Raw genomic sequence first — 62,343 nt, 5'->3', positions numbered from 1 at the left:
CCCCCCGGCCCGGCCCGCCCCAAGCCCCTCCTCCGTTCCTCCCTACTCCGGGTCTCCCGCTACCAACTCGGCCTCCGCCTCCCGCCGGACCCCTCCACAGCTCCTCGCCCTGCGCCTCTGGATGCTTTTCGCGGGACCGCCGGGCCTGGAGCTGTCCGCCGCGTGGTGCTGAATCCCCGGGCGCTCCCGCTCTGCGCTGGAGCAGGTGCCTTGAGGCCCCTTCCACCCCAGAGTCAGACTGCATCCCAGAGTGAAGCGGAAAAAGGGCACAAGGCATGGGGTTGGGAAGGTCACTGATTCCGAGAGGTGCTCACGGTGCAGTTTACCATTTTCGAGAGCAGAGGAGCTGGCCCTAGGGTCCCAGGGTGGTCCCGGGATAGGTAAAAGGGCACATGGGAGATAGGTGGAGTGCTTAACCTGCTGCCACAAGTCTGTCCCTGTCCTCACATCCATTTGCCGCACCCAGAGACTGCAGCTCAGTCCACATGCCAGGCCTGAGGTGGGGGCATGTGTCTTCAGCTTCAAGTAAGAGCTGGGGCCTGAGTCACTAGGAGGAAAAGATTAGAAGGAAAAGACTAGGTGGTGGTTGGGGGTGCTCGGAGGAGGATGAGGCGTCCCTTTCCTTCCTGCAGATGATCTTTAAAGCTACTACCTGCCCCCCGCCCTCCTCTAATCCCCACTCCCATGTACAAAGGGTATTTATGGCAGATACATCGACCTGTGGGGGTGGGGGTGGGGCTGCAAGGCCAGGGACTAGGGTCAACCCTAAGGGACATGCTGGGGCCGACAGGGGGATCAGGAAAGGGAGGGGGCTGGGGAAAGCCTCCTGGAATTGGCTGCTGCGTAGGAGGGAGTGAGAGCTGGAGCCTAAGGAGAGGGAGGACAGCTCTGAGAGGATGCTCTTGACTCCTCCCTCCCACAGCAGGATGGGGATGGACACCCCTGCATAGGGGGTGGTGGATAAGCTGTAGTGCCAGACTGTGCTGAGGGATTTGGGGAGAGGGCCTGCACCCAGATCTAGCCCCAGAGTCTATGCTATCTGCCACCAACATGTACATACACTTTTAAGTGCTAAGGGACACAGCATCCCTACACATTCCTCTGGCACTGCCCTTTCTTCCACAGGTGTCAGTGGAACTAAGGTCAGCTCAGACACATGCTAATGAACATGCCAAGCCCAGGCCCCTCAGGCACACAGATCCACATATGCATATGGCAGTTGGAGCAGGGGGGATCGCCAAGAACAGCCTTTTGCACTGTACACAGAAATCCCATGTCCCACTGCTCTGGAAAGAACACAGCTTTGAAACAAAACAGACACATCAAACCCAAACAAACCCAATTACTAATGGAAGAGAAGGTGGCAACGGGATGAGGGTTCAGAACTGTCAGACAAGGCTGGAGAGACAGACATGCTGTCCTTCCAGTTCCCGCTCTGCAACCGGCTGCTCTTGCCCTCTCTGGGTAGCTCAGAACAACTGCTCCCTGGGGTAGGTGGCAATGGGACAGGTCCCTGGAGCAGACGGGTTGATGTCAGGAGGTTACTCAGGTGAGAGGAGCCGCACAGCAACCCCAGCCACACTCCCAACCCACTCACCAAGGCAGCCTCATAAAAGACACAGGTATGGCTATGCACAGCACCAGGCAGAAGCCCATTACATGGCCCACAGCAAGTGAGCTGCACAGTCCCACTGCAGCACACAGACATGCAGTTACACACACAGCTATGCAGCCACCACTCCCAGCTGTGTGTGCAGACAAGCACATACACCCAGCCTTACACGCTTAGCTCTATATGTGGATGTGGCCACATGCATAGCAATATACATACACACATAATCACATACATCTATACAAGTAGATGCAGCCATAATACATAGCTGTACATGTGGCCACTCCCTGAAGCACATGTGGACATGCCCACACACACATCTGTACACATGGACACACAGCTGTACACATGGACATGGCCACACAACCATAAGAGAACATATGGACACATGGCCACATAAATAGCTGTACACATGGACATGTCCACACATACAGTTGTAATACACTGCTACACAGATCCATAGCTTTATATATGGACAGACATACAACAAAAGAGTTTTAACACATGAACACACAACCTTATACACAGCTGTTCATAGACACACACAAATAGCTGTATATGGACAAAGCCTCCATAGAGATGCTCCTAGCTAGCCAGCCACACACACCCCTATAATATAACCACATACAGTTAGACACACAAAGCACAGCAACACACACACATAGCCACATAGCCATCCACACAAATACAGTCATGCCCAGCCATGATCATATCCTGATATTCACTCGGGCACAGCCTCACCTAAGAACGCCACCAGCAGCCCCATCAGAGGTTACACAGAGCTGAACCCAAGTGCATGTATGCACATGCACACACACAGGTACATAGGCACTGGCAGGCAAGCAAAGATGCCCTCACCTGCTGGGGAGGTCCCAGCATGAGCACAGGCACACTCCAGCCACAGACACAAAGGCATTCCTTGGAAGCAGACAAAGGCAGGTTGTGAACTCTCTACCCCTGAGCTCCAGAGGGCACCCTGTGCTCAGCACTCACACCCCTTGCTTTGCTCCACCTCCTCTCCAGCAGTCTGGGGGATCCCCTAGGGATGCTGCAATGGAGGGGCAGCTGTCCATTGAAGTCACAGAGCAAGAAGCTGGGAGCTTCCAACACCCCCCTCCCCCCACCTCAGGGTACCTGGCCATGTTCCTTCCTCTCCTTGTGCTTGGGGGGGCTCCTGTCCACTCCCAACCTACCAGCACAGGATTTCCCAAGGTAGAACTAGCCAAAAAATGCACAGCCCAAATCCAGGTGAAACAAGAAAATCATTTGCTTTATTCAGGGTCCTGGAAGCTCCAATGTGAGCCTGAAAAAAAAACAAAACAGGGGCAGCAGCCCTGGGGGCTGGTGCAGAAAACAGTCCCTGGCTCCTTTGGCCCTGGGAGCCAAAAGGGCAGTGAGGAGAGGCTTAGCTAGAGGCCTGGGGTGGGGGATGTCAGGTCCCCCAGACACTCCCAGCCCTGGCCTGGGCCAGGAGGTGAAGGAAGAAAAGGGCTGGAGAGTGCTCAGTTCCTTAGCAACTGCACCACAGGAGGGTGCAGGCCATGGGTTACTCCTTGCCCTTCTCAGGGATACTGGGCTTCTGTGGCCACTTGGTGGCCCCCAGGGGCTCAGTCTCAGGGGCCAGCTGTGGCTCTCCCAAGGGCCCCTCGCCCTCCAGATCCAGCTCCTCAAAGGATGAGCCACTGGCACCCGACTCGCTGTAGCTGTGCTCGCTGCGGGTGTCACCATCATCCCAGCCATGGCTGCTGGCCCCAGGGGACAGTGTGGCAACTGAAGTCTCACGGCTTCCGGGGCTCACCTCCAGGCTTATAGAACTCGTTTCACTCATTGTGTCAGCTCCTGTGGCCAGGATAAGGGAGCATAGGTTAGCCAGGATTGCCCCTGTCACCTCCTCCTGGGAGAAGGCAGAGGCTCTACCACCGGCTCGGCAATGGCAACTCAACATACACGGTCCACTCATGAATAATATAGCCACTCCTGGCTCAGGAGGCTCATTCCAGCTGCCCTCTGCCCTCTGCCCTAACTAGGGCTGCACTGATGCAGAGGGAGAGAAAAGTGGGGGAGGGAAGGAGAGGGGAGAGCAGCCAGCTGTGCACTCTTCTCCCTACCCTGAATTAGCCTCAGCTCCCTGCACTCCCACAAAGCCTACTGTCCTCTCCCCCACATCCATTAAGGGCCACTCAGCCCCAGGGTGAGGAGCTGAGGGTAGAACAAAGAGACCCAAGTAGAATCCCCTCCATCCCCCACCCATTTCAGGCTTGGAGAGAGACCTGTCCAGGGCCAGCTACAAAACATTGTTGCATAAGGCATGAGAACTAAGAATGGACCAAGATGCCTACTCTCCAGCCCCCCTCCACCATGCAGGGCTCCCCAAGGAGCAGCCATATCCGGGAAGTCAGCTGGACCCTGCCTCTGGCCCATGTTGTGTCCCCTCTTGAGGAGGAGGCTAAACAAAAGTAGGATGGAGAAATCCTGAGATATACTCCACCAGTTGCAAGGAAGGTGCTGGGATGAAGCATTTTAAGGGCTTTCTCCCCTATGCCTGCATCAACCCAGAGGAACTCATATCCACCCCACCCCCAACCACTGTGCTTCCTAAGCCACAGGGCAGGAGAAGGGGACCATGAAAGCACTCTGCTGGTGTCTGGGGAGCCCCAAAACTGTTGGCTGAACCGAGGACCTAGACCTCTTCTAGCCTGCTCCTCCTACCTCCGATACATCCTCCAAGCAAGCAGCCCCTTCATTTGCCCTGTCCAGGAGCAATCCCTCAGTTCATCTCCCCAGATCAGAGGTACTAAATGCAGTTGGGAGGTGGCAAGGAGCAACAAAGAGCTCATGCTCACTGTGTGCAGGAATCCAAATTGAGAGAAGGCTGATAGGCCACCTTGCCTGTGTGAGGGGAAAAAGGGCAGCTGTCAAACACCACAGAAAGTGAGGGGTGGGCCGGCTTCCCTAGCTCCTGTCTCCACAGTGATGGAGCCCTGAGCCAGGAACAGCTGGGAACTGCGTGGCATTTGGACTTGGCCTGGAGCTTTCTTTGGCCTGGAGCCTAGGTTGGGGTGGGAGGGGATTTAGGGTGTGCTCCCACAGTCCACTTGACCCCCAGAAGATGCCCTCTGGGCCCTGACAGGTGAAGTGAGCCCTGAAAGTGCCAGGCTTCTGGCCCAGGGCCCTCCTATTGCTGGGGCCCCAGGCATAGTTTCCAAGGTGGAGGCATGCAAGTGGAACGGAGTGGGAGTCCAGGCTGAGCTTTAAGCTATGGGTGGTTCCCTCTGACACTGACGCAGGATTCCAGCCCCTCACTTGCTCCTTAAGTAATGATCAGTGCCCCAGGAGCTACAGGCCTGAAAGGAACAAAGGAGGGGGATAGTTTCTTCCTGGCCCATTAAACTGCCATGTTCTGTCTGCCCGCCCACCCACCCATTGGCTCTCTTGAGACCCTGTTTTGGGACCTGCCTACTTCCCAGCCAGCTACCTCCTCCCTCCCAGCTCCCGGGCCAGGAGTGACCAGGAAGGAGCCCAGGGTGCCTCCCAGGGAGCAGCATGCTGGGATGAAGACAGCCCCTGGGGACATATGGACACCTCTGGCAAAGAAGCCTGAGGCAAGGAAGTGGCATATCTACAGCCCCAGCAAAGTCTACACAGAAAGAATTCCCACAGTCCTGAGCCTGTATCCCTGGGGAGAGGACACCAGGCAAGAAAGGGCGGTATCTAAATCCCCAGGGCTACTGGGGTGGGGGATGTGAAGCCATCAACTTCACCCCAGTCCCTCCCTCTCCCTCTGCCCACAGCCAGTGCAAGATCAAATATTCATCACCTCTCTGGAGCTAAATAATACATCAATGTAATAACAGGCACAAGGCAGCTAATCACCCCCTTTCACCTCCCAGCCCAAGCCAGAGCCTCAGCAGGGAGGCAGGCAGGGACAGGCCAACCTTTGGGCAGCCAGGCACCTACCATGTACCCACCACACACTGCTGTGTAAGTGGCATGCACCTGGTGGGTGGACACCCAGAGTCTGCCCTGGGTGTCAGGACAGGCCCTGTCAGAGGTGGGCAGACCCCTCATCTCCCACACCAGGGATTGGGCGGGCAGGCTGGTGGGGAGGAGGACAGAGTGAGGAGCTGGGGGGTGTGGGAGCTGCGGCTGCAGCCAGCTGTAGCAGGTGCCAAGTAGTCCTTCAACACCCAGCCAGGCAGTGTTTGGGAGAGAAGGAAGTTGGGTGGATGGGCCAAGGAGGGGGAGGCAGACAGCAGAGGGAGGTTGCAAGAAGGTCAAGGTGCTCCTCCTTCCTGCCTTGAGGGCTGCCTGGGCCTGCTGACCTTGTGCCACGTCCTGTGCCCACAGTAGGGGCACTGAAGAGTGTCTGCCAGGCACTACCAAGCAGAAGGGAGCAGTACCCCATGGAGGTAATTAAGTGGCAGATGAAGTTAACTGTATTGGACACAGGCCCCTAGGGAGTAGAGACTGCCTCCCAGTACTCTCCCCACAAGCCCCTGCCAACACGTCTCTCTAGGGTGACCTTGGCTGTTAAAGACTGGATGGGCAGAGACAGTCTCCTAAAGAAGGATAGGAAGAGGGACAGTCCCTCTCCCCATAGCCCAGTACTACTCCTAGAAGTCATGGACTTCCAGAGCCACACAAGACTTCATCAGGATGGCCAAGTATTGGGCCCCACTGGGACCACTTGAGATATTACCAGCCGACCCCCATGCCCCTAGGGACAGGATCACAAGAGGTAATAGCAGGTGGGTGGGCTGAGAGCAGGTAGACAGCCTGCTGACCTGGACCTCGGGCATCAAGGCTGCCAGCAGGTGTAGGGCACGCTCAGGTAGAAGAGGCAGGGGATCTGGCTCACCCCTGCATGCTCCCTAGTTGCATTTTGACAGGGAGAAAAGCAGCTGGCTCTGGGTGGGGCCCCATACTGAGGGACAGGAGAACACCTTGTTCCCCTCCTTACCTTCCAGATCCAGTGCCAATCTTACTTCCTGAGGAGCCCCACCCAAGCGATTCCTTTCCTGAGCAGCCTCATCCCCCTCCCATGAGCATCCAGCTGTCTGTGATCTGTGTTTCCAAGGGTACTCCTGTGGCATCTGAAGGGAATCCAGGCAGGGTCTTTGTATCTGTGTTGCCAGGGTTAATGGGTGTGAATCCACAGCTACATAAATCCACGTGTCTGCAAACAGGCAACTCTGCATGTGGATCCTAGGGTAGGTGGATCTCCTTCCTCCCTCTGCCAAGCATAGCCTGACACCCACAGTGCCAACCTAGACAGGGAGGAGCCTCCTCAACCATGCCCCTGGACATCCAGAAGAGGGGGCTCCAGGCAGGGCCTCACTCTCATTCCCCCCCACCCCTTCCATACCTGTGCCATCCATTTGGGCGTCACTGGCCTCCAAAAGCCCCCGGCATTTCCGCTCTGTCTCCTTCACCTCAGGCACATAGAAGTCTCCCTGCCGTGCCAGTGGGCACATGAAATAGATCTGGTCTTGCTGGTAGATCTCCAGCCGAGGGTGGGCACACAGCTTCCGCTCCTAGCCAGAGTGGCAAAAGGTGGAATAAGCCCTACCAGGTCCCTGACCCACTTGCTCCTGGGTGGCCCCTGAGGAGGTTCAGCCTCCTCCTGAGGCCCAGGGCTGGGGTAGGCAGGTGGAGAAACAAACGCAGCTATCAGTGTGTTTAGAGATGGGAGGTGCTGGGAATGTGGATTCATGAGATGTCTATTGCCTGAGCCAGTCCCCCACCCCAATCTCTTCCAAGTTCCAAACCCCTTCTGAGGTAGGCACATGCAGAATACCCTGACAGCAGGCCCCACACCAGGATGCAGTGGTCTCAGAACACAGGAGTCCTTAGAACAACACCCTAGGGCAGGTGCTAAAAGAACGCAGGAGCCTGGCACTGCTAATCCTATGTGTCTGTCTGGGACCAAAAGACTGTTCCAGAAGGCACTGGTCTCACAGAACCATGAAACTTAGCACCCCTGGATCACCCCAGGACAGGGACCCCATGAACTATAGCCCCAGGCACCCAAGCCAAGGTCGGATCTGTCAGACTTTCCTTTCCAGGATGCCCTGACCTCCTCTCCACCCTAGACAATGCTGACTGACCCACAGATATCAAGAGAGTCCAGGGCCCCTGCCCCTACGGACATGTTACCACAGACCCTGAACAGGGTGCTCCAGGCAGCTAAACCCTGCTCCCACTCCCATTCCCCTGCTAGTTCAGGTCCAAGTCAACCTCTGAGACTATCAGATGTGGTCTCACACTTTCTCACACCTGGACCTAGGGTTTCAGCAGAGGAGGAAGAGGAGCAGACCCTGGGCTGGAGGGGCAGGCAGGACAAGTAGGTATAGCACAGGACATTACCCAGTGAGCTAAAGTAGCAGTTGTTAGGGCCCCAAGTCCTGACAGGTACTCCACTCCCCTCTGCCTGGACACATCCCCAACTACGCATGGAAGGGGGCACAGGCACATGCCAGAGCTGCCCTGAGGCAGGCAGGAACAATCAGAACAGGGGTCAAGTGCCTCTCGCTCAGAACCCCCAACCCTTTCCTGCAATAGAGCACAATTACCCACTAAGATGACTGCGAGGCCCCTGCCCTGTCACAGCTCGCCCGCCAACCTTCACAACACAGCTATTTATAGCACCCGCCCGGCTCTCTCCAAGAGCTCTGAAATGAGCTTTCCACTTAGCAGTAATGAGAGACTTATTGCCTGGTGGGGAGAAGCCACTCTAGGACTCCACTTGTCAGCCTGCCTGGCCAACCCTAGGGCCAACCCTCCTCCAAATAAAGCAAGTGAACAGCAGTAAAAACAAGCCCACAGAAGAAAAAGGAAAGGAGGAGTAAGCCTGAAAGGCTTATCAGCTAGGACCCTCAGTAGCCAGCTGGAGGGAGGGTGCATCTAGGAAGCCATGTGGGAGGTGATGGCCTGGCCCAGGTCTAGCTGCGGCTCAGCCTCTAAATCCACAGGTGACCCAGGCAGAGCTTTTCATCCCAAGTTTCCATGTGCTCAACTGCAGAGCGGAAAACCCTACCCCTGATGCTTCCAAGGTCAGTGAAACAAAGTCATTATTTTTAATAGTTTCAGTCCAATCTTGTTTGCCAACCTGGGTGCACTCCAAGCCTCCTCCATCTCATGAGTCCACATTTCCAACTCCTCCCATCTCTAATCATACCGATGGCTGCCTTTGCTTCTCTACCTGCCCACCCCAGCCCTGGTACTCAGGAGGAGGCTGAACAAGAACATGATGTAAGGAAGCTGGAGCTACCAGGCTCTGGGGGCCCTCAAATGCCAACACTTAGAGGCAGCATCTGCCGAACCTTAGCCTCACTCAGCAAACTAGACCAGGTCATCGAGGCCAGGGAGCCTCCCTGAAAAAGGTCCAGGTCCTTCCCTGGTAGCCAGAAGGAAGAAAAGTGTCCCCGAATCCAGTCAGGGCATGTCCTTCACCAGTATCCTCCTGCTCTGAGTATTTGAAGGGTCCAAAGGGAAGCCATGAGTGGCCATTGGCTATCTCAAGAGCTACAGACAGCTAGCTTTTGAGGATGTTCCCAGAGACTGAAGCCTGTGTCCACCCAGAGATGCCAGGGACAATGGGGACCCTACCCCAACCCCTGCCAACACTAAGCCCACCTCACTAGCTTCCCTTCTGGAGGAGCTTGGCAGTAGTAGCGATGATAAAAGGGAGTAGTGTTCTTTCTACCCTCTCTTCTAGGTTGGGCATCAGGGTGGGCAGCACCAGGCACCTACCCTGTGCCACCTGCTCTGCCAGCCCCCTCATTGGCAGGCGGGAGGCAGCTCTGTGGCTGCTCTGCGCATCTGCCTCCTCCAGAGAGCTGGGCTCTGAAGTTGCCTGGCTGTGGACAACCCCGTTGCCATGGAAACTGCATCCTCCATCCTCACAGTCGCCTTCATCTCAAAGCCATCAGGGAGAACAGAGGAACGGGGAGATGGAGGATGGAGGGAAAACTGTGGCCCAGCTACACAACCCTTCCTTCCTTGCCAGGCCCTCCCTCCTCACAGCATGCCACACAGGGAGCACTAACTGCCCAAGCCTGCCTTCAGGCCCCTGGCAGGGCAGCCTCTGACCCAAACCCAGCCTGGTCCTACCCCCTGCCACCTGGGAACCCCTGGCCCTCCCTACTGGAGGGAGGCAGGGAGCTAATTAAAATCCCATTGACTGCTCAGCCCCATATCATTATAGTACATACTGAGCCCTGTCAAAATTCAGACTCAGGAGCAGAGAAGGGACAGGAAGAAGGCAAAGGGATGAACTTTCAAGCCAGGCACATAGGCAGGGAAAGGGCTTATAGCCGCTCCCGCAACCCTTCCTGGGAGACCCCTCTCTCTTCCATGCTCTGCCCACTAAGCAAGAATGAGTCTAGTGGAGGCTGAGGTTGGAGGATGAGGGAGCAGGAATAGCCATATGCCCTGTCCCTGAGTGATCAGGCAAAGAGAACAAGCTCTTTTCCTGCCAGGTGCAACCTCTGAAGGAGGAGAGGGTGGCCATGGCTGGCTCTCAGGTCCTCACTGCAGAGCAAGAGCTATGGCCTGGGCAGCATGTCTATGAGCTGGTAAATATTGGAAAAATCACTGGAGGAAGGCAAGGCAAGCTGCCTCTCCCCAGCTAGCCCCAGGGAGCCCTTGGAGAGTAGACTGCCAATGGCCAAGAACATCAGCTCAATTCCATACCACCTCTATGCTGGGACTGCTGGAAAAAGGCGACTGGATGGGTCTGGAGTCCTCATATTCCTGGGCACAAATCCTTCCACAGCCCAGACAACCAGAGGTGCTGTAGGGACAAGGGTACCTGCGCTGGCCACTGAAGCCACTGGCCATCTGACAAGCCCACAACCCATAGCAGCTTACTCCCATACAGACTCAAGCAAACCATAAGGCCACTCTCCAAGGTTGGAGAGATGCAGACATCCATAGTGCTCTCCACTTAACAGGAAGAAGTCAGGGAATTGTGCCAAGGTGCTTCCAGGAACTGCTGGACACTGGATTCAGGAGTTCCAATTCTTCAGACACATGTCTAGGCCTTCCCTCCCACCTGGGTCTTCCACAAGCAGAAACAAGGAGGGGACAGAGGACACCACCCACGATGTAGGAATTTCTAGGAAACCTCAGTCACTGGCACTTACACCCTTCCCCACCCTCCCCTGCACCAATACCAGCTCACTCACCAGGGATGCTGGTGGACAAGGGAAAGAGCAGCTCACCCACCTTACACGAGGCTTTTACAGTGCCACTGCCTCAGCTATCGGCAGAACATAGCACACACACATTCCTCAGCTCAGGCTGAGCATATCTCGGGATGAGGGGGCGCGGAAGCATTCAGCCCACTCAGCTCAGGTCCCACAAAGGGGCCAGCCTGGTACGCTAGGCTGATGTTATCCCACAGGACTCATGGTGCCTCTCCTGGCAGGTCTTTCTGAATTAGAGGAGAGGGAGGACGGAGGTAAGACAGAGCACCTGAACTATCCTCATTTAGTGTTTTGCTCTCAGAACATCAGCCTGTGCCCTGGCTTCAGCTAGGGGTGAAGAGGGATAGAAGACAGAAGAGGTCAGGCCCAGACTGGAGGCTGAGGGTGGATTCTACCTCCAGCCTGCCCAGAATCTGGGCTTGCTCAGAGCTAGGTGGCCACAAATGCCCAGAAGGAGGAGGCATGGATACAGGCCAAGGACTGGGTGGGCCACACATCTCCTAGCTCTAGGCCCAAAAAGGGATGAGATCTGCCCAATGCATCCCCTCCCCATCGCAGCTCCTTACCTCCTGCCTCACTGGGGTGAGGGGCACTGGGCCTCCCTGTTAACCCTGAGCCGTCCAATCCTACTCCATCCCTCTGGGCCAGTCTGGATAGCCAGGAGGACACACATGCAGCAAGCAGCTGTTGCATCCTATCCGAGGTGGTGACTTCACTGGGAGAAGTGATGCATGCTCATTTTTAATTACACAGACACCACCATGCACCCGTCGGCACACAGCCCCCATGCAAGTATGGGCTCAGACCCTGGAGGCCCCTCAGGCAACCGATCTGCATCTTGCAAGCAAAGTGCCTGGGGGGAGGCACAGCAGGGAGGCTGAGGCTAGAATGTAGCACATTGTTATTATTCTGTCCTAACCTCCTTCAACTTCCCTCTCCTTGGCTTCCTCTCATCCCCACCAGGCCTCACAGCAGCCCCTAGCCCAGAACCTAAACCTGCCTGTGGGGTGCTCTGGGAGACCTGCTATGCTAGCAGGAAGAGCTTGCAGAAGGACTGGTGAGTACCCTCTTCCCTCCCCACTCATAGTAGGAGGGCCCAAAGCCCTAAAAATATCAGGCAAAGGAGACAGGGAGTGAAACAGGATTGCCATGAAGGGGAAAGAAGGTCCCAGGCTCAGAAGCCCAGAGCTTTGGCTTAGCTATTGACAAGTGGGTGGCTCTCCTCTAAGCCTCAATTTCCCCAACTATGAAATAGAAGGATTAGAACAGATGATCCCAAAAGAAGTGAGGAACTGGAAAGAATGGATAAAAACATCATTATTTAAAAATAAGGGAATTGTTTGCTTGGAAAACCTAAAAAGAATCAATAGAGGGACTACCACAAACATTAAGACACAAAGTTAACTAAAGTATGGCCCATTTTTCTGTGCACCAGTCAGCCAATTAGCAAATATAATGGAAGCAAGAGATGAAGGCCCTCTTGGGGTGAGGTCTAACCCTGGGCTGGTCTGGGAGTCTTCCGGAAAGGCAGGGGATGGCAGAGGAACCAGGCAGGCAGGGCCAGGCCTGGGTGGGAGCCTGGAGAAGACTGCAGAAGGGGGAAGGGATGAGGGAGAGTGGGGCGGGGCAGGGGGTGCTGTGCCTGGCACCCCAGCCTGCTGTGCCTGCTGCTGCCGCTGCCTGAAGACTTTTCATTTTCACCTCAGAGCCGGCAGCCTGCCACACAATTTACACCTCTGCTCATCTCCCTGGCACTTCCCAGGCCCTGGCTTCCTCGGCGATCCATGGAGGGCGGGGCCAGGCAGCAGTCAGGCACCAGAGTGGGCTGGGGGACTGAGGAGCAGGCGAAGGATGATTCCCTCTGAGTAGGTACATAGGACACAGTCTCTCAAACACCCTAGTGCCCTGATGGACTGGAAAGGCACTCATCCTACAGCCTTCCTCAGCTTTTCCTTTCTCCAGGGCCCAGATAGCCATTATACAACCTCAGCTCAGCCCTGCTCTGGCCTTCTTGGCCCCTCTTAGGTCAGGACCAGAAGGCCGGGGAGCATGGGAATGAGTAACCTATGGGAAGCTCAGCTAGAGCATTGGGTGGGTCAGCCCCAAGACCCCACCATTCTCCCTTACAAATCTGGGAGGGGAGCCATGGCCTCCCAGATGATACCTCTACCATCATAGGCTCCATAAACCACCCCCTCTCCAAGATCCAGTCACTCTTTGCAGAGTCTGTGCAGTCAAGGACCTTGAGCCCTGTCCTGCTTACAAGCTGACAAAAATGTTGCTGACTGATTATCCAGCAGCAGGAAGGCTGCTCAGTGCAGATGGAGCCATGAGGCCAAGCACCTGGGAGCCAGAGGAGTCAAGAAGTGCCAGAGGGGAAGGACAAGTGGGCAAGTGGGGATGGAGAGGAGACAGGGGACAGAAGGGAGAGAGGAGAAGGCCCTGAGTTTCTTATCTCCACTGGCACCTCTGACATCCTCTCCACTCCTCAGGAAAGGAGCCTTAGGTTTCCTGTCTGCATAACTAAACAGCTAGCCTCTCCTTATCTGAGGGCTCTGCTAAAGGGCAGACTTGTTCTGCTGGGGAGGGGGAAGGGGACAATTTCCCTCCTTGGAACCTCTACCTTCTCCTTAGTTATGAATCTCAAGTGTTCTGGAGAAGAGCAACAGAATTCTTCCCTGGTAAGTCAGTCCCATCTGCCTGGGGGTGATGGCCCAACCCCACAGCACCATCCAGACAAGCCTCAGCCCCCAGGGTCCTGCAGGGCTGCCAAGCTATGAGCTGGTATTTCGAGAGCGGTGGCTCCCACGCCACCCCAGCAAAGGCTGGCTTTGTGCTTTCAGTCCTGGGGGAGGGGAGGAAGGAAGGGTAAAGCCAGAGAGGCTGAGGAGCAGGTCCCAGTGCCTAGTCCAACAGAGTGAGAAGACTGGCCTCCTGTGGGTCCTCCCACAACTCAATACCCAGGGGGAAGCTCCCTAAGGGGAGCAAGGGAAGCCAAGCCCTGGCACACAGGAGGGTCTCCTCTCAGCCTGTGGGAATCCAGGAGTGAAGAGTCACTACTATTCTCAGCTAACTTCTGTTACCCTCATTCACAGTTTGGCTATGGATCCAGGTCTTCCTCCGCATCTTCCAGTGCTCAAGAATCTTGTTCTGAAGCCCAGCCTAGACACTGTCATTCATCTGCTCAGACACCATCAGTGGCTCCCTAGGCCTGCAGAACGCAGGCAAACTTCTTGGGCCCAAACTCTTGCTCCTACCCTGCACTCCAACCTCACTGGATACACAAGTCATGCCTGCCACCAAATCAGTGCCCCTGCCTGACCTGCCTTCCCACTTGGAGAACACTGCCCATTCTTCCAGGCTCAGCCCAAATGCCACCACCCCACAAAGCTTATTTTGTCTTTCCCAGAGAATCCATCCCAGCCCTCCCCTAGGCATTGTTAAGCTCTGTGGCTGGGGGAGATGGAGGAGGAAAGAGGTCCTGGCGCTGCTGAGTACCCTCCTCCCTGTGCCAGAGCAGGCCAATTAGCAGATGGCAGCACTGGTAGGTGAACTGGCCCTGGAGACCCAGTGAGGGAAGACTGGGAATGGAGCTGCCTCTACCTCACTGAGGGTGAGGATGTGAGGCCCAATAAGGCACATGTGACAGCTGCTTCCTGTGCCCAGAGCAGCTGCCAAGGCTTCCCTTAATGAGCGCCTGCTGGGCAAATGGGCAGACAGGCTCTTCCTGTCCTTTGCCTCTGGCTTCCCCAGCAGTCTTCCAGACTGGCAGCCTCAGCCCCCAACTCTGACCACCAGGGCTGGAGACAGAGGGTCAAATGGATGTTGGGCCACAGTACTGCCATCCCAGGCCCACCCTGGGGCACCATCCCAAGTGTATCCCAAATTCATGACAAGTCCTCAGCTTCTCAGTCCCAGCCCCACTCATGCACAGGACAGTGGCAAATGGCATGTAACCATCGTAATAATCCTCAGCATAGTGGATCAGCCACTGCTTCATCCCTTGACCTTGGGTAACCTCCTCTCCTTAGGCCTTAGTCTCCCCGTTTGTAAAACAATGGGAATGCTGGCTTTGATTAGGACCCTATGACTGCCTCCTAGCTCATTCCCCTGTGCCAAGAACAATACCACACAAAAGAGGGCTCAGTAAATGACTGCTAAGTGATGGAAATGAGGTACCAAATGGGCCTCCCTTATTAAAAATAAAGCTTGGAACCCTCTCATGTTAGCTCAGCAAAGGTGATAGGCAGAAAGAGGCAGATGAACACAGATTCCACATTCCTGTTGAGGCTCCCTCACCTGGATTCCCACTGCCACGGCCCTGTTGCTCCCCATGGGTATTCTGGACCCAGTGCGGACTCAGAGCCAACCACTGACTCCCTCAGAGTGGCCGAGGCAGGCTAAGAGGACAACAAGAGGGTTCTGAGCCTACTAGATAGAACCCAGGCTCTGACCAGGCTGCTGCAAGCTTCTGCCCATCCCAACAGGCTAACCCACTTCTGCGGACACCCTGCTGGGGCCCTAATAGTTAGATGCCAGCTGGCTGCCCCATGGCACTGCCATGCTATCACCCACCACTTGGGAGCTCAGTCACCACTGCCCCAGAGAGACCTCCAACTTGCAGCCCCCTAAGGCTCCCCTCCAGGTCTAGCTTCCAATCAGTCATGCTCGCCCAGAAATAATGGCCTCTTCTGGGGAGCTGCCACCCCCTACCTGCACAAAGGATGGGCCCTGCTGCCTTCCAGCTCTACTAACACTGCAGTTGCCACAGCATCCTCAGGATCTGAAACAGACATGCAGTTGGTCAGGGGTAGAGGGGGCATCTGCCCAGTGGTATACTTCATTCAGTACAGAGGTTTTTCAAGCCAGTTGAGCCTCAGAAGCCCTCTTCCAAACAAAAGCTTAGGATATCATCTGGTTTGTAAAACCAACAGGAAAAACAACTCCAGCTGATGCAGGTAAGGGTCCAAATGCAGCCCCCACCCCAGGCTGTTGGTCACAGGGCACCTCAGCAGAGCAGTCTGAGAACTATGGTCTGGGGTCCCTGCCCCCTTTAAACCCCTGGTAGGGCAACCCCAGTCAACTCAGCTGTCCTAGAACTCTGCCACCAAGGTTCCCCTCACAGGCTCACTATATCCCATCAATAACCCCTCCCCCTCCTTCTCTCCATTTCTATGCAGAAAAGGCCAATGTCTAACCTTCAAGGCCTGCCTACACTCCCCAGCCAAACAGCCACCACATGGACGATGCCCTGTGTCTCCCTAAATTTGGGAGAAAACACTCAAACCATTTTTACAAAGATCCTCCCAAGAAAACTCCCAGAAATCAGAGACCCTGGGGAAGGTGGTTAAGGGAGAAGATTCTGGACCATGCCAGGAGGGAAGTCAGGCACAGGGGGCTTGGCTGGGCCAGTCTAACACCCTCAATGATCTCCCCTGCCAACTGCAACAGACATGAGCCAAGTACTATGCTAGGGACCTTTCACACACAATCCCACACACGGGATGCCCAGGCCCAACATTCAGTCTTGGTCTGCTCTATGTGCCCGAAAGCCTTCCCTGGACACTCATTAAGACTGATTCTACCCTGCCGTGAATTTAGGGGCCTCTGCCCATTGCTCTGGTCTCACATCTAGGCCCCATCTCTTCTGCAGGCCTGCAATTTCAAGGAAGCTCAGTTCCTTCCTGCAGCTGCCAGAAGATGCCCCCTTCCTGGGACTCAAGGAGTAATCTTCCCCTGCCCTGGAGGCCACTTCCTTGGATTCCAGCGGAGCAGCCTGAAAAAGCTGGAGCATCTTCCATATAGAGTGATGGTCACCCAGGACCCAGGGATCCCTCACACTCATACCATCCCAGAATACTCAGCCTGGAGGACCCCAGTAGTTTATGTGGAAAAAGGCAGAGGTTCAGCCCCTTATAGCTCAGTCTCCCAAGCTGGGGAAGGCTGGTCAGAGAGCCAGAGGCTGTGACACACCACAAAACTCAAAGCAATCCCTAGAGAGGCCCCACAAAAGTTTCCCTTTGGGCTCCTTGCAGTGACCCCCAGGTCCCTTGCTGTTCCATGAGACCAATCCTGCCCCAGACTCAAGCACATCTGCAATTGCCAAGATAGCAGCTGCTCTCCACCTCCCCAACCCAAAGCTCTGAGACCCACTCATCCCTGACCCTCATTCCAGCCTCTGGGGAGGCAGGTGAGCCTGCCAAGCCCTTTCTGCCCTCCTCCTGGCAGCAGGGTTCCTAGCCTCCCTCACCTCTCCTGAAACAGCAAGCTGACGGCTGCTGTCATTTCATCTGAAGAACCTTCACAGCAGTCCCAGATCCAGAGAGAAAAGGAAGAGCAAGCACACACACGCACACACAAGCATACACAGTTAAAGGCAGCCAGCTGTTGGAGCTGGTAGAGTCAGAAGTGCCCAGAGTCTCATTAGTAGCCTCCTTCCTCTGATCCCAGGGCAGTGAGGAAGAAGACAGGCTGAGAGGGAGCCTTATACTCTCCTCTCGCTGTCTCCTGGGCTGAGAGGCACAGGGCCACTCCTTGTACACTGCAGGCTGTAACCAGCAAACAGAGCCAGTCTCTTCCTCATCTCTCCCCTGGCTTTGTTCTCCAGGATACAAAGTCAGGGAAAACACAAGGGCAGAGGCGACCCCCATCTCCTGCCACCACAACAAGCTGAGGACCTTAAGCTATGCCTCCTCTGTGGGCAGCCTGGCCTCTTTCTCCCAGTTGGCAGCCAAGCCTCACAGACACCTCTAGGAGAAGCCCCTTGCTCTCCCTTGTACCCCTGGCTTCCTCATCCCAGCCCCCACCCCAGGAGAACTGAGTCCAGAGCACAGCTGACAGGCTCCCACAGGAGGGGAAGAAAAAAGGAAGGGCTTTCATCAAAGAGGTGACGTCAAAACCAGGCAACTTGTGAAGCTGTCAGGGGCCGGGAAATTTGGACAAAGGTGTCTAAAAATAAACCCCTGAAGCCAGGAAAAGGCTTTGGTGGCTGAGTTGCTCGCCACCACACCACATGTCATGTGCCCTGTTCTGAGGTCTAGAACCCAGGAAGTCTCATCCCAGGGGGTGCTCCTCCAGACTGGCTCTTGAGGTTGAGGATGGTACAGACAGGACCAGAGATACCGCAAACCAGCCCTTCCTTGAGTGAAATGAAGGACCACACCCCCAACCCCAAGGTGGCATGCAGAGCTGGCCTAAGGCACTGATGTCTCCCTTGCTGCACTCCTCACCAGCCGGCTCTCCCACCTCCAGCCCAACCCCAACCCTCAAGCACATCCCCCTCAGCACCCTTTCTGGCCGCCACCCTTTGGCTCACAAAGGAAACTTGCCTCTGTCCTACCTGTGCCCCCACCCTCCCACCACAACAGCCTTCCTGTTTCTAGGTCTTCTCAGCCCTGTTTCTTCAGCCCTATCCTTGACCACCAAGGCCACAGCTGGGGATCCAGGGCTTTACTTATTCATTCCCCAGCACTAACACCAGACTCACACCACCTTACCCAGGACCTGTCTCAGGTCCCATTTCTATCACCAGTGCCCTGTCCCTTGCCCAAAGCTGCTCTAGAAAACGAAGTCGCAATGCTCCTCCAAAAGCACCAAGCTCTCACTCAAGCTGACTCTCTTACCCCGTTCCCTGACCTCAGCCACACTGGCCAGGCCCTCTGCATAGCCCTTGCTGCCACAGGCTGTTCACTGACTGCCTGGTTCCACAAAGGCCAGCAGGCCCAGGGCAGCCTCCCAGGTCAATGCTGTCAACAGGGTGATGTCCCCAAACATAACCACCAGCCCGGCCCTCTCTGAACTCCAGACTCTACACATCTCCACATTCCCACTCATATGTCTCTAAGGCAGCGCCACTGACACAGCCCACAGAGCTGGTCTTTCCCCAAAACCAGGTCTTCCCTCAGTTCCCCACATCTCAATGAAAAGCATCACTATGAACCCACCTGCCCAGTCCGGAAGGAAGCAGAGCCCTCTGGGACTCCTCCCACATCCTCCCCTCCCCCAAAAGCCAATATACCCAAAGACCATCAGTTCTACCCCAAAACACATTGTAAATCTCCACCCTTGTCTGCATCTCTACTGCCACTGGCCCAGCCCACAGTGCTGCCATTCACATTGGCATTCACGACAGCCTCCTAAAGCACCTTCACCTAGTCCAGTCTCACCCTGCCTGGGGATGGGACAGCCCATCTTGTATACATGTGGCTCTGATCGTCTTACTTTCCTGGTTGGAACACTGCAGTGACATCCCACTGCATTTATATCAAACTTGTACTACTCATCCTGCTCCACTTACAACGTTCTTGCCTCTTCTCCAAAGGCTCTTCTAGGACTCTGCCTTGAGGTTTCTTCATCCAAGAGGCTGTCCCTGACCACTCTGTCCAAGTTGGTTCCCCGACTTTTCTCACCATATTCTTTCCTAGCACGTGTCCCATTTTTGTCTGGCAATTATTACCTATCTTCATCACCTCACTGCAAAAGCTTATTTCACATAACAACATTTCACATCATGCCCAGCACAGCACCTGGCACACAGACACTCAATAAAGTTAAATTAATAAATAAATAATCACTTCCAAGCCCAAACTGGGGTCATTTCCCAGGTTTACAACATGTTTAGAAGAGGAGAGATGTACAACAGAGCAAATTTTTAAAATCTCTGTAGACAGAGGCCCCCGTCAGGCCTCCTGGTGGCTGGCTCTCCTCCGTCATCCAGGCAGGCTGGGCTGCCAGCATTGCCCAATGACCAAGTCAGAAAGTAAAGGAGACAGAGCCTGCCATTGCTGCTCCAGTCCTGTGCTCAGCGAGCAGATGCATAAGCCCATGCAGAGGCAGGGCCAGGGCAACACATGGATGCCTGGGGCCTACCCAGCCACTAGGAGCCTCAGGCCTCCAGAAGGATGGGGACAAGGTGGGCCTATCCATCCATCTGAGCCAGAGTGCAGGCTGAGCACTAAAGACGTGTCTGGTCAAAGCCACAGCCGAACTGATGAGGCCACATATCTCAACAAGCTCTCCATGTTCTTGGGAGACACTCTGGCCCCGATAAGTTCTAGGTCATTTGAAAGGGATGCCAACAGACTCTGCCCATCTTCCTAGCTCCACAGGCACCTGCTCCATAAAGGCCCCACAGTGCTGCTCTCCCAGAACCATCTCTTCCTCTCATCTTGGGCAGTTCTCCCCAGTTCCCACCTAAGGGACCTGGCTACCCCGACACACACACCAGTCCTGTGCCTCACCTTGATGTAGGTGTCCAATGCAGGATGGACACGGCGGGTAGCCAGCCAGATGGATAGGGCAGTGGTGTACGGGAAGGTGGCTGTCACCACGTGGCTGGGTGCCGGGAAGGAGAATACCTTGAAGCCAAATTTCTGGTAGAGGTGGATGAGCTCAGGGGAGGGTGACTCCTCACCTTCACTCAGAATACTGCCTACTGCACAGCGGCACTTCTCAGGGAGCACCTGGGGAGGCAGAGCAGGGATGTCAGAGTTGGGCAAAGGAAAGAGGTCCTCAGACCTTCTGCCTCAGCTCAGGCCATGCAGCCCCAGATACCAGGATGGAGCTGGCTATTTTCCTGCTGGAACCCATCTGTGGCCCCTGCCTATATGGTATCCTGTTATAGGACTTTCATCCACCCCTTCATTTACTCCTTCAACAAACATGCCACGCCCCATGCTGGAGACCCGTGAGTCATGGTGAGGAATCAGACTTGGTCTCTGCCCGCTAGAAGCCCAGGAGAGGAAAAGACAGTGAGGACCTCTGAACCATCGCCCTCCACACAGCCCACCTGAGGGGGGCCCCCACTCTCCCAGGGCCATTGGCAGGACTGCAGGCGAGCTGATGCTGGGGCCTGGATCCAGCACAGCCCTATTAGCTAACTACCCTCTTACCTCTGGAGGAGAGCAGGCTTCCCTGGCAGAGAAATTATGGCAAGCAAGGAAGCAAAACTGTGGAGTAGGTAAAAAGAAAAGAGCCCAGAGCCCTTAAGTGTCATGCCCCAGGAAAGCAAGAGTGCATGCACGTGTGTGCATGTGCGTGTGCATGCCTGAGCACAGGTTAAAGAGGACAGGGTAAGAACGTGGCACCTGGCTGTGGAGGGGCTATGGGAAGTGCTGGTCAGGACGTGGGATCATGTGCAACTCTGGGTTACTGATGTTAATTCTGCAGGGAATCCTCCTAGTCCCTCGGGTAGAGCCAGCCACCATCACCAAGGCCTCCAGACCTCTCCTCCAACCCATGCCCCATCCCGGACTTGCCCCACTTTTCCAGTCCCTTCCTGGCTAAGCCAGAGACTGCTCATTCCCCTCCAAGTCTCTCCTGGACCCCTACTGCCTGCACTCCTGACTCCCCTCCCCACCTAATCTCCCTCCCCTGGCTCCCAGAAACCCCAGCCAGGTGGGGCTCTTAGGTGAGCCTCCAACACTTTCTAGGACTGACCAAAGGCCTGCAAGTCCCAGCACTCACTGTCCTCCTGGCATCAGAGGGCCCTAGTTCGTCTTACCTTCTGCTACCTATTTCCCATGTCAGCTTTCTTGCCACCTAAGTCTGTACCAGCCCTGAGGGTGGGCCTCCAGGGGAATGTGTTCCTGAATCCAGAAGACTCACCACAGATCTTGTGTTCTCAATCCCAGGTTTCACTTGATCTGAAGCCTCCTTTCTCCTACTACTTCCACTTACTCCTCTCCCCAGCCCACCTTCCCAGCACTGTGAAGTCATTATTACCTGTGCTTGCCTCTGCACTCCCATTACAGCCCTTTCCAAGCCCTGACAGCAATCTTCTGAGGGTTTCTTGGCCCTGATAGGTCCCCTCTACTCTGGCCAACCTAGCCCTGCCTTAGAGTCACACTTTGCCTAGGACTTCGGCACCTATTTCAGGCTCTCACCTCTGAGCAAACCCCAGGCATCACGCCCAGCTCTCCGTGGCACTGGTTCCCTTGCTGTCCCCTTTGAATCCTATGGCATCAACCCTGGCTCAGAGTTTTAGTGGCAGGCAATATCGTGCAGTGGTCAAAACCACAGCTGGAGAGAGGCAGGCCAAGGTGTGAATCTTGGGTTGTGTGATCCTGGACCAGTTCCTTGGCTTTTTGGAGCCCAGTTCCTTGATATCTACTAACAGAACTGTCATAGTAAATGAGATACTTCATGAGGGTTTATCCCAAGTCCAGCACTCAACAAGTGCTCCATAATTGTTGTTAGTTATTAGTAGTTGTGATACAGTCCACCCAAATGCCCATCCACCCAAACCTCTGAATGCAGCTCCTTCCCGCCCATCCTTCAGGTTCAAATGCCCGCTTGGGGAGCCTTTCAAGGTGGCTCGGTGGCATCCCCCTCCTCCCCCAACACTCCCCAACCCCCAATATTTTGCTGTAAACTTTCTTGCCCACATCAAGTCTACCTGGCAACACAGTTACTTCTCTTGACTTGAAGCTCCTCCCACCCCACCCAGGCAGAGGCACAGATCACTGTAGTACCACCTTTCGTCTCTAGATGGTGGAACTGCCCCACTCATGCCCCAACACTTGATACTAGCCAGATAGGCAAGAAGTTCTGGCAGGTGGACAGATCAAGGGACAGTACCTGCCACAAATTCATGTCCCCAATCCCAGCAACCTATGCTGTACATCCAATATAGGTTAAGTGGAGAAATGGGTAGAAGGTTACTTATCTCTCCTCTCTGCCCCTTGGCCTGCCTGGGTTTGGGTCCCCGGGTCTTTCCTGAATCACTTCAGCAGCTTTCATGGGGCTCCCAGCTCAATTCCCTCTTCGGTCCCCCAAAGACACCGGAACACATGAACACCCTGCTTAGAATCTCTCAATGGTTCCCAATTCACATCTAGAATGAAACTAAATGCACATGCCCAGCATGCAAGGCTGTTGCTTAGAGTGGCCCATACAACACTGCCCAGATTTGTCCACACACTCACTTTGCACTCCCTTTCTGTAGCCCCAGGCCCCAGTAGGGGCCAGAGCCCAGACGGGCAGGCACCCACTGAGTATCTGCGTGGCAGAGGGAGGGACAGATCCAGGCTCTGGCCAAGCCTGCCTTGCCAGCCTCCTCACCCGCCACACCCCCGCACATGCCCACATGGAACTATTTGCAGCTCCCCAACAGGCCACGTCCTCTCATGCTTCCTGCCTTTGCGTAAGCTACTTCCTCTGCCTGAAATGTCCTTCTTCACCCTATTCCAGTGTCCCTTCTGCCTGGGAAACTCCTGCCCATCCTGTAAGATTCAACTCAACCCTCCTCCTCAAAGCCTTCTGTTGTTCCCCACCAAGCAGCCCCTCCTCTCTGATCCCAAATACTGAGTAAACCAAAGTTTCATGCTGCACTGTAACTGATGGCCTCCCCATCTGTGCCCCCACTTCAGGCTTCTAGGCAGAAGGGTCTAGGATCTTGCGCACACAGAGAATTCTTGGGGCATGATCAGTGATAGTACATGCATACACACACCTGCACACACAGGCCCTGAACCATGAGCAAACCTCTCCCTCCACCTGGAGAAAGGGAGGAGCTCCTGTCACAGTGGAGGGAGGTAGCTAACAAGACAGGGTTCCCAGGATCCTGGAGATGTGTGGAGCATAGGGGCTCTCTTCCTGCCTGAGCAACACCCCAATTCCACAGGTGAGGACAATTCCTGCCCCCTCTCCTGCCCTGGCCAGTGGCTAAGATGCAGCCTAAGAGATCTCTCAGCAAGCCCACCACCTGCTAAGCAGCCCTGTGTCAAGCTGGAGCCAGGAAGCAGCCGAACCAGGCACCAGAAAGGAGATGGGACAGACCCTAAGATAATCCAATGAGTGGCAAGTCTGGTCCAATAGAAGAGAAGGCTTCCTTAGCCTCCCAGGAAAGCCCAGACTCTCCTTCAGGGGAACAGCCTACTAAGGTTGTCAAGGGCTCAGAAGGTAGAGATCCCTAATGGCAAGAGACCCCATTCATCTTGGGTCAATGAAACATCCTTATTTGAGCTTAACCTTGAGATGTAGGCCAGGGCCTCCTAGTTCTACCTGCCCGCTCCCTTTGCTCCCAGTATCAGCCATTTCTCTGGGTACCTGTGCCCAGAAAAAAGAGCTGGACCGGAACTAGCACCAGCAAGGAACCATACCAGGGAGACAGAGCAGTGGCTAGACCCACCACCACTTTGGGTAAAGGCAACCTCACCCAGGATCTGCCCTTGAAGCAAGAGTACCAGGAAAGAGACAGGGGCATGCCAGGCCCCAGAGCATCTCCTTTGGACTGTGAAGCCTCCTGAGTCCTAGCATTGTAAGAAGAGGACAGTCTGCTTAGAACCTGAAGCTTCCATGTATGAGCTGGTCCAAAGGCTGGTCCCCGGCTCCTTCTAACCCTGTTGTGTGAGACCATAGTGAAGAGAGCCATCTCAGGGCCCCTGCCTGGCCAAGACTTCACTGAGTCTGGACACTGGACAAGACTGATATCTTCCAGTATCCAGTAAAAAGAAATGGTGTCAGCTGGCCCGGACCAAACTGGGCTATTGGGTTCAGTAGAACTGGCCAGCCCAGGCTCACAACCTGCAAAACCTGACAGGGACAGCTACACCATCTGCCAACCCCAGACCCAGAAGGCTGCCCTGATCCCTCCCATGCCAGCCCCCCCACCCAGAGCTGTCCAAAATAAGGAGAGGAGAGGCAGTGCCCTACACGGGTACTCCCAGAATAACAGAGCAGCTACACCTGCCCATTACTGGAGGTTGGATGCAGGGCCTGGTTTACCCTCCCAGGTGCTATAGGTCAACATACCAAGCCCTATGTGTCCAACTTCTCTGAGCAGCTGGTGCCCAAAGGCACACCGTGGCAGGTACCAGTCAGGAAATGGGATGATGAAGACAGCCAGGCCAGAGGACAGGACCCATCCTTCAGGCTTGAGGGGAAGGGAGGAGACAATAGGATGCCAACCTTCAAAGGGAGGTCCAGGGGCTTTCTGAAAATTCCCACTTAGAAGTCTTTAGGAACCTTCCTCTTTTCCTCCCCACAGAATAATCTTAACAACAACAGCTGGTATATGACAAGGCATTCACCCAGTAACTGCCTTCCACACATCAGCTTGTTAAATCCAGACAGCCCCCTGAGGTAGGTACCATTATCAACCCTGCTCCTAAAGCCCAGAGAACTAAGCCACTCAGCAAAGGTCACACAGCAAGTCAGTGTTGGAGTCAGGATTCACACCCAAGCAGACCAGCTCCACATCTGTACCACACAACCCACAACCACTTGGGAGAACGAGAAATAGGCCCTGGCTAGGAATAGGCTTCACAATGGCTTTTCCCTGCACTGCATCTCCTGGCATGTCTCAGGCGACCTGCAGGAGGCAGGGTTCCGAGGAGTACAAAGTCCCACTGGCACAAGGCCCTCAGAGGCAGGGTTGGACATCAAGAGTGCTATGTACGGGCCGGCCCCGTGGCGCGCTCGGGAGAGTGCAGCGCTGAGAGCTCAGCGATGCTCCCACCGTGGGTTCGGATCCTATATAGGAATGGCCCATGCTCTCACTGGCTGAGCGCGGTGCAGGTGACACCACACCAAGGGTTGCGATCCCCTTACCGGTCACGAAAAAAAAATTAAAAAAAGAGTGCTATGTACGGGCCGGCCCCGTGGCGCGCTCGGGAGAGTGCAGCGCTGAGAGCTCAGCGACGCTCCCACCGTGGGTTCGGATCCTATATAGGAATGGCCCATGCTCTCACTGGCTGAGCGCGGTGCAGGTGACACCACACCAAGGGTTGCGATCCCCTTACCGGTCACGAAAAAAAAATTAAAAAAAGAGTGCTATGTACCTATTTTGGGCCAGTTATTGAGCCTTATCCTTATCATTTAGTCCCCATTAAAAAACCCCTGAGATAGGGATTCTTTTATCCCCATCTGAAGATGAGAAAGCTGGCTGGTTAGCTCAGCTGGTTAGAGCATTGCCTCGTGACACCAAGGTCAAGGGTTCGGATCCCCATATCGGACAGTTGCCAAAACAAAACAAAACAAAACAAAAAAGATGAGGAGAGGCCAAGTGACTAACCCAGAGTCATGTGTTGGTAAGCTGCAGAGCCTCAACTCAAACCCAGAAAGATGAATCCAAAGCCCTCTCCTCTCACACTGTACCTCACCTTCCTTCCAAGGGCAGCTCTAGTGGACAGAAAGGGGCTCTCACCTTTCCAGACCTGTCCCACATAGTTAGCCTGCTGCAGAGCAAAAGCCTGGAATCCATCTGGCAGAAAATAATCATTGGGTAATTGGAGTAGCAGATGGCCTGGAGCCTCAGGAAACATCAGCCCAGCCCACATTCCCATTGCCCTGTTGAGGAGGTCAACCCTGGGAAATCCTACTCCCTCACCCCTTCCTGGGCTCCATCTGATCTAAGTGCCTTCAGGAAGCATGGAGTGGGGTACCACTCCACACACAAATAGCAGGGAGTAGTGTGGCATAGGCCTAAGTCGGAACTCTCACCAGCCTCAGCCCCTGCAGACTTGGTAGCCCCAGGCGTTGATTCTCAGTGGACTAAGAGAAAAAAGGGGTTTTGGTGGCAGTCTACTAAAGGCAGAACCCAAGTGCCACCAGTTCTTCCACCTACTCCATGCCTGGGCAAGCACTCCCTCCTAGGTGGGGGATGTAAGTAGCAGATCCAGGCCCATCTCAGCAGAAAAAAGGGGTTTTGGTGGCAGTCTACTAAAGGCAGAACCCAAGTGCCACCAGTTCTTCCACCTACTCCACGCCTGGGCAAGCACTCCCTCCTAGGTGGGGGATGTAAGTAGCAGATCCAGGCCCATCTCAGCCAGGAAAAACTGAACTGGCTGCCACGCCACTCTTGTCTCTATGCCAGGCTCCCCACAAGAGCAAGTAGGCAGGTTGCTTAAGACCCAAACGTAGCAGCAGAGGTGGTGGCAGCGAAGGGTGGGGCGGGAGGTGGAGGGCCAGGCTGGCAGACAAGACGTACACGTGAGCAGTGACAGCAGCCCAGCCACTGGGACCTGTCCACATGCCAGATCTAGCCAGGATCAAGTGAGATGCTTGGGATCCTCCCAGCTCCTTCCTTTCCCTCCAACACTGAAGGCTCCCAGAGAGACCAGGGCCAGAAGGGAAGGCTGAAGTCTCTTTCTAAACCCCCAGCACCCACTTCAGAAGCAGGGATGAGGGCAGAGCAGTTTTTCCAGCCAGGACCCTTCCCCAGCTATGTAAGGGCAGTGCAGTGGCGGGGTGGGCAGAGGAGGGGAGGCAGATCTGCGACTGATATGATATCCACCTACACCTGACCCTTGTCTCTGGAACTCATCCTTGGGTATCCTGGGTACCTTGAAGAGGAAATGGCCCACATTCCACGAATGCTGGGCACTGGAGGGGAAAGGGACACCTATGAACAGTTGCCAAGGTCTGTTCACTTACCGACACATGTTCCCACCTTCCTCTCCTCCACACCTCCAACCATGCCAAGGCCCTCAGAGATGGGGAACAGAATCCTCCCTTGAGCCTCACAGGAACCACTCACCCAGACCTTGTAGCCTCCTCCCATACAGGATTCCAGGACACAAGGCTGATTAACAGCTCAAGCAGCATCTGATATGAAAGAGTCCACAGCAACTGCCTCTATCCTGCCTTTGGTGGTACCCTTTCTTGTGCCACTTCCTGGGCCCACACAGACTAGGTAGGGCCTTGCCAGGCCTTTCTCAGGGACAAGGCTTCCTTGCCCAGATGAGGCCAGGAGCCAAGGAGTATGGATAGAAAGCTGTCAGTCTACACCTCACAGGGGTGGACAGCATCCAAAGCCAGGTGGCACCTTAAACGTGGTTACTCACTGCCCCCCTCAGAAGCCTGAAACAGCCTTGCTTCCTCCCCACACTCAGAGAAGCAGATCTGGCTCCTGTTGTGCTGGGCTGGGGAGGGAGAAGTGGGGGGAGGACCCTCAAAAGGTCAGCCTATAGCCTGTCTTTCTCTGACAGCCAGAAGATGAAGGGCCCCATGCTAACATGCTGGTGGAGGCAGCCCAGGGTGCAGAAAGCTTGGGTTCTCAGCCTTCCCCAGGACTGTGTGGGGCCTCTCCTGTCTGACACCCCACTGAGAGGCCCCAGTGCCCAGCAAAGAGCTTGGCACAGATCAGGTACTTAAATATTTGCTGAATAAAAACAAAAAGAGTGAGATCAGTACATCATTCCTCCTATCTGAACCTCAGTTTCCTCCACCATGATATCAGGAGCATGGACGAGGAGGCTGTAGGTCCTTATAAATCAGATAGTCTATGATAGACACGAGAAACTGAACCCTGGGGATCTGTGTTTCCTTGAACCTTTTACAATCTCCACCAAGAAGAGTATTCATTGCCCAGCTTCCAGAGCAGGTGGGGACCGAAGCGTCCCTGAGCCACCCCAGGTGCCAGGGTGTGACCCAGCTCTAAATGGGGACACAGGTGTCTTATGGAGTGACCTAGGATTGGAAGGGGCAGGATCAGAGGGGCCACCTTGACCTGTTCATTCACCCTCTGTGCCAGCCAGATGTCTACAGCCAGGCCAAGGAACTAGGCCTGGATCATGAGTGCTCGGTCCGACCCCTTGGCATATGCTAATATGAACGTTTTTACCACCCTTTTCTTTGTTGTGTTAAACATCAGTTGAAGACCAGGTGCTGGGATGAATGCCTCACCCATATCACTTAACCCTGGCCAGCCTACCTGTGAGGCAGGTATTTTTATTGCTACTCTGCAGATGATGAAATAGAGGCTCAAAAAGGTTATGTATATTCCTGAGATCAGCAGGACAGCAACAGGACAAAATCAGAATGGGGGACTCATAGCCTCGAGACTATGCTTTCAGGCCACTATCCCCAAGACCAGCACCAACCAAGACAAACTGTGTCCAGCCAACCCTGGACACCCAGGACTCATCCCTTGGGGTCCACATCTTTGGGAGAGTTGCATAGTGGGCTGTGTGGAGGCAGTGGCTAGGCCAGGTTCTTCTATGTCACTCTTCCCTGGACCCACCTCCAGCACTGACCCCAAGGTACCCTGCTGCCTTGGCCCTTTCCCATCCTGGAATTAGCACCTCTGACCCAAGAGGCAATGTGCTGCTTCCAAAACAGGCAGACATGCTGATGAGGAAAGAGGCAGCCGCCAGGACCCTCCTCTCTTCCACTGGGGCATTAAAGAGGGCTCCGGCTGGGCCAAGTGTGGGAGAGGCAGGAACTTTCAGACACCAGACCCTGGAAAGGGTGGGGATTGGGCATCTGGACTAGGTGCTTCCCACTCAGAACTCAGAAATGTAAAAGGCCAGCCTGCCCCATCCCGCTCAAGCCTCAGTGCTCCTGACTTCAGTTAGTGCCATCTCCCAGACATGCGACTGTAAAACCTCAATATCTACTCATCTCTCACAAGCCCATGTCACCGCTAGCCTGGGCCAAGCCATCTTTCTGATGGCCTCTCTGCCTCATCTCCTGCCCTCCTCCACCTGCCCTCCAGTTAGCTTCCTAAAACGAAGGTAGCAGATTGTGCTGCACCCTTCCTTCCAACGTGCTGTGCCTCCCCACCACCTGGTGCAGTGAACCATTCCACCTCTTTCTCCACCCACATGTCCACTGGCCACACTTCCCATCATCCCATGTCTTCAGGCCTTTTTTCTTGTAATTTTTTTAGCCAAGTGGATCTTCCCTGCACAGCAAAATTCTACTCATGTGAGAAGGCCCAGCGAAATCCACCTCTTCTCTGAGCCTCCTTGGCACACCTGCATCCTCCCTGAACCACAGCTCAAAGTTCTGCAGACATCAGGCACAGCGCCTCATTGGAGAATCATTTGTGTGGGACTGACTTGCCAGCCACATGGAGTCCCCTGAGGGCAGGGCCAGGTCTGACTCAACCCTATAGTGCAGATATAGAGCAGAACCTGGCACACAGAGGAAATCAACACATCCTTGTTTCAACTGAGTGCCCCAGTGAGGTCTGGTCAGCAGATGGTGGGTAGGCTGTAGGGTTTGTCCACTTGAGCTCTCCAGGCAAGGAAATCAGAGATGAGGATTCTAAATGCTTGGTCTGGCATGGCTTGGAACTGGAGGCTGAAGAACTCTTGGCAGAGCAGCCAGCCCATCCAGCTGTGGGCACCACCCCATAGCATGTTAGGAGGCTACATTGACAAGCCCTGACTCACTGAAAGGTCTAAGAACAGCCAGACACCCACAGGGTGCCAGTGATGTTGAGTTAGTTTCTGACTCCAGCCTCCTGGACACTCATCTGGCTCCACTTGCCCCCCTGGGCCCTCACCCAATGAGGCATCTTGAAGTCTAAGGAAATGCCATATCACTGGGTCGGGGCACCAAAATTGCTGGAGAGGTGAGAGTCCAAGCCCCATGCACAGGGGCTGCCCTCTCAGCCCCCTACAGCCACGGCAGGAGATCTGAGGGAAGGAGAGCATAGAAACAAAATGCAACCCCAGAGAGAAAGCAGAATCTGAATGGCCTGGCCTTAGAGCACTGGCCCCAAATGGAGATGGAAGAGGGAGGCACAGCAAGAAGAGGAGGCAGGGGACCAAAGTCCCGACAGAAGCTAGGGATTCACTGTGGTATGGTCCACTGCACTCAGAAATCCATGAGTAACCATGAGCAAGGGGAATCAGAACTTGGCAAGTAGAAAGCCAGCAAATAAATGCCTGAAGCAGAAGTTCAGGCTAAATCTGGAAGGGACTTCACACTCAAAGAGGAGGTGATCTATAGGACCAGCTCAAAGATTTCTCCACCCATTCCTCAGAAACCAAAATTCCCCTCCCCCAACAAGCCCCAGCCCAGGTCCATCCATGTGGCAGAACCCCAGGGAGTCTCCTTACCATGTGGGGATTGTCATAGTAGACAGCGATGGAACGGAGCTTGGGGGAGACGCTGCAGCTCTCAGTGAAAAGCCGCCCAGTCTCACCATAAGGCCCCATGTGGAACTTGTAGGCCACAGTGATGTTGCGGATCGGGGGTGAGCCAGCACTCACTGCCACCCCAGCCAGCAGCCCTGAGTACCCGGCAAAAGCCAGCAGTGTCAGCAGCAGTAGCAGAGTCAGGCCCCCAATCAGGCCAAGTAGTAGCAGGTCCGACATGGCTCTGGGCCCCCCACACTGCACCCTAAGGAGACAGAAGGGAGAGGAGGCTAGGAGCCTGCTCTGACCAAGTGCCTACCTGCCCACCAGCCGGTTCTGGCCCAAACTCAGCCCTGCCTTGGGTGCTCTGACCCAGGAGAGGGAGGGGCCAGAGGTGTTTACACATAAGAGTGACCTAGAAGGGAGCTACAAAGGATGACTGAAGCCACAAGCCTCTTTATTTCTTAATCACAGTTGTTGAAGCTCTCGGAGCAGCTGTGCCTGTCAGCTGGCAGCCCTGGTCACACCTGGGGAAACTGAGTCACAGAAGGGCACAGATGTGAGTCAACCAGGGACATACTCCTGACCCTAATCAGTCTCCTCCAAGATGGGCCAGACACTAGCCAGCCTGTTTTTTCCCACATTGCCTCTTCCTTCTCACAGCTGAGCCACACTGCCAGTCCAGATTCCCCATGCCTCAGGGACCACTGGCAGAGAGAGGACGGGCAAACGTTAGGGTCTAAACACTTATTAACAAACAGGGCAACCCTGAGGAACGAAACCCTAGGGGGAAAAACATGCCACAGGAAGAGAATTTCATAGGAAACTGTCCCTTGCTAAGTACATCTGGCCTGCAGGGGCCTTGCTATCCAGCAAGCTCACCCATCCAGAACCAGAGGAGAGACCAAAGCAAAACAGCCTGAGCAGCCAGAACAAAGTCCAGCACTAAGCTTCCCAGACTTGAACCATCAATGCTAACAAGCTTCATCCCACTTTTCCATCCCATAGAAGATTGGAAACAAGAAGTAGAAGGAAAAGACTGCTAGAAGTGGAGACACACAATAGGGAGAAGTAACAGTTATCCATAAGAGGCAGAGAAGCCACACAAAAGCAGGCTCAGGAACACAACAGAGGTCAGTGTGTGAGCGATTCAAGGCAGACTGCCTAGGCCTCCACCCACCTTGGGTCCAGAGGCCTAACCCTCTTACACAGAGGGCTTGACCTGAGGTGCCCAAGAGAAAAAAAAAATCACAGTCCAGAAAAGACTGTTTAAAGAAGAAGAGAAGCATGTGACCCCTTGGGGAACATTTCCACCCCAATTATTTTAAATTAATATTTAAAATTTTAAAGGTTTTTGAAGCTGAAAAGGCAATGCTTCAGCCCTATGGAAAACTTAGCTCTACAGAATTCTTTTTTCCCTGTAGGTTGGGAATTAAGATTTTATGCTGAAAAATCATCTTTGGAGTCAATGAGCCCACAGCATTTACCTCACAAAGAGGCAAAGTAAATTTCTAAACCTTCAGTGTCATGACATTGAGGTGCCTCCCACTGGTCTGCTCAGCCATCTATGCTCCCGCTGGTAAGTTTCTCTATCTTTTCCACATGCATTCCCTGTCCTACTCATCTTGACCCCAGTTAGTCTTGCTTCTAGTTTCGTTGATGATAATGATGATGATAAATCTTCCACTAAGCACTTACTATATGCCACACACTGTTTAAATGTTGAAACATAGCTACTTCACTAATCCACAAAATAATCCAAACAGGTAGGTATGGATCAGAAAACAAGTGGTTGTAGGTTAAGTGATTTGCCCAAGGTCACAGGTATGAAACAGAGCCACATGTACCAAAATGCAGGCAATGGGAACCAAGGCAGACTGACTCCAGGCTCCCATTTCTACTTTCTCTCCCCTCCCTAGTGACTGACTTCCAGAAAAGCCCAAGCATTTCAACCACGTTGGACATCTCTGAACCCGAGACTGGAAGCTCTCAGCATGTAGACCACCACTTGCTTTGGGAGTGACAAGCCCTCGCTCTGACCTACCCTCTCAGCTGCACACTTTCTGTCTCCTCAAGGGAACTTAACTTTCCACCTTTCTCTTCCCCTCATCTCTCAATCTGCTCCGAAAGGGGGGGAAATGCACCTGGGAGCCCCAGAGCTTTGGTCAGCAAAGGAAGACAGAGGGGCAATGCGAATTTCCCCCATACTCGAGAGAAAATTTAAAAGGGCTGGAGAGGCTCACCTGAAAGCCAGGCTCACTTTTAGCAACTCATGTCATCCAGCGCGGCAAAGGCCAAGTGCTCCAGTGCTGGGGGCGAAAAAGAACAGTCAACCCAGCCCAGGAGATAACTACTGAGATAGGCACAATGACCTGACTAACCCCTTTTCAGGGAAAGCCCACCGGGGCCTCTTCAGGCACCCCCACCCCACCCTCAGTCCCCTTGGGGAAATCAGAAGCCAAACCCAGCCTCACAATATCAGGGCTCTTCACTAGGACCCTGATCATGCTCCTCTTCATGGAGGGCTCCAGCCACCACACTTAGGGCCGAAACAGCCCCCGCCGCTGACCACAGGCAGGCTGTGTCCTCTCACGGGCCTCGGCTCTTTGGCCGGGATGAACGCCTCCAGCAGACTGAAGGTGAGCGTCAGGGAGGGCCGCCCGGCGCTGGCTTCCTGGTGCCGCTCACTTGCGCCGCTGCGAAGGGCTGGACCCTTAAAGGGCCCCGCCGCCGCCAAAACTTTGGCACTAGCCTGGAGCTGGAAAACAGCGGCTCCGAGGGGCCTGCACAGGAAGAGGGGGGCCCCTCCTCACCCAGAGACTCACCGATTTACCCAGCCCCTTTCTCTTAGCGCACGACTGGCGGAGTGCCATTCACATCCGCAACTTAAGGGACGCTAAAGTTTGCAGCCCAGGCAGCGATGCGCGGCTTTGGGGCACGGGGGCGGAGTTAAGACGTAACTCCTGGCTCTGTCTCTCCACAGCTCCATTGCCCCGGGGCGTGCCCTGCAACCAGCGACCGAGACAGTAAGGGGCCCGGGATGGTAGGGGCTGGCCCAAGGTCGTGTTTAGGCCCTCGGACCCGGCCGGGGCCAGCTGTGGATAAGACGCAAAGAGCGACCCAGGCCAGGGCGTCACGGAGGGGACGCGGAGAGCCCTGAGGTGCCAAGGCAGACAGGGGTCCCAGCCCCACGCCCCGGCGGGGACGCCTCTCTTCAGGTCCGACCCTCACCTCAGCAGCCGCCCACCGCGGACGCCGATCGCACAGACAGCTCGGGGCTAGTCGCGGGGCCTGCGCGCGCCCGCTGCGCACGCTCGCTCCGCCCCCTCTCGCGGCGGGACGTGGCCGTGGCCGAGACGCGTGCGCGCGGGACCTGGAGAGCGAAGGCTTGCCCCGCCCCGTCTCGGCGGTAAGGGGCGTGCGCCGATTCCCGGAGGTGGCTAGGGTGGAGCACAGCGCACACCTTCCCGCCTCCAACAAACTACTGGGTTGCAGAAGGTGAGTCGGCAACACCACAGGGCTTCTGGGTTGGCGGTAGCACCACAGCGACAGCCCGTCACCAGCCGTGGAAGGAAATCAGACCGGTGGCCCGCAGTAGAGGGCCAGCTGGGGTCCAGGAAGCCGGGATCGGGGAGGAGCGTTTCTACAGGTTAGGGAGGTGCAGCACAATATTGTCAGCCTCTGGTGTTTGTACCACCAGTCCTGCCACTTTCTCCTACTGAGGCTTCACGACAGACCTGGGAACCAAGCAAGACAGGGTCATTTGCTCCGGTTTTACACCAGTCTGGGTTCAGGGAAGAAGCTGGTGGGTCCAACCTCTGGACGGCGCAAATATATGCTTCCTGCCTCCACCCAACCCCCTTCCGTGAGTACAAGGGTGTTCATTCATTCATCCAACGTTTATTGAGTACCACTCCCTGCCAGGACAGTTCTAGGGGCTGGGGATACTGAATGGACAGAAGCAAGGCCCTGACTTCCTAGAGCTCACATTCCAGGGGAATACACTCCTTCAAGGCTCCGCCCTCAGTCCCTGGGTGTGGCTGGGGGACGCTGGTCTGCCCTTCTGGTTTAGCGTAACCCAGGTAACTCTCAGGTCGAGTGTAAGCTCCTTGAAGACAAGTTCAATCTTTCTGAGGACTTACAAACTACAAATCACTCTGCTAGAGACCCAAAGATAAAACTCTGCCCTCCTGAGAGGCCCAGATTTGCAGTAGAGGAGTTGGGGAAGGTGACAAGTATGCTCATAACCTTGGCTATAAGACAGGCTGAGCCAAGAGCTATCCTGGTGCTCCTGACAAGGATTGATGTTTGCGAGGGGGATCACTGATGAGGACACCAAGAAGGCAGCCATGGAGAAAGTCAGCAGCCATGAAGTGTTACATATTCTTATGGATCCCACTACTGCACTTGCAAAGGGCAGGCTGGGCATCCAGAGGCAGTCCTAATCCTGGCTTCCTTTTCTCTGTTTCACATTCTTCCTTTCACAGGCAAGAAAGATTGAATCTCGTCCACAGGGCCAAATCTGTCCCAGCCTTCTGGGCAGCCTGGAAGAATGGGCAGCTGGCCTCTCATGGGCACTCAGGGCCGGGCCAGCACAGCTGTTTTACCTGTGAATATCAGGCATGTGATCAAATTCTTCAGGTGCCCCACCCAGGCAGGTGTGCTAGATACCCATGGAAGGATTTCCCTTTTCTGTGCACAAGGAGGGGCCATGGCACTGGCTTGGAGACAGTTTCTGCCTGCAGTGTCTGCACAGTCAACTCTCCTGCTTCTTAGAAGCTGATGAGCTAGCTTCTCCCAGGAAATTGTTGTCTGGAGCTGCTCTTTCCTCATCTTGTCCTCTCTGCTCACTTCCTTCAGACTGGTAGGGAACTCCAGAGCTCCACTTCAGAGTTCACACTGTGCCTTAGGAGCTTCAGCCCCTCTGCTGTGGAAGGAGAGTCTGTCTGTGACTGGGCTGCAAGCCATCATCAACCTGCCAGGCTTCATCTTAGGCAGCTTTCAATTAGTGTTAAGTGCCACCCTTGGCCGGATCCCTGCAAGGCCATGGCTGACCACCAGGAGGCAGCAGCCTACTTTGCTAGGCACTTGAACAAGTCTAGGGAGACCTCGCCCTGCCACCTGTCCCCCACCCCATGCTCCACTCCCAGTCCTATTTCGCAATAGCACAGTCTCCTATCATGAGCCCAGACTTGGCCTTTGTCTCCTGTTTACTTCCTCTGTCCAATGAATCCCCACAAAGGCTCTTTAATTCTCCTTTCATAAATTAGATCCCCCAACTCAGATGTGAGAGAATGCAAATGCTGTGCAAGATGTTCTCCAAATGCCACCCCAGCCATTCATAGACACACCATCTCCCACCCTCTGAAGGCACTGATGCTACGCCTAGTCCCCAGCCACTCACAGCCTAATCTGGGCTGCCCTTGTAGGACTTGCCCTGGCCGACAAAGTTAGCTTCAAGCTACTCAGCTTCACTGTTTCACCTAGAGCCTGGAAATGTGATCCTCTTCAGGTAAGCAAAGGCAGAAAAAGCCTAGTGAACCACACTGAAACAAAGAGCCTGCCAGCAGTCTGCCCTCTGTTCCTGCTTATCTCACCACCCAAGTGCTATGCTCATGCCTGCTATGCTTTAAGTTATATTCCTTTCACCACCCAAACAGCTGTCCAAAGAATTGCTTGATCAAACAACACTGACTTCTTGAGTTTAAATTTTATTTTACAAAAAGAGAAATAAAGAAAACTGATAGGCAGTTATACTGACTTACAATTGTTCTGTTTGCTTTTTTAAAAAAGTGACATGAAACACAAGTAAAAATAAATACGTCATAGAAACAGCCAGTTGCCCAGTCTCTGGGGCAGGAGTGCCTGCCCTGATGAGAGGAGGGAAGCCCATGATCACACCAGTAGCTAGATCACCCAGCCACAGATGCTCCTCAAAGCCAGGCACAGGTCCCAGGCCTCAGGGGCGTCCTGAGGAAAGAAGACGGAAAACCAAAGCCAGGTGCCAGGTCCCTCAGGCCACCTCATCTCCTCCCACTCCTGGCAGCAGTGTGGCCTCAGTGGTTATCCACTGCAACCCCTTCAACCCACATGGACTCTCTTCCCCTGACCCCTCTGAAGAGGGTACAAGGAGAAAACCTGTCTTGGGCCGGCTGGGAGGATTCTTCAGGTGAGTCCCCAGCCTACCATGAGTAACACAACCAGATTAACTCATTTTACATCCAGGTGCACATGAACACACACACCCTCTCAATCAAACACACTCACACTAGCTGGGCTGAGCTCTTCCAGGGAGGGGTCCTGGGTCAGGTCACAGTATAAGATCCCCTCTCTTCTGAATATCATCCCAGTAGTGGTAGCAGAGTACCCAAACCTCCCCCTGCCCTCTGCATTGCAGACTCTGCAGCCTGCCGGGCTGCCTCTCCATCAGTAAGGCCTGTGAGAGGGGAAAGGTGGAGACTCATGCCCTGAAAAAAGAAGTTGGGACACTGCCTGCTCAGGAAGTTCATCATTGTTAAGACTCAGGTATTCATAAAAGGCCTGGGCCAAGCTAATGGTACAGAACATACATTAAGGGTCACAGCAGAATACTCAGGGCAGAAGAGAAGAGTTGGTAGGAGGGAAACAGAGTCTGAAGGTGACCAGTGAGAGAGCAGCATTCTCAGACAGGCCTTGAGGAGCTGATTTCCTGGGAAGTCAGCGGAGGGCCAGAAAGTCTCCTGGGGGTCCTTTGGAGGAAAGGATAACTTCTCTTAAGAGCTTTGGTAGGGGAAAAGCCACTTAGTTGGGCACATAGAAGGCCATGGCTCAGAAGGGAGAGGCTGGTCTTCCGAGAAATCAAAGGGAAGTGGGAAGCAGGAGGTAATCCAGGAACACTAGGAACAAGGAATGTAAAGCCCCCAGAAGACCTTCTGCATGGGATGAGGACTCAGTTCCAGAGCAATGCCGGTACTGAACAGACTGACACAGAAGGCCCTGCTCTGCTGACAACTTTGGAAGTGACAGTCCCATCCAGACCACTGAAGTTTGGTTAAGTGTTCCAACCAATCAGCAAAACTTTACCCCTGCTTTTTGCTTCGTGTTCCTGGAGTGGGAAATTTCATATTTAGTTGTGAATCACAAGTCTATAGAAACTCCACACACTAATTCCTAGGGAAGAGAGTGCCAAGGACCAGATATAGTTATATTTAAGTCAGGAGATAATGAGATAAATGCTTAAGAAGCACAACTCAAAGGGGCAAGGACTTCACAGATGTCCAATTCGAAGAAAACAATCTGACCCAAAATTGTTCACTTACTTCTTTTGTTAATAGCTATTTTGTCCCTGCTCAATTTTTATCTGTACAGATATTAAGAAAAGGAAATCAGGCATTACTACAAATGGTAATCCTGAATCATTAAGTAGCACTATGTTCCCCAGGCTGAGAACTTAGGCTAAACCAGATGGATGGGGCTTAAGAAGCTCTTAAAAACATTCCGTGGAAGACAATAGTGGGAAAAAATGACTGATCTTCCACCCCTCTCTCCCTTTTCACCAGCCTTCCCTCACTCAGGCCTGGATGGTGGGTGGAAGCTACCACCAAGGGTTTCTGATCAAAGAAACTGTGAGACATGGTTCTTAGGCTCTGAGACATTTCCTGCTTCCTTCACACACATGCTCATGTTTGCTGTGCATGCACATTTGCCTACCAGCACACATAAAGAGACAGCAGAAAAGTCAGAGATGTGTTTTCAGGTCCACTAAAAAAAAAAAAAAAAAAAAAAAAAAAAAAAGCAAAAACCACAGAACTGGTAGCACTCCAATTTCCCATGATCCACTCTGCCTACCTACATAATAGACACTGCACATATTAGAGAAATCCTTCTCTAGCCAGGTTAGCTTCCCAGAATTATGGCCTCTGCTGAGCTAAAGGCAGAACCAGACCCCGGAACCACTGGGTAGAGAGCAGACATGTACTGCCTCTCAGAATATCAGTTTACTTCCTGTCAACTTCAGAAGCCCATCCCTCAAGTGACTGGTTTCAGTTCCCTGCTGGGATGGTTTCTGGATTCTATAGCCTGCTGCAGTGATTTTCTAGAAGTGAACACAGAAACCCCTATTGCCCACAACACACGTACGTACGTGCACACAGACACAGATACACACACCCCTCCCTCTGGGATCCCAGTGCTCCAGGGCCTGAGAGGCATCAGTGTAACCCAGGTTCTGAGTATATCCTGCAAACTGGAGATCCAGGCTAGCTCATTACTACTGCACAAGCCTCAACCTGAGAGCCCACTCCAACTGAGTCCCTTCACCATCCATTCTTGGGATGCATCGGAAAGAGAAAGCACTGGTTGGAACTATTTTTAAATTATTAAAATAATTTGCATAGCTAAATTGTAGATCTAAGGCTTCTATGAGTAGAAGAGTTAAGAGTCTGGCAGGGTGCTTATGAAAACAGAGAAAGCAAGCTCCTTAATTCCACTTTGGTGTTAATGGACAGCACACTAACACACACATATACATGCACCCCATCAGCCAGCTTCTTGTCTCTTCTCTGGGGACAATACCCTAGAGTCTGCTAAGGCCCTCCAACAATGGTAAAGGGCTGGTCAGAAGAGTTTCAGGAGCTACTACTGAGATGACCTGACTAAGCTGCCTCCTGGGCTGGGAAGAGGCAGGTGCAACAGCTGCCCAGTCAGGAGGGATCCACAGGTAGGTGATAAATCTCTGAAACCAGACAAGTTTTATTCATCACAAAGAACTGCCTGGCAACGTCTCAGTAGCAAGGTGGGGGTGGGGGAGCAATAGGAAGACAGCCAGCATGTATGCTTAAGAACTAGATGCCCCTCACCTGGCAGTAGTAACAAGCAAAAGGAAACCCAGAATGACTGATGCATTCTTTTAAAACAAAAGGCAGACTTAGGGCTCCTACAGAAGAAGGGCTCCTTTGAAGATGGAGGCAGCAGACACCAGGCCCACCAGGATCACCTGATAGGTTGGGGAAGCCAAGACATTTCCTAACAACTAATCAATAGCCCAGCAGCTGCCTACCCCCAGCTTTACTATTCAGCATAGAGAAATGGCCTCTAAGGTCATCCCAGGAGGACACAGCTCCAAATTTGGGGTCACTTCCTTCCCAATAGCGAACTCCATGATCCCAAGTTTCAATCTCTGTGGAATGAATCTCACTCCCAACTATCAAGTCTCAGGATTCCCTGATCTTCCTGAAAAACATTGTTGATTAAGCTAAACCTTGGTCAAGCCTTATTCTCTTTCCCTGATCAATTCACCATCCACCCAGATTTTTTTTCACCAACAGCTATGTGGTCTGAGATATTTTAAAACTTCTTTTTCTATCTCCTGCCCTCCTTACCTCTAACCTCCCCTCCCCTTGCAAAAAAAAAAAAAAAAAAAAACATGAAAAGTCCAAATAATAAATAATGGCCCATAAGAAATAAATTAACATGGAGCTCTCCAACAGGGAAGGAAAGGGACAGGAAAGGCCACCAGGATAGGCAGCTGTGGCTCAGTTCCATCCTGGTGAAGAATCTTTCCAGCCACAACTCCATGACCTCTCACTCACACACTGCAGTGCTTCTCCCTCCCAGCCTCTGTACACAGACACCCTCCCACCCTAGAAAGGGAGATCTTCTCAGACAGCCACTGGGGAAAGAGACAGAGATTGGTAATGCCCATTTTCTCTCATGATTTCCCCCAAATTCTAAAGCAAATGTGGCTCTGAAAACCAGGGACTTGAGTTAGTTGGGCCTTCTCTTCTCCCAATCAGAAGGAAATGTGATTTCCATGGCTCTTCTCCTGGGCTCACCCTGATGTTCACTGACAGTTGCCATGAACCACAACACTCTGATTTCCTTTTAAAAAAAGATAAGTTCATTTTTTTAGTTTCCCCCTCAGTTCCTCCCTCCCTCCCCTCCCACCTACACCCCTGCTCTGTTACATACATGTACATACATACATAAACACACACACACTTGCACACACTCACAAACACACATACCTGGTCTGCTTCTTTCCCACCCCCTAAAAAGACCCCACTTCACATGGGATCTCAGTCTGCTCCCCCTGCCCACCCTCCTTCTCTCACTCACCCTTCCCTCCCTCCCCTCCCCTCCCCAGGCCAAGCCAAGTCACCCAGTAAGGCAGCTCTCTTGGGAGAGAATGTTCCCAAAGACAGAAATGGGATGTGAGCTTCTACACTCAGATGGACAAGCAAGCAAGTAGACAGCATAAGCAAGGCAGGAAGGAAGGGAGACAGGCTGCCCTGCCCTTCCATCCCTGCTTTGGGTCCCTGATTTCCCGCTATTGCTGCTCTGTTGGATTGTTTTGCCTCTTCTGTTAAGCAGCAACAGAGCCCTGTCACTATGGCCAACCACCCTTCTTTGTCTTCTTTCTTTTTCCTCCTGCCAAGTGCCCTATTTTCAGAAAGCCCAGATCACTGCCTCTAGCTTGGTGGGTAACCTGCTGGGGGCCCCAAGTGAGGTGGGGAGGGGTTCCCCAGCTATTTCCCAGTGACCTCTATCACATCATCATCCTTATCTTCCTCATCATTAGAGCTGAACCCCACCTCGGCAACCTCGTGAGAATCAAACGGAGGCACCTGGGACCGTAGTAGGCCACTAGTTGGGTAGCTTGCATGTGGGGACATGTAGCCTGGATAGATAGACACGCCCCGCGAAAGGTTGCTGGGCAAGACAGGGGAAGGAAAAGGTGCAAACATCCTCGGCTCAGACAGGAGTGGCTGTGAGAATGGGAGTGAATAGCTGGGTAGTATCCCTGGCACAGAGGGGTTGAGCAGGAAGGAGGGGTTGCTGGCAGTGACTGAGGTAGCCGTGGAAGAGGAACTGACAGGGCCTGCTGGCACCAGAGGGTCAGTAGTCACTGGAAACACCAGGCGGGCATCTGCCAGCAAATTGGACAGCTGGTAGTAGGAGGGGGTACTGCCCATAAACAGGGAGTTCTCCCCAGCCTGGGAGGTGAAGGGGGGGGTGAGGTTATGGTTTAAGGAGACGGGTGGCATGGCAAACCCGCCAGAGACTGGATACCCGTGTTCATATGACTGCACGGGGGTTGGCAGATGGCCCTTCCTGGACCGCCGGCGAGCTGACTCCTGGGCAGCAGGCGGTGTGGCCAACTTTCGCTTGTGGCCCCTTAAGTCCAGCACTGAGTGCCTGTCGCCATAGGGCTGGCCAGTCACCAAGAGGGAACTGTTGAGGCAATGACCCCCAAGTCGAGGCTCAGTCCCGAGAGCTGTCCCAGGAACAGCACTGCTGTCTACGAGCTGGGCCGGGGGGCCAGGCAGGGCGGCATTGGTGCTTGGGGAATTCTGATGGGATTCCCGGGCAGCAGCCACATCTGCATACTGCTGGAGCTCACTGATGATCTCTGGGCTGTCAGGAGAGACGGGCCTGGCCAGCCCCTCAGGGTCAGGGGCTTTGGGTGATGAGGCACTGTGTCTGCCGTTGCTTGTGGACTCATGAGAAGGCCCCTGGGAACCTGGTGACAAAATGTAGATAACTAAGAACCAGAATGACCAAGGAGAGAAGAAGAATAGAGTTTGGCAAAATTCCATTTTAAAAAAATCTTGTACCAAGGTCCCTAAAATTCTAACAGTTTGATGACCAAACAATATCGCCCAACTTTTCCCAAGTCACAGAGAAAGAAACCCTTTAATCACAGAAACAAGTCTATCCGTGACAAGGCATGTAGTTTTTCTGCCCCCCAGTTCCCAAACTGTAAAACTCTACCAAGGTGAATCCTATGAGATAACAGATATGAAATGCTAAGAGATCATTCTTAAAACTACTCAGACTTTTTCTGCAGGCAAGAGATAGTCAATGATCAGGGTGGGAAAAGCAGAAAACGAAAAAAGTTAAAAAGCAGTCCATCCTGCTTTAAAAACAAAACAAAATCCATAGCTATGAAAGACAACTGGGACAACTGGTAAATCTAAATATGTCCTGGATACTAGGTAATATTATGGAATTGTCATTAACTTTTTTTAGTGTGGTAATGGTGTTGTGGCTAGGAGGAGAATGTCCTTAATCTTAAGAGATTCATGTTGAAGTATTAGAGATAAAATGATATGATATCTTCAACTTATAAATGACTCTAGGAGAGATGAAAGAAGGTTTATGAAAATTAAGTATCATTGGATCTAGGTGCAGGATATATGGGTGCTCACAGTGCCGTTCTTCCAATGTGTCTATATGTACAAAACTTCTGGGAACAAGAGCAGTTTTGTATCTCAGTGGTGGAAGGATAAATAAGAACCATTCCCACTGAGGGGAACTTGGCCAAAGTTCCTAACATTGTTAATGTGCCACACACATACCCTTTGACCTGGCAATACTTTTAGGAATGTATCCTGTAGATACACCTACATGTCTGCGAAACAGCAGTGTCAGCAGTGGTGGAGTACAATTATCTAAATTTACATCAACAGAGAACTAGGTAATATACTGTGTCATACTCCATCCTGTGTAAACCTTCAGTGAGGCACATCTAGAAGAAATGATAAGGAATGAGCTATTACTGGCAAGTGAAAAAAGGAGCAAACAGCCTATTATAGCATGTCAGCATTTTTTTAAAAAATAAAATTTATGTACATATACTTTTATATACACTCACACTCACAAACCCTGTACCATGTATATAGAAGATCTCTGAAAAAAACAAACAAGAGAGGAACAATGGATGGCTGGGGGCATGATCGGAGAAAACTTACTTTTCACTTTACCTATTTTGTACCTTTTGAATTGGGAACCATGTACATATTATCTATTCAAAAAATAAGTTATTAAGAGTTTGAATTCTTGTACTGGCCAGCGGCCAAAAAAAAAAAAAAAAAACCAGAATTGCAAAAATTAAGTTAATTACAAACCAATGTTGTGTAGGTCAATGTGTAGGTAAAAGCTACCATACCTGAGGCAGCCATCCGACCATCTTCAGGGGCCTTTGGTTTGCCAGTCGCCCGGACAGCAAAGATCCGCCCATCACTGGTGCGGATGTATGTCCCTAAGAAGAGTCATGAGAAAGACTGTTAGAAGCAGACATGCAATACAGCCAGCTCTGGGAAACTCCAGGCTTAGGTACCATGGGCTGGGAAACAGTTATAACATTAGTTTCACACTCTCTCTCAAGACCCCTGAAATGAAGAGTAGGGTTAATGAAGAGACTGAGTTATGGTCTCATAATTATTCATTTATTCCACAAACACTGATTACATGCCTACCATGCATCAGCTGCTGTACTAGACACTGGAGTACACAAGACATTAAACGGCCCTGTCTCATGAAGCTTAACCTCTAGACAGGGAAACAGATAATCACACCAGAAAATATGGGGAAGGGTTAAATGCAATGGAGAAAATAAAGTGTTGTTAAAGAGAATAAGTTGGTGCCCTATGTTCCCAGGTAGTCTGGCCCAGGTCTGCCTCTTGATCTAGGAGGAAGGAGCCTTACTACCTAATATCCTCTCTCCCTTGGTAGAAATAATTCAAGACCTGCATTCTATTCCCACAAGGCACTAATCTACCTTCTCTTTGGTCCTGGGTATGTCATTTGATCAATATCTTGGAATGCCAGGGCTGCCTCTAGGCCAGGAGTTGGCAGACTTTTTCTTAAAGGGCCAGATAGTAAACATTTTTGGCTTTATAAGTTATGAGGTTTCTGTTGCAAGTACTCAACTCTGCTTCTGTAACACAAAAACAGCTAGGCATGGCTGTGCTCCAATAAATCTTTATTTATGGACACTGAAATGTCAATTTCATATAATTTTAACATGTCACAAAATATTTTTTCTTTTTGAGTCTGGCCATACAGGGATTGAACCTTGGACCTTGGCATTCACAAAATATTATTCTTTTAATTTTTTTCAACCAACTGAAAATGTAAAACTCATTCTTAGCTTGCAGGTACAGTAACAGGCGGCAGGCTGAATTTGGCCCATGGGTTGTAGTTTGTTGATCCCTGTTTTAATCTAGGAAGAACCCAGTGAAGGGGCTGGATACAGTCTTCTCTGTGTGCCCATGTATTTCATGGTACCTCTTTCCTGAGCCTAAAGGTACTCTAATCCAACAGAGGCTAGGGCAAAATCTCCTTACTGAACAAAACGCCTCAAGGAGTCTTCTGCAACAGTGGGGCTTAGTAAAAGGCTAATATGAAAAACAGGCTTAGATTGTGTCTTGACACTATTTAGCCCAGATTCTTCATTCCAATGATCTCATCTCCCTTTGTAAGAAGGCCAGAGGCAAATGTGTACTTTTTAAATTACCACACTCAAAAATTCTATCACGCAAACCATATGTACTAATTCATTCACACAATACATTTCCTAACTGGGTACATCCAGCCTGCTCAAAGCAAGTAGGTAAAGATGACATAATAACATATATGTCGGCTTATAATCCATTCCACAGCTCTTTCCCTCCAATTTTGGTCTTCCTGTGTCTACCTGTCCCCACCCCTAGATTTTCCATAAAAGTGATGGCAAAATACACGAATGCAGGGACCTAATTCACTTCTTTTAAGCCACTGACTAATATCCTTTGGGCTCAACCCAATTCTGCTATGCTCCTAGAAATGCCATTTTCTCATGCTTCCTCCAAATGTGACATTCTTATGGATGATTCCTATGTCCCATCTAGCTCAAACCATATGACTTATTCTGCTTCCCAGCAAAGTGTTCTCACACAAAGGCCAGGGATGGGCTCCTTAGTCTGGCTCTCACCTTTTGTCCCACGGATGATGTGGATGCTCTCACCAGCATTAATTCTTGCCTGTACATCTGTGGAGCTGTTGAGTCCAGGGATAACAATATCTAGTGAAAATAAAGATCTCAAATTTAGATTACACAGGGCCTGACTGAAGGAGGGGAAGAATACAAAGTCCCACATTACCCCATTGCTTTCCTCATTGCTTTCCCTAAAGCTTCTTGGTGGAGCAGAGGTCCAGAACCAAGGAAGGTAAAGCAAGCAAGACCTTTCATGATAGTCTAAACAAAGAATACTACGAAAAGCAAGAGGCTTTTTAGAAATCTGATCATCTTTCCAATCAATTTCTCTTGATTTAATTAGAAATTTATAAAGCTTTTGATTTAAAATTCATAGAGCTTTTGAAAAAGTTTTAGTTCAAATGGTTATTCCTATGTATTTCTTTCCTCCTCCTTATGCTATTTGCACATCTCTGCTCCACATCACTTTAGGGTTCAAAAGTGACCTCATCCTCTTCCTTGCTAGCATTACTCCACACCTAAGAAGTATATTTTTAAGAATCAGCAGAGAGGTAGGATGGCAAGGGGCTCTCTTTCCTTTTTACTCATTTCAAATTTTTTTTTAATAAGGAATATGTATTATTTTCATTCTCAGAAAAATCAATTAAAGTATTTTCATTAATATTTATATATCATGAATATTTCTAAATTACAAGATAAAAAATAGGATCATGAAATGCTTTCCTTCCCAATCACCCTGCATTACAGAAACAACTCCAGGGGTGGATGGGTGGCCCACCTCCCATCACTGCTCGCTGGCCCACCATGCTCAATCTATGTCAAACTCACAAAGAAAGAAACAAGTGGTAATTCACGTCTTCTAATTACATAGGGAGGTTGATGGTATCCTTTATACATAGCTGATCCTATAGTCAGGCAGGGCTCAGCACATTCACTCCTCTGTGAGAACTTCTGAGACCAATGCTGTGTTCCAGTGACTTTTCCATAATCTCTGCAGTGCTCAGAGTCTATCCCACCCATCACACTCAAGAAAATCTAGTTCAGTGTTATTAAGATATTTCACTAGAATGCAAATTTCCCAAGATTGGGAACTGCTGTCTTCTCTATTTTTACCTATAGTGCCAAGTGTAGTAAAGCCCAGAATACAAAAGGTGTTTAATAAATACTTCCTGAATGAACAAAGTAATTTGAAAAGAAGCAGCATCCCTGGAACAGAATCCAGGAGTTCCCAACCTGTTGTGGTGACCACCTTCTGCACGAGGACTCCTGCACGCTGCAAGTAGTTGATGGGGAAGTTCATGGATGGATTTGTGCTGGAGGCAGAGCTTACACTGCCTCCCAGTGGGACATGCCGGGGCATCATGGGGATGGGGGTGGATTGTACAGGACGAACACTGGCCACAGGCTTTTCATCACCCTTCAGTGTTGGCTGCCTGTGAGAGAAAGACAAGCACACTAAGAGAGTTTGGCAGAACAGCTCTTATTTGCCTTCTTCCAAAAGCTGCAGAGCCTCTCTAGACTGCTCTATTCTATACCTCAGTAGCTGCTGAGAGAAAGATCAGAAGAACCTGCAGGGTCTGGTCAATTCAAAAGGAGACCAGAGGCAGGAAACAGACAGAGTAGCAGAAAAAGAGGCAGAGGGATAAAGCCTCTGAGAATCTGAGAAAAATCAGATGTTGGTGGAATCATACCTTTCTAGAGTTGTGAGGCAACATCTGCTCCTCTAGAATTTGAACTATATACATTAGCAGTTAGTCCTTGAAGGGACGTTAGGAAGATGTGAAGATGCAACAAGGGAGGAGGAAATGTTCTTCAGACCATAGTGTATGCTAAGTTGAAAAGCAATGGGTAGAATTTTCCCTGCTCACCCAAGGAAAGAGAACCATATGATGCCCCAAGCTTAGGTAATCTTGAAGGATTGTCTGTCCCAACTATCTTTACTCTCTCTCTGAAATCTCAAGTCTCAATAAATAATGCAGACATCTTTCTCCTCTGCATTACTTCTTGTCGGGTTCCTCCTGGCTTCTGCTTGGGCCAGTCTCCGAAGTGCCCCTTTAGTCATGACCACCACAAAAGCAGCAGCAGCCAAAGCACTATGCACAAAAGCCAGGCTTCTAAATGGCACAGTACCGTGGTCAGCCTGAGCACTGGCTGTGCATCTCTTACTACCAACACGCATAGATGTTACCTCATGGTCAATGACACATTCTTCACTATTCACCTTCTTTTCAACTGGATGCTGGTCATTTGAGAGAGCTACTCTTGATTTTAAATTTTTGAAGAGTCCCTATCTATAAAGCTTTCTGAGGTCTGCATCTTTGGTCTTTGGGTCTGGGAAAGAGACCACCTTGTACTGTTAAGTTCTTCCTCATCTGAATGAAGACTGGCACAAAAAAGAACATTTTTATACCACTCTGTTGTTGGAGCTGGTCTGCATGACTCCTTGATCACACTGCTCTCAGATTGCTATAGGCCCCTTTGGGCAGCCCCCTGGTCCCTGTGGACCCCCTAATTCCCAGATAGGCTAATAACAGGTCTGGGGCCCATTTCCTCAATGTCTTACCATGGTGGCTTGGCAGAAGTTAGAGGCCCTGGACAGATGTCAATGGTACTCCTCCCAGAACCAAAGGTCAGAAGGATGACAGGAACCCAGCCCAAGCCTCATACTCTGCAGAAGTTGAGGCTATGAATTTGGGCAGGAAGACCTCCTCACATGTACCCTGACAGGATAAGGAATCAGCAGGATCACGGTATGGCTCATCAAATGCTGTGAGAAGCTGGGACCTCCACAGGACAAGAGCTGGGCAAGAAAACAGAGCTGATATCTCCTCACAGCCCAGCCTAGACCATTTGTCACATCTTCTCCCCGCATGGCTTTTCTCCCCCTGAGCTCAGGCTAGTCTACTCCACCGTTATACAGAAAAGCCCAGAAGAGAGAAAAAATAGGGGTAGAGGACAAGAGAGGAGAACATTCCCAGGCAATAGTTATCTTGGAAAATTCAGAAATAAAAAGCCTGAAGGTTTTGAAAGAGAGTGACTTTCTAATTGAAAGCATCTTCAATTTGCAACATAAAAAGTGGCAAATTTACCCACAAAAAATCAGCGTCTTATGTAAAATCTTACATGGTTTCATTTCCTTCCAAGCATCATTTTACAAATTTTTTTTTACAAATATTAATTTAAAAAAATTTTTAAGTCTATTTCACTCAAATAAATTATCTTTAATTCAAGATAATCAAACAATTAAAAAGTGCAAACCACTCTATCAGGCAGCTGATCTGGTTATTCAGTGGGAGGGTAAGGGTTATGAGGTCTTTGTCTTGAAATGAAAAAAAAAATTAAACTGTTCTGTAATATATTACAGAGACTCTCTCTCCACTTAGTAGTTGGCTTCCATCCTGTTCATATTCTGAACAGTTCTAGAAGCTGCACTCAAGAAAGATATCTCTTGCTCAGTATCATGGCACAGCCACAGAATGAAACCCCATTAGGAGCAGCAGAAATTTCCTGACTGTAATCCAAGACTCAGAGACGTAACTTTCGTCCTTGAACTTCACTCCTAAGTGAGGTCTAGGACCAAGGTGCTAGAGTAGGGTGCAATTGTGTAAAAGGGCTGGGCCTCTGTGTTTTGGGAAGATGTACCTCCCCCTAACCCCCAAAGTGTCCAGAAGGACTCTCCCTGAGTTTCAAGGCCAGCAGCTCACTTTTCCAGCCAGGGTAGTCAAAACTAGAGCCACTTAAAACACCAGGGCTGCTGAACTGCTTTGGCAACTCATCCTAGAGCAGAACTTGTCAGTTCACAGCAGCCAAAGAACAAGTTATAGGCTCTCCCCTTGTTTAGAAAAGGAACCAGTTGAAAGGCATTGGGCCTAGTCCAGCAGCAGACCCTCCCCTTTCAGTGACTCACCAGTTTCTCTGACTGAAGGCAGGAATGCTGGTCAGACTCTGATCACTGGCAGGGTAATACTGAGCATACGATGGCCGGGTGTAAGGGACCGACGTGCGTTTGTCTTCCTCATAGCTTTTCTTTGCTGCTTTTTTCTCAGCCTTGGTCAACTTGTGATCCTTTCTGTTGAGGAGCAATGACTCATGCTCAAAAGGCTCCTGGGGACATAGGAAGATGTTGACTTAATTACCAGTCTTTGTGCCAAAATGACTGATGCACAATGAGACTTACTTTGAAACCAAGAAAGGGCTGGCTGTCTCAGCACTAGTAAAGAGCCTCCTCCTGGACACAATGGCAGGTTTACTATCATTCTGTCATAAGTATAATTCACAACTCTAACCTAGTACCACCTTTAGACACCTAAGCCTGCCTTTCATGTCAAAAGGATGGGGGAGTTCAGAGATTTAACAAACTACATTTTCAGAGCTTTCCTCCTCTCTTTCTGCTAGGAAAACTCACACTGGACAAATTATTCCACATGGCTGAGCTCAGAGCTCAGCACTCCTAGAACCAGACTAGGGGTAGGGTTAGGCAGTTTGGGGCAGGGACGGGAACTACAAGGGACAAGGGAAAGAGCCATTTGAGTCTAAGTCATCTGCATGAAACCCCACCTCAGATGAAGAAAATAAGCTTTACAGACAAGCCTCCCTTGACAAAGACTGCCACACCGGGGAGTGCATGCATGTCAGGTTCTTACCTTGGTGATGAGGTGAGCATACTTCAGACAGGCAAGTTGCAGGACTGACTCCTTGATCCCCTTTATGTTCAAGGATGCTTGAGGAGCTGGCTCCTTCTCGACAAAGTGCAGTAGGTTTTCCACCTCCTTCCGAGTGAAGTTCAGCATTGGATTTAGATCATCCACCACCCGATCTAGAAGGGAGAGGACATGGGGAAAGAAAAGCACATGGCAAGACTGTAAAAATACAACTACAAAGGTCAACAGAGAGAAGGGAGTTTGTGAGTGGCATAACTGTCACTAATAACAAAAAGTCATTCCATATCTGAAAGTCAAAAACCAGGTCTGAGGCCCTAGTGAAATGGAAACATATATGAGAAACCTGTATAACTAGCTGGGCTCTTATCATTAAATCCACCTTCAACAAGTTGAGGTCAATCCCCTTTTAAGCATTATTTGAATCAGAATGAGATGAGAGGAACTGCTGGCTTTCTATGATTAAAGCCTGCCTGTATTCCCACAACCTGCTCCTTCCCTCCCACCCTTGATACTATAAGGATGGTAGCTTGTATAGATGTGCCTCTACTGAGCCCGGAAAATGGCCCACCTGACATGCCCTGCTTGGAAATCTGACGGTCATAGATCTTCTTTTCGAGGGTGTAATCAGCTACAAGGCGATAGATGTGACAGGGTTTTTTCTGACCATAACGGTAAACCCGACATACTGCCTGGGCATCATGGCAAGGATTCCAGGAAGCATCAAACACCACCACTCGGTTGGCACCAATCAAATTCACACCCAAGCATCCGGCCCTTTAAAACACAAGCCAATAATCAGAGCCTTTAGTCTTTTTATTTTTTTGGCAGCTAGCCAGTACAGGAATTGAACCCTGGGCCTTAGTGTTATCAGCACAATGTTCTAACCAACTGAGCTAATTGGCCAGCCCAAGAGCCCTTAGTCTTAAAGATGGTTTTCAAATCAGTTTTGCCCTCTGTGACCCCTATGCCAATATCACTCTCTTTGTCCTAAGCACAAATACTCCAAGATTCATTGATCTGTTGATAAACAGTATGTTGCTAAAGCACTGAAACATGTGCCCTGAAATCCAAAATGGAAGTGCCTACCATCTCAGAAAGAAAATCCACTCTTCGTCCCTCTGTAACAAGTAAGGCCCCCACATCCTGGTCCCAGAGTGGTGTCCCCTTGTGAGGGGAACTTCTGCACACAGATGTTTCCAGTGTTTTTAGTCTCAGCTTAGGAGAATGATGGGCTCATAGCCTGCCAAGGGTGTTCTGGATGGCAGAATGCAGCATGGCTTTCGAGCTGCTCGGCATGAGACAAATAATGCCATTAGCCTTTTACAGTTATACTGTACTTTCTACTTTTTAAAGCCCTTTCACATTCATCACATCATCTAAGACTCAGAACACTCAAGAGAAAAGCTAATTATAGCCATTGTTTATAAAGGTCTTGAAGAACTTCATGACACAATCATGACTGCCCTTTCTAATACAACTTCCTTTTAGGGCCCCCTCCCTAATCTGAAAAACAAGTTACCTGAGCAGATTTTTAATGAAGGAACTTAGATGAGCCTTTGGGGTACCTGCCCATATGGCCAATTGCCTGAATACACTCCTTTGACCTCCCCTCTCAAGCTCCACTCACCTTGTGGAAAGAAGAAACAGCCAGGTGGTGAGGTTGCTGGGATCATTGAACTGATTAATGAGCCTCTCCCTCTCAAAGGCAGGGGTGCTACCATCTAGCCCTAGGAAGGAAGGAAAACCACAAGAAGTGGATAGATAAGGAAGGGGTACACAGCAAAAATCACTGGGCAAATGAGTTTTAAAAAAAAATTAAAACAAATAGAAATGCTACAGTGCTCAGATCCCACCCTCTGGACATACGTATCATGGGTCTACAACGAGGCCCAAGCATCTATAATTTGAAAATACTCCCAGGTGATTCTCACATGCAACAAGGATTATAAACTACATTTCTCCTCTTTAGTATCTTAGGTCAATTCTAAGAGCAAGGTTCCTAGACTTTAGAGTGCATAAGAACCACCCAAGGAGCTTGGAAAACACTGGCTCAAGGTGACCTCTCCGCCTCATCCCTGTGAGTCCTGGTGCATGCAGAAGGACTAAGGGCTTTGTGTTTTGATAAACATCATGTTCCTCCACCAGGAATCTGCATTTTTAACAAGCTCTTGAGGCTAAAAATCTTGCTATATGGAAACATAAAAGAATTAGATCTGGAGCAGTGGGATGAGATACATGAATGAAAGGTGGGGAGCTCAATAACAGAGAGAAAAAAAATAAACTTCAGTTAAGAAGAAGCATAAATAAGAGGGGGGCAACATTCGTCACCTCAGGTAAAATAAAGGGCAAAGCTAAGGGTATGAAATACCATGTGAAGAACTGAATTAACTATAGTTGTAGGAAGCAATAGTTTGATTGCCTGGTATTGGGGTTCTCAATCAGGACCCCAACCTACCTTTCCAACCTGAGTTCCCACAATTTCCAAGCACAGCTCACCACTGACTCATTGGGCAAGCCTATAGTAAACAGGCTCTGGGCTAGACCTTGTGCTGGCGAGGGTATCCTTATCACCTCCTGAACCTCCGTTTCTCTAAATCCTTTAGGCCAGTGATTCTCAACAAGGGTGATTTCTCCACCCTCCCACTCCCCAGGGGACATTTGGCAATATCTGGAGACATTTTGGGTTGTCAAAACTGGGGGGTGCTACTGCCCCATAGTAAGAGAGACCAGGAATGCTACTAAATAAACATCCTACAATACAGAGGACAGCCCCCTATGACAAAGAATTACTGGGCTCAAATGTCAACAGTGCTGAGGTCAGTATTTCTCAACTTTTTTTCATTACCATCCCCATAAGGGGCCTTTTTAGACATTTTTTCCCCAATCACACAATGTCCTCCATGAAATTTTAGTACCCCAGATATACTCTATATCTGTTTATATACTGTGTGTCTATGACTTACATATAAAAAAGTTAAGATTTTCTTCACACACACCCCCCCCACAAAAAATCTTTTATCCCCTTAGGGGTACTATCTCTCCCATAGAGAATGCATACTCTAGGCTTGTGTTCACACTGCTCCTTCTGTCTGGAATGATCTTCAGGCCATGCCAGCTCTGTATATTCAAATTCTCTCCACCTTTTGGAGAAGCTTTCTGTAAACCATCCTCACCACAGTGATTATGTCCTCCTTAGAAACTCAGTTAGGGCACTCAATTGGTGATATTCTGTATTTGTCCTTGAGCTGTCACATCTCCAATGAAGACAAGGCTATGCCTTCTACTTCTCTACATTCCCCCATTCCTCCCAAGCCCCCCAGCCCCTAGTACATTGCCCCATACATAATGGCTGGCTCTTAGTATCTCCATGCTCCTTGGCTAATCACAGATATTCCTATGCATTTGATGGAGAGTGGAGTAGGAAAAGAGAGAGAGAAAAGAAAAGGAAACCCTTAAGGAGACCTTGCCAAGGCATCAGGGACAAAGCAGCAATGAACTCACGGAAGTAGCTGACATTTCGAACCCACTTCTGTGCTCCTGGCCCCTCAGCACCAGGCAGACAGGGCACTTCTCGTTTCCCCAAGAACTCCTCGATGAGAGCCAAGGTGGAAAGGCTCTGGCTGAAAGAGAAAACTTTTGGTTTAGATGGCTCCCAGACCCAAGGGAACCTTATTCCCAATAGGCTCACACTCATGTGCAATCTTCTAACAGTGGGAGCTCCCACAACCTACTCCCCAGAAGAGGTAACCCTATTAAGAACAACCGAGGGTATTCTCCCTAACACACAATGAGAGCAGAGCAATCTACATACTTATTACTCCCAATCTACTGAAAAAATTCTCTACTCTCTCCATTCCTTACTTCCTCAAATGAAACATTCTGGGGTTTAGCTCAATGTATAGTAACAAATAGCATTTAGTATTAAAAACCAATGCCACATGAGTATACATTAAATCTGATTATGGGCCATGGGCAATCTTATGGGTCTTACTAGGGAGACAGAATCACTAGGCTGTTTCCAAGATATTCAGTGACCCAGTCTCTTCAGAAGTAATCCATAAAATCAGGGAAAAACCAGGCTTTCTCCAAGTTAGGATCACTGCTGTCCTCTCGAAGTGTATCACATGTGGAAGCTCTCACTCAGAGGTTCCCAAGTAAGGCTCCTGCCACTTGGCTCTCCTTGGGGCATAATCTGGTCAGAACAAAGAAGGAGAAGCAATCTACTCTGTGTCTGTTTTCCTGGGGACTCAGGCCTTGAAGAGACTCAAAGCCCTATCCAGACTGAGAATGTGACTCTGGAACAAATCACATCACTTATTTGGCCTTATGAAGAAAGCATAAAAAAGTAAATAAAATGTTAAGGGATAGAAGCAGATTAGACCAGGGGTCAGCAAACATTTTCTATGAAGGGCCAGATATCAAATATTTGAGGCTTTGTAGACCATATAGAGTCTCTGCTGCATATTCTTTGTATATTTTTTTTTTTAAACAACCCTTTAAAAGCATAAAACCTACTCTTACCTCCCAGGCTGAACAAAAACAGGCCACAGGCAAGAGGCCATATTTGGGCTGGACCACAGTTTGAAGGATTAGACTGTGATCTCCAGTGTTAGCCTACGGTTCTAAATTGTTCTCTGCAGAGAAACTGCAAGGGGTTAAGAAACCCCAAGAGAGATGAAATAATAATAAGTACTTGGTTGCAGAGACATGAAGAGAGAAAAGGAAGCTGGTGCGACCCTAGCTGATTTCGCTCTGCAGGGGCTATGTCAATCTTTACTATAGACACACAGCTTCAACTGGGAATTTCTCTTCCTACCTGAACACGAGGATCTTGTCCCCAAGCTTCACACTTTCTTCAATCAGGTGGAAAAGCAGTACCATCTTGGGAGAGTTCTCTAAGACTCCAGTCTGATAATTAGTCAGAAGGTCCTTGGCCTACAAGAGACAAACAAGGCAGCTTGGAGTGGATCCAAGGCCAAATCACTAGATGTAAAATTCTCTCTCTCCAAGGTAGCAGCTCACTGGCCACCTTTATAGTTCCCTGCAGAGACTTTGTCAGTGCCATACATTCTGAACCCCTACCCTCTCCCCAGGTAGGCTGGTACCATCCCTTCTTGGCAGCAGTTTATGGCTACTGAAGGATCTGTTTGACTCACCCATTCGTACGTGACGATGTTGTTGCCTCGCTCCTGGAAAGGGTTGAAGCCAACCCCCTGTAGGAACTTGCTATTGGTTGCCTCTCCCATTGAGGAGGCCAAGGTGCTATCTTCCCCCTTGACTTTTGTTCCCTGTGGTGGGCAGCGGGCACTGGTCCCTGCTGAGCCAAGCTCTTCCACGTCTAGGTCCTGCTCATTGGCCAGGTTCTCCTTCTGAAGGGCTTCATATAGCACGTCAGGATGATTCCATATCTGAGGTTCAAAGAAAGGGAGAGGGGGCATAGGACAGAGAACATTCCAAGGATGCCACAGGGAGTCTGGAAACATGCACTTGCTCAAACACATACCTCCTAAAGCACACACTGTCACACCAAAAATGAAAAGTACCCCCAATCCCTTCACAGTCAAGGAGGCTGCACATTTGCTTTCACTACTGGCTCTGACCACCATGACACATGAATGGGAGAGTTCATACCAGGGGGCCATGCCAGTGTGTTTGATACATAATCAAAAAGTCTATGTCACAAGTCTTGCATTCTTATTCAAATACAAATAAGAATGTTCTGGTTTCACTGTGTGGCTACAATCAGCTACAATATGAAGCAAGACTAATCTCTCTCCCCACAGACAAAATGTATCTGACTTATAGGTGACCAATCATATGTCACTTCAGGGACAATTCCTAGCAAAAGTTGAGAATTCCTGCAAGACAGGAAGAAAGAAAGAAGGAAGAAAGGATGCACTGGCACCAAGGCATAGTCACAGACCACGTTTGCTTTAACTTCCTGGACCTGGTCTAGTACTGTGGCCACAAAAGAAATATTTTAAAACCCCACTTGCCCCAGACACACACTTCTGGCTTGTTTTTTAAAGCAGTAGTCAATCAGGAATCATACCTCATGGTCTGCTGAGAGTGCAGCCAGAGAAACTAAGTCAAAGAAACAAGTCCCTCAATAACAATATGAGAGAGATCACAATCTGATTAAATATAGAATTGAATGGAAGGTATTCTTAATGACTTGTCCAAGTTACCTGATTCTTGGATCCTGATTACACTAGCAGTCAAAAACTCTGCTCCACAACATTCCTTCACCACCCACTTTTTCCAAGTGAAGGAAAAAAAAAAAACCCAAACAGAAAAAGGAAGTGATTTCTCAAGTTTGGTATAATACATTTTACATCTGAGTTGCACAATTGCAGGAGGCACCATTTACATTATACTCTATGAGTGGCACTCCCAGGAGTTGTGTGGTACACAATCAGCACTACTTAGAGCCCCCAATCCTCCAGTGCAGTGAACTAAGGTGGCCCCCTCTCACTTTATTCTTCCTTTATCAAGGACTCCAAGCAGGAGTAACTCCCTTGGGATCATGTGCATCCTTAGTCCTCATCTCAGTCTTCACTGAGGCCCCAACTCACCTTGCAGCACACACAGAAAGCCTTGAGGGGGTTCAGCCCCAGCCAACCACTGCTACCACAGTCTCGGAAGCGGTCCATGAACTGAGTATACAAATCTCGCTGGATCTTGGAGAGCCGCACCAGGATCACATTTTCTTCCTTGGCAGGGAGATGAATCTTCAGCACAGTGTGGCCTCTCCTGTACAGGCAGAGATCAGAAGTGGCAAGAAAGTGTGGGCAGAAGGGGTCAGTGCAGGATAAAACAGAATCTTGTGCTTCTGCCACACCTCCCTCTTGAGAATCTCAACATGTACTACAGCCTTACAATAATGCAGAGTGGTTCAACGACTATCAAGAAACTCATAAGGTCAAAGAGGCAGAATGACCTGTCCCAGGTCACGACTGACTAGGTGACAGAAACCAGGGGAACTCCAGCCTTATCCCAATTCAGGGCTGCCTCTCTGATCTTTCTACACACATGCCATCTTAACAAGTAATAATTAGGGGACTGTGTTAGACTAGCCTAAGCTACATCTACTGGGATGCTGTAACTAGTAAGGCCATACCCCTAGAACCACCACTTCTATTCTTTCTCTCAAGTCAGAAGAATGCTAGGTCTCTCTCTCGCTTCTCTCAGCAAGTAAGTCAGGTGTCTCTAGAAACTTTGAAGATAACTTCTGAGAGAAGCACTTCTAGGCCAAACTTCTAGAGGACAGAAACAGTGGATATACATCATCTGGTAACTATTCACACAAAGGAAAGTTTTACTACTGCCCCACTAGGAAGGGGCCCTCCTACTGTAATATCTCCCCCTTCATAATAGCTTTGGCATGCCTGTTGCACTGGGGCCCTCTGAGGATTCAGAAAACAGGGGCCTGAGGATGGCTCACCTCTGCACAAAGCCCTCCAGGAGGCTGTGCAGTACATGACTCCGGTACCGCATGAGACGGACATCCTGAGGTGTGCTGTCAATACACTGCCCATTAAGAATAGGGCGTTCAAACATGTTGCTAAACTCCTGCCGGGTGCCAAGGAAGTCTGGGCGCACAAAGTCCACCATGCACCAGTACTCAATGAGGTTGTTCTGCAGGGGATACCCAGTCAGTACCACCCGGCGGCGAGAGCGAATGTTCTTCAGAGCCTGTGAGGTGCTGGCCTGGCAGTTTTTGATGCGGTGTCCCTCGTCACAGATCACCACATCAGGACCAGGGCGACATAAGGCCTTCTCAAACTCTAGGGAGGGAAGAGGATCCGGAGTCAGAGGGTGAGAGGGCCTGTTCTTAGTCAATAATATGAGAAGTAGGGGTGCACCCTGGAGGAAACAGAAGAAATGAAGGAAGCAGGAAAGCAAGAGTCAGCCCCCATTGATGAAAGGGAGCCAGCCATACAAGCTCCTGTGCATTTGGTATGACACTAACCTGGCTGTTGACTCTTGCAATAAATATCCCCTTTCCCCCATTCCTTTCCTGATTTTATTTTTTTCTTTAGGCTAAGAGTAAAACTGACTTACATTCTTAAGGCTTACACAAACTGGCAGCAGAGAAAGGGACCTTACAGAGTGCTGCCTAGAGTTAAAAAAGCATATGGATGAAACCAATGGGAATAATCCAGACACTTCAGCGGGCTCTCACCATTGTCAGCACCACGCTCACCCAGTGAGCAAACCGGCCATCCCTGTATGGGATCCGAACCCGTGGCCTTGGTGTTATCAGCACCGCACTCTCCCGAGTGAGCCACGGGCTGGTCCAGGCTCTCACCATTGCCAGCATCTTGGTTCCATCTGAGAGCTGGCTGGAAGGAGCTAGCTAAAGGACAAGGTCTTCCTTCCCACAGTTATTCACCATCATTGCTAAATGGCAAATTCATTTGAGCACTACCACAGAGGCATACCTAGAACAAACATAATCTCATAGTTGAAGAGACCTATAAAATGAAATGGCCTCTGAACCCTTAAAAACTTTCTTCCACAAATGAACAAAGGCCCCTTAGAAGAGGGAGTAGAACTAGAACTATGAGAGGAATGATTTTCACTAAAAGCAACTGGGGTAAATCCTTTTCCACAAATTCACAAACAACATTATTACTACCCTGTCTTTCTATTAGCGGTTTAAACACTTTATAAATATTTTCTTGATGCATTCTTAAAACATCTCTAGGAAGTGGTAAAGAGAGTGGTTACTCTCCCAACTGTTCTGTGAAAGAAACAGGGACAGACAGACAGTAGAGTGTCCTCCGAGCCAGTGTGTGGCCACTGCTTGCAAAGGAAGCAGCACCTTCTGAGAGCCAGTGGAAGTCAGTCATCCCACTCATCTTGGGAACCAGAATTTCTGGTTCATGGCAACAACTCGCATATATAATGCACTTCACATCTGACCAGGTACTATTAGCAGACACTATTTCTTTTTTCCTGAAACACCCCCAAGAGTATTCCCAGGATAGGCTGCCTACCTCTCCGAAACTCCTGTTGTCGATCTTCCTCATCCAGATCAATGATGATTGGGTGAGAGCGCTTCTTGGTTTTCTTCGGTCTACTTGTGGCAAAGGATTTCTTCAGAGTGAGGAGTCTGTACATTTCATACCCCATCAGTAGCACCCCACCCTCTGACACCCAATCAGCCATCACTTTTGCGCGAGATGCCATCGTCCTACAAGAGTAAATGGAAAAAACTGTGAGATGTGAATTATATCTCAATAAATCATTGTTGTTTTCTTTTTTTTAGAAGGTGAACGGAGAAAGTATTATTGCTTCTGCTGCTCTCCAGAAAGAATTCCGCACAATCAAAGCTGTGTTGACATAAATTCAGAACACTTATTGTCAAAGACTTCATATGGCAGCAACCACAGGGTTGCTGCCCAAGGACTTTCCCAGCATCCCAGAGCTTCTAATTACACTGAGGATGAACTGGATCATTGATGATGGTGAAACAGCAAGAAACATAGTAATTCAATGGCACAAGGCAAGAGAAAATGACAGCCTCCTTGGATGTACATTCATGACTACAATGCAACATTGACGGAGTATTTCAAGTTATTCTCATGATAAATACAAGGTCATAGAAGGAAAGGCAACATTCTGTATTTCACCTGCCCACGCCAGTGAAAAAAAGAGCCAAAGACAAGCAGTAAACGGGCAAGAGCAGCAGAGACGAGATGACTCTCAGTATAGTCACTCCACTCCCAAACACCTGAGCCCTCACTGTATTTCATTAATTGCATGTGAACTGACTGACAGTCCTGAAATCTAAGAAAACAGAGCAGGTGATCAGCCACATGTGAGATCACTTACAGTCTCCTCATTTTGATGTGTATGACCAAACATTGAAAAAGGCAGCCTCTGTAGAAAATAAAGTCTCCCTTCTCAATTATCCATGCCGATGAGGGGAAATGATAGCACAGATAGCTGGCTTGGACCAAAAACTAGCTTTAGGTTTTTGGAAATCAGGTTGACTTTATGGAATGGAAATATAAAACATTTTATTTAAATCTAAAACAAAAACAAAGTTTGCACCTTTCAAAACTTTGGAAGTTGTACCATTAAAGGTCAACTGTATATCAGTGCTTAAAAGAAGACACTGATGATTAGGTTTCTAAGAAAACAGAAATGTAAGAAGTAAAAAGTTAGAAGATGAAAAGTTCCATTCCATCATTTGAATTCTATTACTATACACATGGGAAAATGTGACCATGCCCGCAGATTTTTCAAGATATAAAAGTATCTTAAAGCAGAACACAAGAAACTTCCTAGGCTATATAACTCTGACTTTACTGAAAAGCGAGGTAGAGAAAAAAATGAGTAGCAAGAACAGAGAGAGGGACGCATCAAGAAACCAAAAGGAATCTGAGAGGATGGGCTGTATACTCAAATAGACTGCCTTGACATCCAGATCCTGGGCAGAAGTCTAAAAGGAAAGGGGCAGAGAGGAGAGGGCAGGCCACCTACTTGTGCTCATCATTCAAGATGTGAACTTTAAAGAACCGGGGCTGGACTTCTTCAGGCTTGTTGTCAGCTGGAAGGGCTTCAGGAGCCGGGAGCCACATGTTGAACTCTGCCAGCCAGTTTTGAAGAGTATTAACCTATCAGAAAGCCAATTCCAAAAAGAGAGTTTTAAGGGACAAGCTGAGAGCTGAGCTCATCAAGCTTTTTAGCGCCCAGCAAAGGCATTAATCTAGAGCTCTTCAGAAGGGTGACTAAGCAAAGCCTTCCCAAAAACTCTTACCGGCACAATGGCAAGGACTGTTTTGGCTGGTGTATGGCGGAAGAGGACATCAATGAAGGAGATCACTTGCAAAGTTTTCCCCAGACCCATGCTGTGGGCCAGTATACAGCCAAAGCCACTACTGGTCTTAAACCTCTCCAGGGACTCCACTAGGTTATCATATAGAAACCGGATCCCACCAATCTGACAAGGGACAAACACAAACAAATGTCAGAGGGGCTGGCAAAAGACCAGGGCTCTAGTTTTACTCACTTTGGAATTAGTCAGAATTAAGTAAATGAGCAGCAATTATAATAGACAGGCATTATAACAGACAGCTAGTGTGAATGGCCATAGATGTTTCCCTGTACCCTGACTGGTCTATTGGCTAGTGACAGTCTTCTTGCAGAAAACACAGAAAAGCACTCACCTGGTATAATGTCCTATATGATGCAAGAATCTGCAGTACCAAATTCCTGACTGAGTCTTTCATTAAGCCTGGCTGCCCTAGGCCTTGGAGAGTTCACCAAGGAGCTCTCACTCTTGTAAGAGTTCCTAAACTAAGTCAACTTCTGTCTTCATGGAATTTTCAATCACTGGTCCTAGCTCCAGGCTCTGGAGCAACACAAACTACTCTGCTTCCTCCTATCAGAAAGTGTCTCTGAATTTTGACTCTCACATTTTTTCCAAATCCACACCTTCCTAATCAAAGCACTGCTCTCCAGAGAGCATATCAATCAGTCTTGCTGATCCCACAGGAGGTTCAAGATTATTAAGCCAAAGACTCCAGCACCTTCTACATGATAGGGCAAACCTGAGGTTTGTCTCTTCCCTTTCCTTGTCCTTTCCTATTCATCAGGAATCCTGAAGCATCAACTGCTAGGAGGAAGGATCAGACCTTTCCAATAGGTGCTCTTTGTATCAAACAAGTATTTCATAGGCTGTGATGCTAATAACCACCAGCAGGCAATATTCACAGCAAGGAAATAGAAAAGAAATAAGAGGAGAGTCAAGATTTGCTATACCTGATGAGGTTTCACAGCCTGTGCCAACTGTGGGGCCAGGAAGACATTCTCCTCCTCTGGAGGGTGGTTCAGGTTGACGAGGACCCGCCCAAGAGCATCACGCTGATTTAAGACATCATTCACATGGGTGCCACCCTTCTCCTCTTCTTCATCCTCCTCGCTGACAGACTCACTGCTATCCACAATATGCAGAGTGTCCTCCTCTCCAGAACTCAGTTCAATTACCTCTGAGACAGCATAAAAACAAAACAAAAACAAAAACCCAGGGAACAGAGCTAATTTACTGCCCACTGTCATAGCAAAAGAGCACAGAAACAAAGTTAGAACTTGTCATCACTTACAAAAATTTAGATTTTTATTATTTCTCTCTTCCAGCTTTTAAGGGGAAAACTTACATTTACCAAGGAGACTCAGGAAAATTTGTCCAAACCAGGCCTCAAACTGAATAAGAAAAGACTGAACTCTTTTCAAAGATATAGCTAATCTCTCAGGATGAACACTGGGCCAGGAGGAAGGGGAGGCACCTCTCGCTTGATCTTAC

At 50.5% G+C, this 62,343-nt stretch overlaps 2 protein-coding genes across 3 annotated transcripts in view; both read right to left on the bottom strand.

Annotated features, from left to right (window-relative positions):
- Positions 1-2,855: 2,855 nt before the first annotated feature.
- Positions 2,856-33,945, bottom strand: TEX264 (testis expressed 264). Of its 2 annotated transcripts, none has more exons than XM_008568126.1 (6): positions 33,861-33,945; positions 32,873-32,938; positions 30,612-30,894; positions 20,061-20,282; positions 6,978-7,146; positions 2,856-3,451 (listed from the first exon to the last, which is right to left on the bottom strand). In XM_008568126.1, exons 3-6 carry the CDS (start codon positions 30,867-30,869, stop codon positions 3,159-3,161), a joined length of 942 nt encoding a protein of 313 aa, XP_008566348.1. In that variant the 5' UTR covers positions 30,870-30,894; positions 32,873-32,938; positions 33,861-33,945; the 3' UTR covers positions 2,856-3,158. The 2 variants fall into 2 exon arrangements, with proteins under 2 accessions (XP_008566348.1, XP_008566349.1); XM_008568127.1 differs by lacking the exon at positions 33,861-33,945 and adding an exon at positions 33,104-33,311.
- Positions 33,946-40,957: 7,012 nt separating this feature from the next.
- Positions 40,958-62,343, bottom strand: part of RAD54L2 (RAD54-like 2 (S. cerevisiae)) — a 99,094-nt gene continuing 77,708 nt past the window's right edge. The window contains exons 6-22 of the mRNA XM_008568125.1: positions 61,803-62,029; positions 60,799-60,981; positions 60,522-60,655; positions 59,030-59,226; positions 57,472-57,814; positions 56,603-56,780; positions 55,184-55,435; positions 54,844-54,962; positions 53,529-53,647; positions 51,655-51,754; positions 50,596-50,801; positions 50,010-50,182; positions 49,274-49,470; positions 46,600-46,799; positions 45,364-45,453; positions 43,558-43,650; positions 40,958-42,129 (exon numbers count right to left, since the gene is read on the bottom strand). Coding sequence (XP_008566347.1) covers positions 41,135-42,129; positions 43,558-43,650; positions 45,364-45,453; positions 46,600-46,799; positions 49,274-49,470; positions 50,010-50,182; positions 50,596-50,801; positions 51,655-51,754; positions 53,529-53,647; positions 54,844-54,962; positions 55,184-55,435; positions 56,603-56,780; positions 57,472-57,814; positions 59,030-59,226; positions 60,522-60,655; positions 60,799-60,981; positions 61,803-62,029 — 3,806 coding nt within the window. The 3' untranslated portion in view covers positions 40,958-41,134. The remainder of the gene's footprint in view (positions 42,130-43,557; positions 43,651-45,363; positions 45,454-46,599; positions 46,800-49,273; positions 49,471-50,009; positions 50,183-50,595; positions 50,802-51,654; positions 51,755-53,528; positions 53,648-54,843; positions 54,963-55,183; positions 55,436-56,602; positions 56,781-57,471; positions 57,815-59,029; positions 59,227-60,521; positions 60,656-60,798; positions 60,982-61,802; positions 62,030-62,343) is intronic.

This window comes from Galeopterus variegatus, unplaced genomic scaffold (genome assembly GCF_000696425.1).
Source record: "Galeopterus variegatus unplaced genomic scaffold, G_variegatus-3.0.2 Scaffold376, whole genome shotgun sequence".
NCBI lineage: Eukaryota > Metazoa > Chordata > Mammalia > Dermoptera > Cynocephalidae > Galeopterus > Galeopterus variegatus.
The sequence above is the reverse complement of the archived record's forward strand: the minus strand, read 5'-3'. Positions and strand labels throughout refer to the sequence as shown.

Excerpts from the sequence above, each read along its gene's own strand:
- TEX264 (XM_008568126.1), bottom strand. The coding sequence starts at position 30,869 with ATGTCGGACCTGCTACTACTTGGCCTGATTGGGGGCCTGACTCTGCTA. Across the intron at positions 20,283-30,611 it reads ACTATGACAATCCCCACATG|GTGCTCCCTGAGAAGTGCCG; the intron begins GTAAGGAGACTC and ends CTGCCTCCCCAG. Across the intron at positions 7,147-20,060 it reads CATTGGACACCTACATCAAG|GAGCGGAAGCTGTGTGCCCA; the intron begins GTGAGGCACAGG and ends CACTCTGGCTAG.